General features: G+C 43.4%; 1 protein-coding gene and 1 non-coding gene across 2 annotated transcripts; both read right to left on the bottom strand.

Moving 5' to 3' along the window:
- Positions 1–5,474: 5,474 nt before the first annotated feature.
- Positions 5,475–19,062, bottom strand: FUNDC1 (FUN14 domain containing 1). The gene is made up of 5 exons (XM_008153020.3): positions 18,887–19,062; positions 17,966–18,122; positions 14,311–14,386; positions 9,023–9,151; positions 5,475–6,856 (listed from the first exon to the last, which is right to left on the bottom strand). Exons 1-5 carry the CDS (start codon positions 18,912–18,914, stop codon positions 6,779–6,781), a joined length of 468 nt encoding a protein of 155 aa, XP_008151242.1. The 5' UTR covers positions 18,915–19,062; the 3' UTR covers positions 5,475–6,778.
- A 26,651-nt stretch (positions 19,063–45,713) lies between these two features.
- LOC114226904 (small nucleolar RNA SNORA1) lies at positions 45,714–45,847 on the bottom strand. Its single transcript, XR_003613015.2, has one exon. It is a non-coding gene; the product is annotated as a small nucleolar RNA SNORA1 (small nucleolar RNA).
- Positions 45,848–60,948: the final 15,101 nt, after the last annotated feature.

Below are 60,948 nucleotides of genomic sequence, written 5' to 3'. Positions count from 1 at the left end.
TTGCTTAAAGCAATTACTGAGCTCAAGGCAGTAGAGTGTCTCATTATAATAAATTGATGAGAGATTAAAATAAATAAATAAGACCCTGTCTTTGTCTGTTTGGGCTGCTATCACAGAATACCATAGACTCGGTGGCTTATACCACAAGCATACATTTACCACAATTCTGGAGACTGGGAAGTCCAAGATCAAGACACCAGCAGATTCGATGCCAGGTGAGAGCCCAGCTCCTGATTCACAGATGCCCATCTTCTTGGTGTATCTTCACATGGGGGAAGGGGCTCCGGAGCTCTCCCATGATCTCTTTTGTAGGAACAGTAATCCCTTTCATGTAGGCTCTGCCTGGATTACCTAATCACTTCCCAAAGGTCCCATCTCCTACTATCATCACCTTGGGCATTACATTTCAACATATAAATTTTAGGGGGACACATTCAGTCTAGAGCAGCCCTTTCCATGATATTGAGGGGGAAATGGGCAATACCATATCCTAAGAAGTCAGTACAAAAATAGATGGGGCAGAGGAGTTGGGACTTCCAGTCAAGATGGCAATGTAGGTAAACATGGTGTTCACTTCTTCCACAACCACCTCAAAATTACAACTAAATTACAGAACAACCATTGCCCAGAACCTCCTGAAATCAAGCTGAATGGAAGTCCTACAATTAGAGAAGTAAAGAAGCCACATCCAGACGGGTAGGAGCAGATGCGGAATGGGCTGGTCCCACATCCATGTGTAGCAGATAAAAAACAGGAGGTTTATCTCAGCTGTGGAGGTCCCCCTGAGGAGCAAGGGACACACACCAGGTTCCTCCGCCCAGGGTTTCAGTGCTGGGAAAAAAGTCCCTGTAACTTCAGGCTGTAAAACCCAGCAGGGATTGTGGCTGAGTGCCACAGGCTGCTGGAGATTCAGACAGTCCCTCTTAAAGGGCCGGTGCACGGGCTTACTTGGACTCCCTCCCTCTGAGCTCCAGCACTGGGGCAGCAGCTCGAAAGGATCCAGGGACATTGGGGGAGGAACTAAATTGTCTGGCATCAGGGCAAGAACATGGGGGCAGCTTTCTCCCAGACAAAAGTGCTCTCAGAAGTCATTGTTCCTTTGATGAGCCCTTCCTCCAGAGAGCCGACAGGCAGGCCCCATAGCTGAGACTCCATCAACTCCGTTCATGCTGTGTGCTCCACATTGGCGATTCCGAGACATTGCCCCACCCAACTTTTGGGCCCATCCAAGCTGTTCACAGTGGTTTTATTCATAGGAATGGCCTGTTCTGGCTCATGCTTCAGATTTTCCTAAAATTTCTCAAACGAGCAGGAACTAGCCTCAGCAAGTTCCATACCTCTAGTTAAGTAGCCCAAGGCTCGGCACTAACAGCAGCTGGCCATGGTTCACAGCCTGGCCTCATCTGGGCACCTCCAAACCCAACACAAGAAGCAGCCATCTGCAGATCGCTCTGTAGTTTATGCCTGGTGACCCCACGGAGAACACAGGCAGTGGCTGACCTTGGCCTGCACCTCCTGGGAAGTCCCAGAGCCAGTGCACCCAGTACATAGCTTCAGACCACGTCAAAGCACCACCACCCAAGCAACACATTCAAGGGCAGACTCAGTAGGTACCAGAGCCCTGCTGAAGTAAGTCCTGCACAAATGATCCTTCAAGGTGGTCAGAGGTCGGTGGCCAGTGGTCATAGCCAGTCCTTGCAGCTGATTGGCCTGGGTAAATCCCTCCCATTGACGTGCCAACAGCAATCAAGACTCAACTACAAGAGGAGGGTGAACAGCCCACACAGGTGGTGCACCTCAAATGCCCAGCTGGAGTGACTGGGGAGGCTGTGCCACTGGACCCTACAGAACACCTACTACATTAGGCCACACTACCAAGCCTGGGAGATGTCGCAGATCTACCTAATACATAGAAACAAACACAGGAGGGGGCCAAATTGAGGAGACAAAGAAACATGTCACAAATGAAAGAACAGAATAAAACCCCAGAAAAAGAACTAAACAAAATGGAGATAAGCGATCCACTAGATGCAGAGTTCACAGCACTGGTTATAAGGATGCTACAGGAACTTAGTGAGGACCTCAACAGCATAAAAATGAACCAGTCAGAGATAAAGGATACACTAACAGAAATAAAAAATAATAGTAGAGTAGATGAAGCTGAGAATTAAATCAGCGATTTGGAATATAAGGGAGCAAAAAACACCCAATCAGAATAGCAAAGAGCCCTAGCCCGTTTTCTCCATGGTTAGAGCGTCAGCCGGCAGACTGAGTGAGGGGTCTCAGGTTTGATTCCCGGTCTGAGACATGTGCCTTGGTTGTAGGCTCAATCCCCAGCCCTGAAGGGAGCACGTGTGGAAGGTGGGAGGCAACCAATCGATGTGTGTGTGTGTGTGTGTGTGTGTGTGTGTGTGTGTGTGTGTGTTTGTGTGTGTGTAGAAAAGCAAGTAAGAAGTTACGGCTGCAACAAAAACACACTTAGGACAGTGGAACAAGGAAGGGCATAGAAGAATCAACAGGAAAGCCTAGGCTGGGCTGCTCTGGCTCACTGGGAAGTCAGAGAAAAGCAGGCCTTGGAGACAGGTTCAGGGGGGAAGCCTGGGACGAGCTGCCACTGTCCATTGCTCCCCTGGTTACAAGTCTCACGGGGTCCCTTAGAGGTTAGGGGTTATGTGCCTGTGGAGAAAGAAGGGAAGGGAATGGTATGGGCGTGCTCCTAACATGCGTATTTATTTATTTTTTCTGTGATTCTGGTGATTCTCTTACCTGAGGTTTAGAGAGCGAGTCCTTTCAATGCTGGTCTCCATGGGGGGCTATATATGAGGCTATGATCTGAGGTTTTAGTGGTAAAGAGTGTGTTCACTGTGGATTAATCTCCTTTCTCTCCTGGAGGGCATTAGAACTAGGAGGGATTCGTCTCTGGCTTAATCACTCTGCCAGGTTTATTAATAACAGATGATACCAGGGTTTCTCAACCTTGGCACTACTGACATTTTGGAGGAGACCATCCTTTGTTGTGGGAACATCCTGTGCCTTGCAGGGTGTTTAGAACGTCCCTGGCCTCCCACCCATTGGATGGCAGCAGCATCCTCTCCCCTGTGTGACTACCAAAACCTGACCTGCATTTTAAAAAGTACTCTAATTCTGTTTTCAAAAACTCATGGTCAGAGACAAATTTACAAAATTTCAAAACTCCAAGATAAAAGAAAAAAAATGACCACCCTTTCAAAGAAAAAAAGAAAGGTTTTCCAGAAAGATTGAAAAATCAGACTGGCATCATGCAACATCAGATAGAATATAGAATATAATGTCCTCAAAATTCTAAGGGACTAACATTGTCAACCTTGAAGAAAAAATACAGGGTGAGCCAAAAGTAGGTTTACAGTTGTTCGTATGGAAAGTACAATAAACAGTAAACAAGAATAAACTCTGTTTTGTGTACTCACAACTGTACACCTACTTTTTCCCTACCCTGTATTTTAAGCATACAAGAACTTGGAAAGTTTACCTCCTAGTACACCTAGAAGTACTCAAGAAAATAGTTCAATCAAATATATAAGTAATCCAAGGAAGAATACATGATATAAAAAACAGTAGGTGCTGAGTCTGTCCTAGATTGGGGGTGAGAGAGGGAAGATTAGAAGGAAAATTAAGAGGCTTTATTACATCTTGAGGCTTGGAGAACTCTCCATTGAATTGTAATGTATTATCAACATTTCCTCTTCTATGCTTCTAATCCCACTACTTGAGTCTACGTAGAATCTATACTAATAAAAGCCTAGGTGGTCCTCACGCCCTTGCACAATGCCCTCACATCATCACAAGATGGCCGCCACAAGATGGCCAGCAGGGAAAGGCAGTTGGGGGCAACCAGGCCTGCAGGGGAAGGCAGTTGGGGGCGACCAGGCCTGCAGGGGAGGGAAGCTGGGGGTGACCGGCCTGCAGGGGAAGGCAGCTGGGTGCAATCGGGCCAGCAGGGGAGGGAAGTTGGGGGCGATAAGGCCGGCACGGAAGCAGTTAGGGGGCTATCAGGCTGGCAGGCAGAGTGCTTAGGGGCAATCAGGCAGGCAGGCAGGCGAACGGTTAGGAGTCAGTAGTACTGGATTGTGAGAGGGATGTCCAACTGCTGGTTTAAGCCCAATTCCACAGAGGTCCCAGATTGGAGAGGGTGCAGGCCGGGCTGAGGGACGCCCCCCCCCCCCCATGCATGAATTTCATGCACCGGACCTCTAGTGATGCTATAAAATCACATAGTGAATTCTGTTCATTTCTCCTTTTGAAGTGTGATTACTGATATAGATTTATTTTTACCATCTCATTTATGATTCCTATTTACTCTGCTTTCTCTATGCTTCTTTCTTCTTCCTTTTCTGCCTTCATTTATATGGGATTGCTTATTGTGTTTGAAATGTATCTTTTCACAACCAATAGCAATTCATTTGGGAATTGCTCTTAAAATTTTATCATGCATGCATACATACTCAACTTCAATGTGAGGTTAATCAATATGTTTTAGAACAATACAAGGACTTCATGTTACAATTCCAAATATTTCAGTTCTACATTTATTTTATTGCCCTTCTACCCTCAAGAGGATATAACTATTGTTTTACACATACAGCTCTGGCTTAGACTTACTGTAGTGGAAACTGTTGGCATTCCACCCATATCCCTCTTGTAGTTAATACCAAGAGAAACAACCAATATAGCTGACACTCCTGTGGAGAAAAAGCCACGAAGTTGGAGAAAGGTAGAGCAAAGAAGTACTCTTTTTTTAGAAATCTTATTTGTAGTCAAATACTATTTGACTTCTTAAACTATGTACATTATATTTTTAAAGATTTTGTTTTAGAGAGGAAAGGAGAGGAAGGGGAAAGGGGAGATAGAAACATTGATGTGAGAGCGAAGCATCAATCGGCTGCCTCTTGCATGCCCCCACTGGAGATCGAGCTACAACCCAGGCATATGACTGGGAATTGAACTGGCAAACGACACCTAACCATCTGAGCCATACTGACCATGGCTTCCCTATGTAATTATGTAACTTTCCATAGAGAAATATTTGTCTCTATTTGAGGGCAGACATTGTGTTCCTCCCCCCGCTTTCCAGTGTATCATACACAGAACAGACACTATAAATATTTCCAAAATGAACACGTCGAACCAGCTGCTAGAACTCCCCACAGTAGTCTGCCCAACTGGATCAGATGAAAACATCACGCAGGTATGGCGCAGAGAAGCGTGGCCAAGGTTCTACCTAATGCAGAATGCAGTGTGGAGCAAAAGCAGGTTTACAGTTGTGAGTATGTGAAACAGAGTTTATTCTTGTATTATTATTTATTATTTTCCATGCAAGTAACTGTAAACCTACTTTTGCCCCACCCTGTATTTTACCCTTTTTATTTCACAGCAATGAAAAGCTTGGTGAGGATTAAACAGAGAAAAGCTTAAAGAAGCAAACACAAGCATTTATAAGCAAAACCACTTCTGAGTTTTATTTAGCATTGTATCTGAGGCACTAATGAGAGTAAAGAAAGAACATGAAGATCAATCTCACATTCAATTTTAAGGACTCTTGCAATAATGAAAGCACATGGATTGTACCCAATTCCAAAGTATGAAATGCCTTATTTTTACAATACACAACATGTACTATGGGAACTGGCTATCCAAAGGAGACAGACTAGATATCTGCAACCTTTCCAACCTGAAGACTCCAGCACATGTTGTTCTGAGGTTTTTCCCAATTCCAACATAGAACTCTGTGGACAAAACAAACAAGACAGAAAGCTTTTCTGGGCAAAGGAGCCTGGGAGGGAGTGTGACGTTGGCCCTGAGAATCGAGTCAAATGGCCTAGGGTGCAACCAACACAATGCTAGCAAAAGTTTGAAAGCTTTAGCACTTACGTCTCTAGATGAAGGAGACAATTCTCTTTAAGCTGCAATTTCACAGTTATATAGAAAACCACGGTTCTTCAGACAGTAAATTCATACTGAACGACTAAGTATTTTAAGGTAATTTTTACCACCTTGTGAAGAGGACAAAATAATAATTGGGACTTTCAGAACCGAGGAAAGAGGTTCACTCCAAGTTAATATAATAAATCAGTGAACCAACTATATGTACCCTCATAATAATGAATTCTGCTCAGGCTGCCAGGATAAATAAATAGAAAACATTTAGAAGTTTTTATACAAAAAGTTATCTTACAACTACAGACATCAAAGAAAGAAAAAAAAGCTTTAAACATGTAATATTTCCTTAGAAGAGCCTTCCTTAAAATCATTTACTACAATTATATAATCAAACTAAGAATTGCAGGATAAACAATCCAAAAAATTGGTATTAAATCGGTTTGATATCTTTAATAATTCTACTATTTCTAAATCCTTCCACAAAAGGGCACTACAGTTCAGTTTATTGCAGACATATCTTTTTTTTAAAAAAGTCAGCCCTAATGTGGCAGCTATAATACAAATTTTTATTTATTGGCACTACTATTAAGCATAATGAAGAACATCTGATTTAAATAAATGACAGCCATGTTTGGATCAGGAATACTATTGTACACATATACCATATATATGTACCATATAGGTTCTTTTACAGCAGATACTAGTTTGCCAAACTTCAGATGGCGATATGCTAACTTTTGAATTTGAAATTGTCCAGCTAGTTGTTTCTTGTCAGCCCGGGGCGTGTAATGTTGAGAGACCACCTTATCACCACGACTTCTTTTCTCGCAGGTGACTCCGCTGTGGTGGAACACTCACATCCTTAAGATGCAAGGCCCAGCAAAAAGCCTCCCACAAATCCACTGGAGATCACAATGTTCTGTTTGACAAATTCTGTGGCCTGAAACGTAAAGTTCAAACAAAGACACTCTTAATTATGCTACAAAATGGGTGAACCTCAAAAACATTACGTTAAGTGAAACAAGAGCGACAAAAAAGGACAAATGTTCTGTGAGTCTACTCACATGACTAGTCAAATTCATTGAGACAGAAAGTAGAACAGAGATTAGTTACCAAGGGCGGGGACAGGGGTTAATTGTGGGAGTTATTGCTTAATGGTTAGAGTCTCTGTTTGGGATGATGAAAAATTTCTGGAAATGGATAGTGGTAATGGTGGCATGAAAGTGTGAATGTACTTAGTGCCATTGAATTGTGCATTTAAAAATAGTTAAAATGATCCATTTTATGTTACATATATTTTACCACAGTAAGAAAAATAAAGATGCGAATTTTTTAAAATACTATTATTGAATCCAGAGCTAAGTACCATTTTCAGATGTTTTCCTCAATTTAATAATATTCAGCAAAAATTCTTGTGCACCTACTAGAGCAGGTGCTAACCAACACACAAGATGCCAGGGCTGTCCATTACAAACTGTAGGAACCTAGAGCCCCCATCCAGGCCCAATAAGCTTCTTGGCTACTGAGATAATATGTTAATTTAATAGATACTGAGTGCCTATTCTGTGTCAACCACTGTTCTAAGCCCCCAAACTATAGCCTAGCAATAATCTCACAGGTAAAAAGAAATCTACCTATAGAACAGGTTACCGGCTGGTGTGGCTCAGGGGTTGAACATCGACCTATGAACCAGGAGGTCAAGGTTCGATTCCCAGTCGGGGCACGTGCCCCAGTTGCAGGCTCAATCCCCAGTAGGAGGCGTGCAGCGGCAGCCAACAGATATTTCTGTGACACACCAATCAATGTTTCTCTCTCCCTCTCCCTTCCTCACTAAAATCAAAACATTTTTTAAGAAAGAAAAACAAAATCCCAGATGAGGGGACTTGTGGGGAAGCACGGGACTTGGTTGGAATGTCTGTAAGGAGGATTCTCCAAAAGGTTGGGAGCCTCTGGGGGGACCTTGCCGAAGGCGGCAGCCCCTGCCTTGACTTTTCCAAACAAGTCCGATGCCCTGAGTGTTTTGCTGAAATCTCTCTGTTTAGTCTTAAAGACCTGACCTTGCAAAAGCATGTGCTTTCTCAAGGATTCTTGCCCTGCTGATTGTATCTAGAGGTTAATTCAAGCTGTTGTGACAATAAAAGGCTAATGAGGCAGGCGAACAGGGCTGCTTTTGTTCCTAAAGCAAAACAGTCCCTTAGCCCTCTCTTTCACAGAAACGTGTGTCAGAGCAATCTGTTCATCCATCGCTCAGAGTCTGCTGGTCAGCCCCGGCAGGGACTGTTAAAGATTAAAGGAGACTTGAGACACATGACAACCAAATGGAAAAAAACAATATTTTTGTGGAAAAATTATAATATGGAAATACTATTTATCATGTTAAATTTGGGGAGAATAATAAGGGTAATTGTAGTCATGCAGAATATCTGTACTCTTAGAGCTATGTGCTAAAAGAGTGAAGTCATGACATCTCAAATAGTTCAGCAAAAATAAGTAGTGTAAATCTCACACACATACACAGATATATACACACAGAGAGATAAAGCAAATGTTGCAAAAACAATTTGGTGAGCAGATGAAAGGTATTTGAGTATTCACTGTATCTGTCTTTTAACTTTCAACTGTTTTGAAATTTTTCAAAATAAAAAGTTGGAAGAAATAAAAGTATAGAACAAAAACAAGGACAAGGGCGTATTCAATTCTAAACAGTATAAGAAAACAAAACAAAACAAAAAATATATATATATATATAAACATTATTAAACTAACATATTAATAAAATATACACATTTTCAAACTATATTTCACCTCAAGAAAAATATAGGTAATTTTAGTTTTCCCAGACCTTGTCTATACATGTACACATTTGTAAAAGCAGAGGAAAAATTCTGGAAGAATAATGTTATCAGCTTTTACATGTAGATCAACGTAGGTGGGAGATGAACAGAGGAAACTATGTTAACTGTTTAAATGGTGGCTTGATCCCAAATTCTACTTAATACTCCATAAGCCACAATACCAATTTTTTTTTACAAAAAGATAATCCCTATTCACATTTTCTACTGATAAAGACCCACTAAAAAAAGGAGGCAAAAATGTACGGTCTTACCTCTTCAATTATGTTGTTGATTTCAGGTGCTGCCTTATTTGCCCGTTTTTTAATCTGTCTTTTTGCTTTGTTTACACCTTTTTCAACTTTCTTCCAGTCGATCTGCACATAGCCACTGTGACTAGCAATCTACAAAAATGTAATAAAAATGGTTAATTCCTGCCCTGGCCGGTGTGGCTCAGTTGGCTGGGCGTTGCCCCATGCACCAAGAGGTTGCCAGTTTGATTCCTGGTCAGGGCACATGCCAGGATTGCAGCTCAATCCCCAGTAGGGGGCGTGCAAGAGGCAACTGATGATGTTTCCCTCTCCTTTCACCTGTCTTCCTCTCTCTAAAATCAATAAAAACATATTTTTAAGGAAAAAAAAGGGGGGGGAGGTAATCCTAAACCAACCAGTTTGCTAACGAATCTATTAGCCAGGAATATATGAACATTCAGATTTCAAGAAATGTATGAAGCTTAGAGGTAAAGAAATCAGTTTATCCACCAATTTATTCATTTAATAGATATTCAGTAAGTACTCTATGCCAAGCACTGTTCTAGACCTCTAAGTAACAGCCAAGAACAAGGGAGATATAAGTCTCCAACCTCAGAGAGCTTTGGGTCTGTTGGGGAAAACAGATATTAAACATAAATAATTACTTGGATGTGATAAACACTATGTTAAGAAAAGTATAGTATATGACAGGAAAAGATTCCAAAAATTATAACTGTACTATAATGCTATTGTAACTTTTGAAATTTAGTCATTAGCTAAAAAAGACAGATTATCAAAATGCTACAGCTAATAAAATAGCACCTTTTAATTAAACAGATGTTTAATTATAAAGGATCAAAAACCAATCAGTTAGTAGGTCACTAAAGAAATCTAAAATAGCCTGATAAAGGCTCTTCACTAAATCTGACTCAACTTAAATTAAGAATACTTTCTGATAAATGATTTTAAAAGTGGAATATAAAAGAAATATAATCTATGCAAGTTTCATGCCATAAATCCTTTTAATAAAACTTCAGCTAAATGCCTATTAACCATAAGAAAAAACTCTCATACAGAGCTACTGAGATACTGGAAAACCTGGACAGGTACAACAGTGTGTGTGTAAGCCAGTACAATTAGTCCCTCCAAATAATAAAATAAAAATATAAAGAATCACACAGTAAGCTTTGTATACCATTATAAATCATTTCTATCAAGCTAAGGCTTTCTTTGTAATCTTTTTAATAGATCACTTTGACTATGAACCACACATAAAATTCTTCAATAATGAAAATATCTGCTTTTATACAAATAGGTTGGGAATCTTAGGTTCCATTTTCACTCTGAATGACCACATAGAAGATTTTATTTATCTGTATTTCTTCCTGTATTTATTTACCTTCTATTATTCACTTCAAACTCCAGCTTCAGCAAAACAGTGCTGATTACATAAATGGCAAGTGAAAGTTTTCCTGGCAGTAGTTGACACAGCTATTTGGATGGAGGTGATAATGAACCTTTGGGACTTTCCCATAAAGAGCAACTATAGTCCTAGTCAGTTTGGCTCAGTGGTTAGAGTGTCGGCCTGCAGACTGGAAGGGTCTCAGGTTCAATTCCTGATCAAAGGCACGTATCTCAGTTGCAGGCTCGATCCCCAGCCCCAGCCCCCAGGGCTGCGTGTGGGAGGCAACCAATCGATGTGTCTCCCTCACATTGATGTTTCTCTCTGTCTCTCCTCTCCCTTCCACTCTCTCTAAAAAAAATCAATGGAAAAAAAATATCCTCAGGTGAGGATTTAAAAAAAAAAGAGCAACTATAAACCCTTGTTAAAATACAGGGGCTCCAGAATTAACAAAAGCAAGCAGACTTGGAAGGGGAATGAAAACTTGTAGGAAGGGTGACCTATATAAGGTGAGTTGCCCATTTTTCTGGCTTTATCCTGAGGACAGGTTGCAGTTGCAGGATGGCAAACACTTCAATAGGAAATATGCCATCTCTCCAGCCTGAAGAACTAGAGGACAGCACCCAGGACAGTAACAGCTCCCAGAAAAGAGAGAGCTAGAGAAAGGGAGCCCCAAATTCTGTGTAAACTTTACCCAAGTCCTGAGCTACACGTTCAAGGGGCAGAAGCAAGCATTCTGGCTAAGGCTAAAAGAAATAAACTGGGTTTTGAGCTGCTACCCATCACAAGTGAACTGGAGTTTGCAATTTGAGTCTAATCAAATTAACTGCCTGCTAAAATCAAATCAATACGCTTCAGAGGAATAAAATAGCATCCAGAGTCTCCACAATATAACATTCCCAATGCCCAGGATAAAATCCAAAGAAGTTATTTGATATATCATAAAACAGAAAAACGTTGTAGAAAAGCAACAGATGCCAACACTGAGGTGACCCACATACTGAAATTATCAGGATTTTAAAGCGGCTGTTATAACTATGCTCAATGAGGTAAAGAAAATGTAATCAATGAAAAGAATTCTCTCCAGTCCGGCCGGCGTGGCTCAATGGTTGAGGATCAACCTATGAACCAGGAGGTCAAGGTTCAGTTCCCAGTCAGGACACATGCCTGGGTTGTGGGCTCGATCCCCAGTCGGGGGCGTGCAGGAGGCAGCCAATCAATGATTCTCTCTCATCATTGATGTTTCTCTCTCTCTCTCTCCCTCTCCCTTTCTGAAATCACTAAAAATAAAAATATTTTTTAAAAAAGAACTCTTACCAGAGACAGGAAATATAAAAAGAACCAAACGAAAGTCCCAGAATTGGAAAATACAACATCTGAAATAAATTTACTGAATAAGCTTAATGGCAGACGGTAGGTGACAGGAAAGAGTCAATGAACTTGAAGCTACATCACTAGAAATCATACAACCAAAAAATAGATCGAAAAAAATAAATGAACACAGCTTCAGGATAGTATCAAAAAGCCCAACATGTATATAATTGGAGTCATGTTCAGGAGAAAAATAGGAGGGGAATAAATATTTAAAGAAATAATGGCCCAAACCTTCCCAAACATAGTTAAAGACATAAATTTACATATTCAAGAAGCTCAGTGAACTCCAGGTAATGATCTAATACAATTATGAAATAACAATACTCAGATGATGTGGGGGAATGGGGGTGGGAGGGATGCAAGTGGGAGAGACTGAGGTGGAAGGGCACACAGAGTTCAATAAATGATAGCCAACTTCTCATATTCCATAATTGGAAGCCAATAGGCAATACCTCAAACTCAAAGATCAAAAAATATCCAATTAACTTGTTTAGGAAAAAAGGAAAAATACCTTAAGAGTCAGCTAAGAGTTCAAAGTAGTTGCCTCAAGGGGAGGGAAAATGGGAGGATACTGAGGAAGCAGTGTACTACTCCAGTCTGTAACATGCCTTGTACATGTATTTGACCTTTTGCATTGTGGGCATATAAAACCCTGAACAAATACATTGAAAAGTTTTACATACCACTGTCTATTTTCACATGGCAGTTTGGTAATACTTACCAGAAAAGCACTTATTACTGAGTTACTAGAAAAGCTTTAAGTTCTAAGTAAACTAATATTTATCGTATTTTCCGGCGTATAAGACGACTGGGCGTATAAGATTTTCCTGGGTTAAAAAGTCGTTTTATACGCCGGAAAATACAGTAGTCCAATATATCTAATCCATTATATCTAATCCCATCAATATAGTCCAATATACTATATTTTCCGGTGTATAAAATGACTTTTTAACCCAGGAAAATCTTATACACCCAGTCGTCTTATACGCCAGAAAGTACGGTATATGTAAATATAAGTAAAGTTAACAAAAATATGGAAGTGGGCCTAAAGAATAAGAGGCAATTGGCCCAAAAGCCATTTGCTACTTTTTATTTCCTCCTTGTTCCTTCTACTGAGTTTTCAATGTAACTCATATTTGTGGGAAAAATTGGTTTGATGCAGGTAAGTCCCATGTTCTTCTGCTTCAAAGAATATGTGGACTAGGCCCAGAGATGCAGAAGATGGACATGAGGGGTGCATACTGAGTGGACTGAAATGGACTTTGGAAAAACTGACACGCAGAGTGAACTGCAATGTATAATCCCCTCTATCTATGAACATTTCAGGAAGCTCTGCTTCAGTACAGTAAACAGAAATGACATTCCACTAAACAGAAATGACAACGGAGTTATGAAAGAGCTATAGAATTTGATACCTTAATTCCTGACTTATATAAACCAAAGTCAAAATCAGCTTAAATAAAATTCTCTTCTATACAAATGCTGGCATATTATCCAAAGGACTACATTTAGATATTAACCATGTTTCTTTTCACCTCTTAACCACACGTAAGAAGCAATTACTCATTATAATGCCACTAACAGAAAGAAAAAATATATTTTTAAAGCTGTTTGGTAAACAACTCAAAATCTGTACTTAACACATCCAGACTCAATCCCTTTATACTTCAGGCAACAACACTGGTTATTACACGATCAATGGCTTAGGTGCTGAAGTCAGATTTTGGTTGCTGTACCCATCAATCTTTCTAAAATCTGGTACTACTGACAGTCCTCTGTATCTTTAAGATTGTTGCTAGCATTCATTCCCAGAGATTTTCACTTTTAGGATTTACTATATCTGATCTTCAGGGAATGATATGTTTGGAAAAATATATGCCTAACAGACATGGATCCCAGATAACATGCTGATAAACACCCTGTAATGGCAAAACAATTTTTTTAAAACCTTAGAGGAACATGAATAAAACTGTAATTTCAAACCAACAGGCCTCAGAAATAGGATTATGGATGATTTTTTAAACCCAATTTTCCACTTTCTATATTGTTATGGTTCCCTAGTTTTAAAAAACATACTAGAAATTGCTAACAGTTATTTCCTCTGGGACAGAAAACTGATGGCTAGGAAACGAGAGGGAGAGACCTTTTGAATATTATGAGTATGAATTTTAAACACATGTTTAAAATGATCAGGATGAGTAGGTTTATATTATTGGTAAAATGTTTATTTTGCTGGGGAGATGCTTCAAGGGAAATGTGGGTAATTAAAAAAAAGGCGACGCCATGAATTTTAATAGTTGTCTTTTTAATAATTGGAATCACATTGTGTTTCAAAAACTTAGAAGTATTACATTGTTGTCTTTTGTGACAGATGCCAGCTTTCAAAACTCATTTTAGTTTTCCCATAAACTGATGTCTGGAAGAAAAATTCCATCTTCTATTAAAATGGACAGGAGTGAAACGGCTCAACTTGACTTTCTCATTTCCCGAGGGCTACATCCGTAAGCAGAGGCAAGTAAATAAAGCTCTGACATACCTGAAGGAGAAGAAAGCCACCACCTACTGCCGTTGCTGCGAGCTTTCCAACTTTCTGAAACAAAAATCCTGCACACCTTCAATGAAATAACACAAAACGAGATCAATGATGCGTTCAACTCTCTCCCTCTTCTACTTTTCATTGCTTTCCTAATAAAATCTTAATGTCTTCCCCTTTCTTTGGATCATGTCCCTTACCTGCTCAGAAACCCTCAATGTTATCTAAGCTAGTCAAAAGTGAACAATCTAAATTGTCTGAGGTGTGCTTCAGGAATGGCGAGAAGAGGAAGGGAATTTATAGGAAAAAAATAATTGGCAACGGAAACAATGTTGAGCATTCGGGGGTTCATTATACTCTGCCCATCTCAAACTTCTCTCCCCTTTCAGGTCCAGTGGAGTTCCATTTCATGACTCCACCTCAGCCCACATTTCTCACAGCTTCCTTATCTGTATCTATCTAGCTCCAAAACATTATTTGGCTCTGTCTTCTTTCCACTCTCAAAGACATCATTACCTTGTTTCCAGACCACATTAAGTAATCTTCCAGACCCTCTAACGAATCTTCACTCCTCCCATCTATCCTAGCAACCACCCATCCTGACATTAGTTTTCATTTCTTATGATTAAAAAAAGCAACCTATATAGCCCAGCCAGTGTTGTTCAGTGATTGCGCGCTGACCCATGAACCAGGAAGTTATGGTTTGATTCATGGTTGGAGCATGAGCCTGGGTTGCGGGCTCCACGATCCCCAGTGGGACGTGTGCAGGGGGCAGCCAATCAATGATTCTTTCTCATCATTGGGGTTTCCTTCTCCCTCTCCCTCTCTGAAGTCAATCCTATAAAATAAAACCCTAATATGCAAATCAACCAAACGGCAGAACGACTGGTCACTATAACGCGCACTGACCACCAGGGGGCAGACACTCAACACAGGAGCTGCCCCCTGGTGGTCAGTGGGCTCCCACAGGGGGAGCGCTGCTTACCCAGAAGCCAGGCTCACAGCTGGCGAGCTCAGCAGTGGTGCCAGTAAGGAGCGAGGGGGCCCAGACTGCGAGAGGGGGCAGGCCAGGCTGAGGGACAACCCCCCCCCCCCGCCCCCCAGTGCATGAAATTTCGTGCACCAGGCCTCTAGTAAAATCACATTTAAAAAAAGAAAACAAAAACCTATAGCTACTTACAGCCTCCCACTCATGTCCTGAACTGGTCTGAATTGTTAACTAGTTAGGTTAATACCTCTTAACAATTTTTCCTTAATGTATGCCACAATAGTACCTCTGTTTTATACGCTAAGAAAATTGCAAAAATTTACTCTGAATCTAAAGTCACTGCAGCAAATAACTGTCCGTGGCCACACCCGGCTACTATCCAAACATATGTATTACTATGAAGGCCATGCCCTATGCCCCCCACTACTCCCCGCCCCCCCCCCCCCCCAGGAGGGAAGTCAGCAGCAAAGGCTCAGAAAAGGAAGAGGAGGCGGCAAGCAGCAGCCAGGTGTCCACAGTATCCCAAGAAGCGTGCTCCACAAGCATGCTTGTCCTTTGCCTAAAGCCGTGGTCGGCAAACTGCGGCTCGTGAGCCACATGAGGCTCTTTGGCCCCTTGAGTGTGGCTCTTCCACAAAATACCACGGCCTGGGCGAGTCTGTTTTGAAGAAGTGGCATTAGAAGAAGTTTGAGTTTAAAAAATTTGGCTCTCAAAAGAAATTTCAATCGTTGTCCTGTTGATATTTGGCTCTGCTGACTAATGAGTTTGCCGACCACAGGCCTAAACCATGAACCGCTACAATGAACCTACTAACTTCCCCTGCTCTATCTCCAGGCTTTCCCAGCAAACTTCTGCCAACAACGGGGCTTCTCACGAGTCTGACCTACAAGGAGACTAGACACCATGATTTCATTCTATTGCTCAATTATTGCTTCGTTTTTCCTTAAGACGGGGCTTTTAGGCCCTGGCTCACATTAACCAATCAACAATGGCACCAAACTGTGAGCTTATTTTTAAGCAGAGGACCAAACCCTGAGTTATGAGGCCCAAGATACAACCAGCCTGTGAGGACCATCTGAATCACCAGGGTCCAGACAAGGCATCTCTTCTAATGGCAGGCTTTTTACATAAGCAGCATGAATAAGTGCACGTCATGAATAAATGCTGCACCTCAGCATCACAGACCCTTCACCATGAGCAGCTTCTGCCGTAACGTGACATTTACAAGGTGCACGTAAACACAAATTTAAAAGAGCAGTTTTACATTTACCAGGTTTAACGATGTCAATATTTAAATTAGTGTGCGATGGATTTACTTAGAATCTAAGAAAAATGATTATTCTCAAGTTAAGCACCCACACTAACGTCACAGATTCTGACACATAAGGAACTGTCTGACATTGAAATGGGGACTCAAAAGAACTGTTGGCCCAGAAAGAAACTCACTACAGACGGATTCATTTGCCTGTCAGCATAACCATTATTGCTTGTTTCATTTTCGGTTCTTATAAGTGTATTTCTAGTAGCACATGATCTCACTCATCTAGGGGAAATGATGAACAACATAGACTGATGAACAAAAACAAAGACCTGGAGACAGAGAAGCATCGAACAGACCGACAAACCTCAGAGGGAAGGCAGGGGAGGGCGGGGGAAGGGGGAGAGAGCAACCAAAGGACTTGTATGCATGCATATAAGCCTAACCAATGGACACAGACACCAGGGGGGTGAGGGCGTGAGTGGGGAGGGGTGTGGGATGGGAATGGGGGGAAGAGGACAAATATGTGATACCTTAATCCATAAAGAAATTTTTTTAAAAAAATTCTGTGGTCAGGCACATTTTCAAAATAAAGGACCAAACTTCTTTCTGACCCTTGTTATTTGGATAATCTTTTAATCTAACAATAACAGGATTAGGTCTATAGCAGCAATTATGTAATCATGTGGTCTTAAACGTTCACTAGTTAGGTTAATGCCCATTAACTGCTGCAGGTACTCCACAATGTTTCTGGAGTAAGCAATCAGCCCCCTAATTCCAACGAAGACTCCGTGTTCCGCACCTGTTCTTCAAAACATTTATCCTCCAAACTAGCCCACAAAAATCAACAGACTCGTCTGAGTCATTATTCACAATTCGTACTGAGAATTTCACACCGCTCTGTCCAGGGCTGACAATCCTGGACACCAGTTAATTCTGATCTATTTCTTCCTCTTTACTATCCCTGAAGCAGAGCCACTAGATTTGCTACATATGAGAAGGGGAGAAATATGTAAAGAAGCAAAGAAAGGTGAGGAGGGCACAGTGGCATAGTGGTGGGCACAGGGCAGATCACCAACACCCAACACTGATGATTACACTAAGCCAGTGGTCGGCAAACTCATTAGTCAGCAGAGCCAAATATCAACAGGACAACGATTGAAATTTCTTTGAGAGCCACATTTTTTAAACTTAAACTTCTTCTAACGTCACTTCTTCAACATAGACTCGCCCAGGCCGTGGTATTTTGTGGAAGAGCCACACTCAAGGGGCCAAAGAGCCGCATGGGGCTCTCGAGCCGCAGTTTGCCGACCACGGCTCTAATCCTATCACAAAGAGAAGATTCGGCGCAGAGCCCCTGAGTGAGCGGGGTCACCGTGGCTCGTGAAATGGGATGAAAAAGATGTTCTCACCAGCCAGTCACTCCGCCCATCACAATCTGGGTGGCTACCGAGTATTTTTCTACCATGGGTCCAGAGCTGTGGCCAAAAACGCGATTCCACCAGTGGTGTCTCCTGGCATACTCGGTTAAATCCAACACTTCGTAAGAGTCATCATCGCTTTCATAGTCTTCAAAATACAAAATGGGAAAAATGAATTCAGTGGCAACCCCAAATCAGGAATGCCCTACAGGGCCTTGACAATTACTTCTGGATTACAGTTAAAAATACCCGGATGGAAACTTGAAGAGGCTCATCCATCCAACCCCGGAGACGGGGGCCTCAAGACTAAAGGGCCTAGCATCCATCTCCTTCCCAAAGGCCCAGGCCAGGACCAGGTCAGAGTTCCCCAGCACTGAGGGGTCGCCCACCCCTCTCTCCCCCTCCCCGCCCCGACATTTCAGGAGGACCAGGTCAGGGTTCTATACACGGCAGTGAGGGATGCCCCCCCCCCCCCCCAATCTCAACAGGGTCAGGTGAGAGTTACACAGCATGAGGGGTCACCGCCTCAAATCAGATCCGTTTCACAGCATCAGGGGTCACCCCCAAATCGCAGTCGGATCAGGGCCAGAGCAGGGCCCCTAGGCATCATGGGCAGGAATAAGGGGACCTGCTCTGACAGAGCCGGTCAGAGGCCCGGCCAGAAGAAACACCTTCAGAGTCAAGGCTGAAAGACACGTTTGCGGGGGGGGCTGTGCGGGGGGCGGGGGTCACTCCTCGCCTGCGTTCCGCCGAGCAGGGAGGGCGAGTCTAGTTCTGACGGGTGTTCCGAGCTGCTGCTTCACAAAAACAGAGCCCCAGGAACCCTGGGGCGGGGTGGGGGGGGGCGCCCCGGGAGCAAGGTCGAAGGTTGTGAGCCACGTCTCGGATACGACTTCGGGCCCAGCCGCTCACCTTGGGGAGGGGGGTTCCGGGTCGCCATGATACCGCCGGCGGCCAGTATGGAAGGTGGGCCCCGCCCGCCCGCTTCTCTCCCCTACTTTAACCGACTCTCTAGGCCCAGGTGGAAGTCTATGATCTCTCTTTTCCTCCTCCTTCTCCTCTTCTCCTCCTCGTCGAGGCACGTTCTCTTAGCCCCGCCCCCTCCTCGCCCTGCAAGGCCTTCTGCGCAAGCGCAAGGCTGGGGGGGAGCGGAGCAGAGGAGGTAGACTAGCAGCCCCGCAAGGACTTGTGGGAGTTGTAGTCCGTCGCCCTTGCAACCCTGGCTTCCCACTCCAACCCCCTAAGATAGAATTCCCATGCCTGTTTGTAATTGTTATTTCGTTTAAAAGAACCTCAGGGCTGGAGGGGAGGAGTTCAGCACGTGGTGGCGTAAAGCGAGAATCAGCGTGGCATTTTGAACACTGTGCCGGAATGTAAGCCCTTGGGAAAAAAGGTTTTTATGAAGAGCTAGGAGAAACCCTGTTTCAAACATCCTGTTCTAAGGAGGCCAGGGCTCGCGAACGGGTGGAAATTTTTTCTGGCGCTCTCCTGCTGGGAACGGGAACCTTTTTATCCGCTCCCTCTCCACAGGCTTCCTGCCAGTAACCCAAGGGAGGTAGAGAAATGCCTAGGAACTGACCTGACCCCAGTTATTCCAGAGGACATAAATTTTTAGCATTTGATTATTTGAATCTGACAGAGCAACGAGGTCCAGTTCACCCAGAAGCCCCACGGGGATTCTGCAGAATGAAAAGTCGTGTTTATCACCAAGCAGCTGACTCAGGTTAACATCAACTAGCTCTCAAGCTGGTTTTGAATTTGCATTGCACCTGCATTCACTGTACAATTAAAACAGCCCTCTCGGTGTTCATCTTAATGGAAAAACAAATGATTGTATAAGCTGCATTACTTAAAGTATTGACTTACATAACCACACTTGGCTTTTCAAATCTTGGTGCTTTAAATGCAAGGGTTGATTTCTTTTAGCCTGTGGCCTCTGAAATGCAATTCGAAAACTGTCTGGAGAGGCTAGTGTTCAAACACAGTTACTTTGTGTAAGATTCACTTTTCGAAAACAAAACAAAACAACTTCAAGAGACATAACTTCAGGGGTCCTCAGTGAAATACTTTTTTCAAAAGTTACAGATCTGAGTTCATACAATTTTTCCTCCCGTTGCCCACACACTCCTAACAACAGAGAAATAGTAAATGATGGGCCACTGAAAGAAGAGAAAGGAGAAAAACAAGACAAATGAAAATTCCAAATTGAAAGAGCCAAATGTAGGGTTGACTGGGCCAATGACATCCAAAGGAAATTAAGGAGAAATTGGAAACAAAACACTGCCCTTAAGATGCCAAAGAATAGACCTTTGTATCCAAAACATATCCTGTTGACCCTGAGAAGAATATACCTGCCAAAAAAAGTCTCCTCTGGTTAATTGGGCTCAAATTCAAAACAAGAATCCAGCAGCCATTGTTTAGAGAAGTCGCTCATTATTGCTGCATTTCAGGGAAGAGCTGCACCAAGCGGCCTGCCTGTTGGACTATGTTCCTACCTCTGAGCCATAGAAAGGTAGCTGCTAAAGTCCGGAGTCAACCACAGCCAATCAGGGCTGTGCAGTTATATCTTCACTAGTGGCCCAGTGCACGAAATTCGTGCACATTAAAAGGGAGACCCAGAGTCAAGTCCCCGCCAACCCACATGCACCTCAAAATCGCGTGAGACCCAGACCCGGCTGCCCCCCCCAATTGGGCTAGATCCAGACCCAGCCAGTCCCACCCTTGTCAAGCCCCACTGGGCAGGGGGCATAGCCTCAGGTCCCCTGGCCCGGTGCCAGGACAGGGGGCATGGCCTGAGGTCCCCCAGATGGGGTAGGGGGCATGCCTTGAGGTCCCTGGTCAAGCCCCGCCAGATGGGGGGGCACAGCCTCAGGTTCCCCAGCCCAGCACTGGGAGGGGAGCACAGCCTCAGGTCCCCCACCAAGCCCCACTGGCAGGGGGTGGGGCGCAGCCTCAGATCCCCCATCAAGCCCTGCTGGGCGGGGGGCATGGCCTGAGTTCCCCCGACCCAGCACTGGGGGTGCATCTTGAGGTCCCCTGTCAAGCCCCGCTGGGTGGGGAGCACAGCCTGAGGTCCCCTGTCAAGCCCCACCAGGCAGGGGGGCGCAGCCTCAGGTCCCCTGGCCTGGTGCTGGGGTGGGGGGCGGGGCCTGAAGTTCCCTGTCAAGCCCCACCTGATGGGGGGGCGCAGCCTGAGGTCCCCCAGCCTGGCGCTGGGGCAGGGGAGCAGCCTGAGGTCCCCTAGCCCAGCACCAGGATGGGAAGTACACCTTGAGGTCCCCCGTCAAGCCCCGCCAGGCGGGGGGTGTGGCCTCAGGTCCCCTGGCCTGGCACCGGGGTGGGCATCGAAGCCTGAGGTCCCCTGGCCTGGTGCCAATGCAGGAGGTGCAGCCTGAGTTCCCCCAACCTGACGCCAGGTGGGGGGTGTGGCCTGAGGTCCCCTGTCAAGCCCCATGGGGGTGGGGAGGGCATAGCCTCAGGTCCCTGCTGATTGCTCGTTAAGGCTCCTTAAGGGAACTTGGCCTCAGCTGTGGGTGCAGCCATCTTTGTGATGGAGTGATGGTCAATTAGCATATTCCCTCGTTATTAGATAGGATTTGCTTATTTACCTACCAATCAGAACAGTGCTATTTGGACCAATCAAACAGTGATGATTTGGAGTCCCGATTTGCATAGAAATGGGCCAATGGGGGGCACTCCTCTATATAAGCCAGCTTTACCTCTGTCTCAATGAAGTACACTCTCAGGTTCCATCAACAACTGTATTTCTTCAACTGGAGCTGCAATACCAATCTCAGCTGTAACATCAAGCCTCCTGGCCAGGGCTACCACACCAGGGCTGGTTCACAGCTGTGCTGTTCCACAACCGTGCGGTTCCACAGCCATGCTATTATACAGACAAGCTATATCACAATTGAACTGTTTTCACTGAATAAAGTCTCTCCTCTCACCACACCCCCAAATTGAGGACTCCTGTTGGTTTTTGAATAGGCAACAATGACCTTTGCCTGTCAATCCAAAAATAAATTAAAAGGCAATCATTTCTCTAAAGACCTTGAGAGCTAGGAAGGAACTTGCCATTACCTTAAGGAAGTCATCTGTATATGTTTTTCTAAATGTGAGTTTTTCCTGTTGACGTAAGAAAACGTCCAAACCTTGTAGAGAATTTTTATGAGTTTATTTGAACCAAACTGACAACAATTGCCGGGAAGCAAAATCTCAACAGATTGAGAAAATGTTCCGGAGAATGGCAGCTTTGCATCTTGTTTTGTACATTAGAATCAAAGGAGACGGCATAAGGGTGTGTTACATGAAATCCATTGCACTGAGAGGTCACTGGTTTAATTCCAGGTCAGGGCACATGCCCTAGCTTTGGGCAGGAGGCAACAGATAGATGCTTGCCTTTCTCTCTCTCCTTTCCTATTTCTAAAATCAATAAAAACATAACTATTTTTAAAAGGGACTCAATTTGTAGGACAAGTCAGTTATTTTTAATTCCTCAAAGAATTGGGTTGCAATCTAAATGATATAAAGGGGCTGATCCAACTATATTCTTTTCAATTTTCTTTACCTCAGGGAGAAGGTTTCCAACTTAGATAGAAAATGAAAAGATTCCTGTCTTAAAAGAGAAGGCCTTAAAGAAAGTTCTTATCAAACTTGAATTCAGCTTCCAATATGGCCAACTTCTGACATTTTCAGATATATTTTCAGGTTTCAGCTGGGACAAACAGTAAATATTCCTAGCAGTATTGAACAACATTTTTTTCCTTTTTAAAAATGATCTAAAATAGCTTTTATTGAGGAAATATTCATACTATAAGGAAGGGATTTCTTTTAAAAACAGCATCAAGATAGCCCGGCCAGCTTGGCTCAATGGTTGAGCTTCAACCTATGAACCAGGAGGTCACAGTTCAATCCCAGTCAGGGCACATACCCCGGTTGCTGGCTCAATCCCTAGTGTGGGGCGTGCAGGAGGCAGCTGATCAAGGATTCTCTTTCATCATTGATGTTTCTCTCTCCCTCTCCCTTCCTCTCTGAAAGCAATAAAAATATATGTAAGATTAAAAAAACAGCTTTAAGATAAAATAATAGCAGCCTTTCTGGTGGTGATGACCTCCCCAATTCCTACTTCATGCATGTGAAATGCCCAGGATGCCATAAACTCACCACCATCTTTAGCCGGTAGTTTTGTGTGTTGGCTGCTCCACTGTCCTCTGTCAGCGCATAAGAGGAAAAGCAAGGCTGACAGAGGAGGCTCCCTCAGAGGGAAGCAGCACTAAAAGCACCCTGAGTCAAGGTGAGTGGGGAACCATCCCAATAAACATATTTTGGATTTAAAAAAAAGATAACAGTATTACAATCTATATATATATAAAAGGCTAATATGCAAAGTGTCCCCTCAGGAGTTCCACTGAGAGACCGGGAGTTCAATCTCTTGCTATGACGTGCGCTGACCACCAGGGGGCAGCGTGGAATGAAGGAAGGCCCCGGCCAGCAGCTGGAAGGCCCTGATTGACCCTGATCACTGGCCAGGCCTAGGGACCCTACCCATGCACAAATTTCATGCACTGGGCCTCTAGTTATCCTATATAATAAAAGGCTAATATGCAAATAGACTGAACGGTGGAACAATGAGAACAACCGAACAACCAGTTGCTATGACATGTGCTAACCACCACAGGGCGTGCGCAGAACATGGCAGGCGACAGCTGAGGCAGGATGGAGCAAGTGAGCGGGTGCACCAGACCAAGGTGGGGTGCCGGTCGCTGTCATCGGGGCAAGCTTCTGGTGGTTACTGAAAATTCTTTGCTCCCACATACCATGGTCCTGCCCGGCGCTTGCACCTGCTGCCAGCACCAGAGCCACTGCTTGCATGCACTGCCAGTGCTCAGCGCCAGCCCCAATTGCTTGGTGCCATCAGCAGGTGTGAGCGGCGGCTGCTGGCCCTGATCGCCCCTGAGGGCTTTTCCACCTCCCCCTGCTCCTGAGGGGCGATCAGGGCAGCAGCTGCTGCTCACACCCGCTGACAGCACTGGCCCCAATCACTCTGTGCCTTCAGCAGGTGCAAGTGGGGCCAACACTGTCAGTGCATGGGAATGGCAGCAGCGGGAGCGGGGCTGCCAGCAGACAGGGGATTGGGAGCCACAGTGGGAGGGCCAGGTGTGGGCATGGAGGATGGGCCAAGACCCACCCCTGTGCTTACCACAGCCTCATGGCCCACAGTTCCTTTCAAGGTGCACGAATTTGTGCACTGGGCCCCTAGTATAATAATAATATAACAACATTATAATAATGTTCCAATATAGGTATTAACAACTGTTTCTCTTTGTTTTGTAATAATTTGAAGAAATTTTTAAGAATAAAATTTAAACAATGATTATAATAAAAACGACTTCATGAGTGCCTAGTAGGTTCTAGGCCCTGTATTAAATGCTTTCTACTCTTTATATTTTTGACAACTTTGTAAGGCAGGCATTAATCTCACTCTTCTACAATTGAGGAGACCAATGCTGATTTGTCCAAGGTTTGTGAGCAACAAATCCTGCCCAAATTCCCGTTCTACTTCCATGAACCCCGCTGCATCCTTAGGAAGGCAGCAGGGAATGCAGGGACACTGGAGAGTTCTAGAATAAATTAGACACTTAAAAAAAAGAATAAAATTTAAGGGTAACCCACTTTGGGCCCCCTTCCTGCTGTCCTCTTGCAGCGGGAAGTCTGTCTATCCCCCAATAAACTTTATTTCCACCACCACCAACAACAAAGAAGAATAAAATTTAATAAACTTTCCTCATTAATAAATGTCAGAGGCAGTACAGCTTTACCTGTTTATAACTGCTGTTTCCGGAGCAATCTTGAGAACATTCACACCATTTTCTCTCCATGAAGAAAAGACTCTATCCTCTGACTCTATATTAAATGGCTAATTTACAGTCTTTGTTTCTAAACTCTGAGCAATCTTTTTTATTTTTTTACCCTGTGATCTTGACTCCATGAAAATCTTACAGTCAACACAAATGTCAGCTTTACATAGGATGGTAATTGTACAAAGAATTAAAACGTTTTTGTAAAATTTGATTAGAGTAATGTAACCATACAGAAACTTTATTTCTTTAATATGACCATTTCTGCTTTCTTTCCTTTTGATTCAAACTGGCCTCATCTGGCACCTGATTCACCTGCCTCCTTCTCTCTTGCACGGCCACTCCTTCAATCATTAAGCCCTCGGAACGATGAGGTTCTAATCAGCATCAAATAATTTTAGGAACAAAGTGTTGGGTCTCTTGCCCACAGAGATTTGATCAAACTAGAAATAACATCTAGACCTCGGTTGTATTTCAGCTCCAGGCCCAGAAAATCAGTAAAACCAGAGGAAGGGAGGCAATGGCTGACATCAGGACTAGATAGACTGATAAAACTATTCTAGTGCCGACCAGTCAGTAGAGACCATGACCCTAACTCCCTTAGTCATCATGATTGATGATTTTGCCCCTATATAACCCATCCCCTTGAAGTTATGGGGAGCCAGGTCTTTGAGCACAAGCTTACCTCTCTCCTGGGGTGGGCTGTTTTCTAAAAATAAACCCTTACTTTCTTTGCTGCAACTCTTGTTTGTGTCTTATTGGGCTTTGATATGTGCAGACAAATGAACCCCTTTAGTCCAGTAACAATTTTGGTGTCTAATGTGGGGCGGCCTTTTGCCTGTGGATTTGTGAACCCCTGACCCAGGGCTGGCCACCAGGCTCCCACCTGGCAGCTGCCCAGATTTATTGTCTTTTTTTTTTTTAATCCTCACCCAAGGATATTTTTCCACTGATTTTTAGAGAGAGAGGGAAAGACAGAGAGAAACATGGATGTGAGAGAAACACATCGATTGGTTGCCCCGGCCAGGGCTGTGGAGGAGTCTGCCCTTGACTGGAATCAAATCCAGGACCCTTTGGTCCACAGTTCGATGCTCTATCCACTGAGCTAATCAGCTAGGGCCAGACTTATTGTCTTGAAGGTGGAGGCTAGATGGCCGTCCATGACCAACTGCCCCTGACCTACGGTGCTTTTGTTTGCAGATAGGGAAGGAGGACTTCAAAAGGTCTAGATTTGGAATTTGCTCTGGTTTGGGAAATGGAAGATGTCTTATGGTAAGGTTTCATGGGTGACAACCCCAGGAAAACCACCCTCCTCTAAGGCTCTGGGAAGCACCAATGGGAGCCGGGAGGGAAATGGTACTTGAGAAATCTTGGTGTCTGATCTAGTCTCCTTCTCCTGGACTCAGAGAAACTTGGTGGGAACCAAGAGGGAGAAAGCTTGTTTGCCAGTCTGGTTGAGGCTGTAATTTGTCACCTGTTGAGTCTGTGTCTCATCTTCTGGGAAAGGGGCCAACTCTGTGGTTCAGCAAACCCCAAAAGAGTGGGCGGCACAAGCGGGTCCTGGCCTAACTTGAGGCAGCTGTTCACCTCATATCAACCGGACTGAGCAGACCTCATGTTCATCACCCATACCTCTCCCCAACCCAGGGAATAGTACTCAGGGTTCCAGACATAGCAGGAAGTTGGGGTCACCCAACCACTCCTACTATCTTGTCTGTTGTGTCTGACTTGCTGCTGGCTGAACTTTAGAAAGATTCAAGGGTTGCTGAATTGTCAGATCTTATAACTATGTGTTCCCTGTCTTTTTTTGTGTGTGGACTGTTTAATCCTAGGATTTATTTAAACTTTCTCAAGCTAAAAATGTCATGATTTTGATTGATAAAGACCTTAGTAACATGGGCAATTTCATCTCTGTACCCCAGTGTTGCTCTCTGGGCTGTGTTCTATAGAACTGGAGTACTTTTAGCTATGAACTGATGAAAGAAAAAAAAAAGGGAGGCAAAATAAAACAGACATTAACGTGGTTAGGACAAAGGTTTTAGTATAGCACTATCAAAGGCTATATGGGGCCAATTTGACCTCCTGTTGGCCCGTTAAGTCCCCAAATAAGTCTGCTTTGTTTACACCAGTGTAGAGAACTTTAAAAGACTGTGAGGAAGAGATTACAATGAGAAAAACCTGACCAGCAATTGCTAGGGGTATTAGTCAGGCTGTTTAAATCAAGTTAAAGATTAAATAACTTGGCCAGGGTCTCTTGGCTTGACCTCTCACTGGGAACCCAAAGTCTTTTTACTCAAGAGTGGGAAAATGGTCAGGGAATAAAAAAGAGAATTTTCCAGGACTTCTTGAAATGGAAATTCCTGAACTGTGGTACAAAAACCAAAGGTGAAGCCCTGACTCAGACTACAATTAGATGAAAGAATATGAAAATGTAAGGATTGATAAGAGTAGGAAAATTGGAGCGTTTAAACAGGCTCTGTGTTCAAGTTGTGTCAAATTCAATTGATTGCATCTCTTTTACCTGGCATGGCTAGTGGTTGAGCTTTGACCTATGAACCAGGAGGTCACAGTTCAATCCCAGTCAGGGCACATGCCCCGGTTGCTGGCTCAATCCCCAGTGTGGGGGCGTGCAAGAGGCAGCCGATCAATGATTCTCTCTCATCAGTGATGTTTCTATCTCTCTCTCCCTCTCCATTCCTCACTGAAATCAATAAAAATATATTAAAAATAAAAAAATGCAAGTTTCATGGAGGTAATTCTTATTAAAAGAAAAATAAATCTTAGCCATCTCAGCAGATCAATTCAATTTATTCCAGCTTTTCTTTTCTAAATTAGTGCTTTATGGTATTTGTCTCATAGATAAAATATCTCTGTGTGTGTCAATCTGTATGATCATGTGAGTTGTGGTATTTTCTACCTCTGGATGGCATTGTTTTTTTTAAAAAGTTATTAAATTGGCTTAAACAAATAAGTGCTTATATGAGAATTTTCAAAACTATAACAGAAATAACCAAAATGCTTTTTGGAATCATGAAATATGAGAAAATACTTGATATTAAAGCTGGTTTGAATTTGGTTTGGTTAAATAGGCATATCTTTAGAATCATCATTATTAAATAAAACTTTTATTTTACCAGGGTTTATTAGTTAAATAAGTTCATGTCATCTCTGTTGCAAAATTGTCAGTAAGAAAAAATAACTTGGTATGATAAAACTTTCATAAGTAATCTAAACTTAATTGTTAGGAGCAAGAAAGTTAAATAAATGTAAATGGGATAAAATTTCTTTTAGGTTATCTCTTTAGCAATAATTATATTGTACTTAAATAGTTTTATAAATCTCTGTGGTAACTTGAAACTTTAAAGTTTTGCTAGCTAAATGAAATAATGAATATTCATTGACTGTTTTAGGCCGCTTTCAAATAAGATAAAATAATAAAACACTAATTACTGAACATAGGGTTACCTACTTTCTTCTTATTACAGAGAAACTAAAGATGTTTAGGTTCATTAGTAAACTTGTCTTGTACCACTTTAAAAAATTGTGCTGGGAGGAAATATACAGGCTGTCCCCCCCAAAATGTATACACACTGTAACAGCTGATAGCTGTTAAAAGAAAAGGGTTCCATGGCCACTTTGTTGTATTTTTATTTTTTTAATATATTTTTATTGATTTCAGAGAGGAAGGGAGAGGGGGAGATAGAAACATCAATGATGAGAGAGAATCATTGACCGGCTGCCTCCTGCACACTCCCTACTGGGCATGGAGCCCGCAATCCGGGCATGTGCCCTTGACCAGAATCAAACCCAGGACCCTTCCATCCACAGGCCGATGCTCTATCCACTGAGCAAAACTGGCTAGGGCCCATGGTTGCTTTGGCTCAGTGGTTACAGTGTTGACCAGAGGACCAAAGGGTCGCATGTTCGGTCAGTTGTGTGCAGGAGGCAGCCGATCAATGATTCTCTCTCATCATTGATGTTTCTCTCTCTCACTCTCCCTTCCTCTCTAAAATCAATTTTTTAAAAACATTTTAAAAATAAATAAATAAACTGGATGATTTCTAAAACTCTAAGGAATAACTGCATTCATGAACTGCAGGCAAAGGATCCAGATAGATAAGAATTAATTATATGGGACTGAATGAACTGAGGATTATTATTTTTATAACTTTTTGTTGGGAATATTGCTAATTTTTAATCTTTTGTTTTCCAGATATAAGGAAACTTGTTTTCTCAAACTACCTAAGACTTAGAGCAATTTGGTAAATTATACCTTTGTGAGCAATATTGAGACATTTCTATTTTATCTCCCTACTTGATTCCTCTGAAAGTCAGAAGACTCTGAATGAGTATTATTATTTTCATGGCAATTGGTAGTTTGTATAAATTCGATGGGCATATGTTGTTTTTATTCTAGTACACAATTGGAAATTGGTTTATTACCAAGACTTTGACTAAACGTTATGTTTGAGAGAGACATGAATAGACTCTGGATGTCACCTGAAAACTTTAAGGAATTAAGATTGACTTTGGAAGCAAATATATGTCCCTTGGAGGATCAGCCTGGTACTTACTTACATGCTTCACAGCAGTTACTCAGTAAGGAATGAAGACTGCTTCCCTGGGAGATGGCAAAGGAAGAACCTCAAGACATTTTGAGAACCTTGAATATCTGAGGAATTCAGTCAAAACGATAGGTATTTCAGCCCTAGCTGGTTTGGCTCAGTGGATAGAGCATTGGCCACTGACTGAAAGATTCCGGGTTCGATTCTAGTCAAGGGCACATACCCAGGTTGCGGGCTCGATCCCAAGTAGGGGGCATGCAGGAGGCAGCCGGTCAATGATTCTCTCTCATCATTGATGTTTCTCTCTCCCTATCCTTTCCTCTCAGAAATCAATAAAAAAATATTTTAAAAAAAACCTGATAGGTATTTCAGGCAAATGCTGATGGCAACTATGTGGAGGCTAATTAAAGTTCAGTCTGGAAATTCCTCATGAAGTTCCAGCAATGCAGATTTTGAAGAGCCTATATGATCAATTCCTATTCTGGTTGTACTTATGCAAATAACAGGCCAAATTTGTTGAAACTAGACTTATACAATAAATTAGTCTTAACTTGGCTCTCTTTGATAAAATGAGGGTGATTTTAGAGGGGAAAATTGTTTCAATAGAAAGCATACTGCCCAATTATAGATATTGGTTTCTAGTTTAGTTAATTGTCTTTAAAATCTTATTTTCACCTGTAGACTGGACTGGATCCTAATAATCTATACTAATAAAAGCCTAGGTGGCCCTTGCCTGCGATGTCATCACAAGATGGCCACACACACAGCAGATGTGGGGCCCGACAGCCACTCTGTGTGGTGAGGCCTGGGGGTCCTGCAGCTCCACATGGCACGGAGGAGGTCGGTCCTGGCATCTCTGCCACCTTGCGCAGAGGAGGCGGGTTGTGGCAGGGGAGGGCAGTTGGGGGTGATTGGGCCAGCAGGGGAGGACAGTTGGGGGCGATTGGGCTGGCAGGGGAGGGCAGTTAGGCATCAATCAGGCTGGCAGGGGAGTGGTTAGGGGGCAATCAGGCTGGCAGGCAGGAGAGCAGTTAGGAGCCAGCAGTCCCAGATTGTGAGAGGGATGTCCCAGATTGGAAAGGGTGCAAGCTGGACTGAGGGATTTCCCCCCGACCCCCGTACATGAATTTCGTACACCAGGCCACTAGTTTTCTAATAAAAATATTTAGCTAAAGCCCTCTGAACTAGTGTTCCATTTTTCTCCCATCCATCTTTTGCCTTGGAATTATTGACAACTAAAACTGTTTTTTTCTTTTTTCTGAGACCTGCAATTGTAGACCCCAGCACATGAATGTAAGCTTCAGAGAAGTCATCACAACAGCTCATGCTTAGACAGTTCTGGAAACTGATGCTGCGTAAGCCACACACAGCTTGGTTGAGCTGGTGTCAGGATGTTCATCAGGCTGTTTGGACTTCAGATCAGGGGAATCTGTTGGATTGTCATCGCTTGTCTTCATTCCAGCAAAAATGAAGCTCTTAGCCTTTTATCTACTATAGAGGTCTTCTCAACTGAGTCTTCAAGACTCAGAGACTAGCCCAGCCTGTGTGGCTCAGTGGTTGAAGGTCGACCAGGAACCAGGAGGTCATGGTTCGACTCTGGGTCAGGGCACATACCCGGGTTGCTGGCTCCATCCCCAGTAAGGGGTGTGTAGGAGGCAGCTGATCCATGATTCTTTCTCATCATTGATGTTTCTATCTCCCTCTCCCTTCCGCTCTGAAATCAATAAAATATATATTTTTAAAGGCTCAGAAACTATAGTTTCTATGATTATTACTTATGGGACCGGCATCCTGGCCTACTTCTTCTCCCATTGCTGTGGTCCTTGCTTGTAAATTGAGCACCTAGAATACCCCCTCGGATGCTCAGGGACCATAGCAGAAGAGGTGCGTGAGATTGTAAGAGCCAGATAAGAGGGGCATGATGGATAGACAATTCAGTGCCTCTCAGAGGACTTGGATGATGTAGCCACCATGGCTTGCCTAACTCCCAGCAGCTGCCAAATACACACACACACACACACACACACACACACACACACACACACACATACTGAGTGCCCAGGGAGAGGAAGAGAGAGATAGAAACATCAATGATGAAAAAGAATCATTGATCGGCTGCCTCTGAATGCCCCTACTGGGGATTGAGCCCGAAACCCGGGCATGTACCCTTGATCAGAATCAAACCCAGGACCCTTCAGTCTGCAGGCCGACACTCTATCCGCTGAGCCAAATGGGCTAGAGCAATGGCATTTGCCATTGTTGCAGGGGAATGAAAAGTAGGAGGGTGCTGGCACTGGCCACGTCCCTCAGAGATGTGCAGGGAGCTGGCTCCGAGGGCTCTGGTGCCCTCACCACTCACCAGTCCCGCCTTCCTGATTTTAAGAACCCTTTGTCTACCACTGGCCGAGAGCCTGACCCCCACTGCGGGTAGGGATGGTGGGCTGCAAGGGCCAGGTCAACTGGCTACACCGCGATCCTCCCCAGATGCCCTCAGCAGGCTGCAGTGAGTCAGCTGCGGCCGGCGGTAGCCCCTGGCTGATGGAGCTGCAGGGCCAGCAGAGAGAAGGCATGCCCAGGGGCAGCCACGGTTCCCCACTCGGGAAAGTTCCAGGTGCTAGAATGTTCTTCCTTAGGCTGCATGAGATCTCCTCAGGGCTAACATCCCTGCCAGGTCCAGGTGGGAAGCAGTTAGGATCCAGAGTCTCAGAAAAGACATAAAGGTGAAGAGAGAGAAAACACAGCAGCAACAGTAGAACGAGCAAGCGAGCAGGAGCCAGTGCCCACGCAAAGCAGCTATAACTGCCTCAGTTCGGCCTTGGCCCTGGGTTCTAGCTCTAGCATCCTCCCCTCCTCCCCCCCCCCCCATCCCACCCGCCCCAGAGCCTCTAGGGTGCTACAGTGTGTGATCGGGCCTTGCACACGGAGCAACAACACATGTGCGCATGTGCAGGGGGACTGTCATCCCTCTCTGGGAGATGCCACCCACCCACAGGAGCCCAGATGGCCAGGGAGGCTGGTGGCACAGCCGGGCAGTTTGTACCAAGGCGCCCAGTGGCCAGCCAGGCAAGCAGTCTTCCCAGAGGGGGCCTAGGCACGTGCTGCCCTGATGAACTTGACCCACGTACCCCGGGGACAGGCCCAGGGCCCTGAGGAATTGCAGAGAAGAAAACGCATTAAAAAGCTCGAGTTTGCGAGGGAGGAGTGTGAGACAAGCATTTTATTCACAGTCCCGGGGTGGTCATCAGGGACCTGCGGCCTAGGTGTCGCTGTCAGAGGAGCTCGGGGTCTCCCACTCCCAGTCGGACTCGGACTGCGCCTGCGCCTGCGCCTCGGACTCGGAGGGCGAGGCGCCCGGCTGGCCCTGGGAGGTGCCGGCGGCCTCCTCGGCTTTCGCGGCCGCAGCCTTCTCTTTCTGCTCCAAGCAGGCGGCCACGTACTCCTTCAGCTCCCACAGGGTGGACAGCTTCAGGACGTCCAGGTTCACTTCCATCTTGTTGTTCGTGACCTTCTTGAGCTTGGGCTCCCGGGAGCGGAGGATGCGGACCATGCCGCCCAGCTTCTTCTCGGGGAGCTGGCTGAGGTCCCGGGTGAGCTGGCACTTGTCCTTGTAGGTCATGAACCTGATGCGGTCCCTGGACGCCAGGTCCGCCGCGGTGGTCTTGTGCTGCGGGGGGACCAGGGTCTGCCGGTGCCAGGGGTCGTGCCGCATCTCGAAGGTCCTGCTGGCGTTGCTGGTGCCGCTGCCGCTGGCCTGGGCGCTGGCGGAAGGCAGCTCCTTGGCCACGCTCGTGGCCTTGGCCTCGGCTTCCTTTTTCTTGGCCTCTTCCTTCCTCTCCTTCCGGTCCTTCTCCTTCTTCTCCGCTCTCACCTTCTTGGCCTGCGCCTCCGTTTCCAGCTGCTCCCTGATGACCTTGAACTGCCTGCGCATCTCCAGCACCTCGGGCGCCGGCTCCTTCTTCGGCTTGCTGGTCGAGGGCCTCTCCCGGCTGGTGCTGGCCGAGGGGATCGCCGCCCCGGGCCCGGGGGGTGACAGGTCTCGGAGGAAGGGGAAAGCCATCCCACGCGCCTTGGAGTCCTCCCGCATCTTGGCGAGCTTCATCCGGAAGAGCTCCCGGAGGTTGTCAGCCATGGCCCTCGCGGTCGGTAGGGCTGTCCGCGTAGCGGTTAAGACATCCACGGGGACGTGGGCGCCAAATGCCTAAGCATCGCGATACTTCCTGGCCTCTAGTTGACACCTGATTGTGTCCGTCTCCATGGGACACCTGATGACGTCACAATATGGGTGCAGGTCCCCCCCCCCCCCCCAGCCTCGTGCCTCCACGTCCACGCGCTGGTAGCAGGGCGAGGCGAAGGCCAGGGCTTCCTGATGATGGAGACCCAGCGCCGGGGGCTGCTGGGCGTCAGGTACCTCCTCCTCTGGGGGCTTCACGGGCCTGCTGCTCTCCCGCTGGGGGCCCGGTTGGCTGGTCTTGGGCTCCAGGAGTCAGCAAGCTGCTTGTGAACAGGGTCGATGGTTGTGCGGGAGGTGGTGTAACAAACACCCTTCTTTGTAGCCACAGCCCGTGGGGTGGCTGCAGTGATGGGCACATGGCTTTGCATGGGCCCGGAGCGGGCATGAGTGGGCTGGGGGCTGGGGGGTCACCAGCGGGGAATCTGCAGTTGCTGGGGGGACTCCACTGGCATGACGGAGCTCTGGACAGTGAGGTCTTGGTGGCGGCAGGGCAGGGGTGAGGGGTGGCCTGCACAGGCAGAAGGTTCTGCTGAGAGGCCTGCATCTGTGCCGGGGTCGATGTTTGTGTTTGGTACCCGAGAGACGCCAGGTTTTGCCTTCCCTGCTTCTTTCCTCCCACGTCCATGTTGAGTTTACTCTTGTGTACGGTGTAAGTTGGTGGTCTAGTTTCATTTTTTTTGCATGTATCTGTCCAATTTTCCCAACACCATTTATTGAAGAGACTATCCTGACTCCATTGTACGCTCTTGCCTCCTTTGTCAAATATTAATTGAGCATAATGGCTTGGGTCGATTTCTGGGCTCTCTGTTCTGTTCCATTGATCTAAATGTCTGTTCTTGGGCCAGTACCAGGCTGTTTTGAGAACAGTGGCTTTGTAATATAGTTTGACTGGACACCTGGTGTACGAAATGTCTGCACTGGGCGGAGGAGGGGGGGGGTATCTCCTCAGCCCGGCCTGTGCTCTCTCACAGCCCAGGAACCCTGGGACATCCTTAGTGCTGCCCACCACTGCTGCTGCGTTCCACTGGCCAGCCTGGCTCAAGGCTTCCGGCTGAGCTATGCTCCCCCTGTGGGAGTACACTGACCACCAGGAGCAGCTCCTGCATTGAGCGTCTGCCCCCTGGTGGCCATTGTGCGTCATAGCAACCAGTTGTTCTGCCATTCAGTCGATTTGCATATTAGCCTTTTATTATATAGGATAATCTGGTATTGTGATCCCTTCAACTTTGTTCTTCTTTCTCAGGATTGCTACGGCTATTCAGGGTTGTTGGTGTTTTGTTTTTGTTTTTTTTCATTTTTGGAGTATTTGTTCTAGACCAGTGAAATATGCTGTTGGTATTTTAATAGGGATTGCATTGAATTTATAGATTGCTTTGTGTAGTATGGACATTTTAATGATGTTCATTCTACCAATCCATGAACACGGTATATTCTTCCACTTCTCTATATCTTCCTCTATCTCTTTTTATAATGTCCTGTAGTTTTCTGAGTACAAGTCTTTTACCTTTTACCTCCTTGGTTAAGTGTATTGCTAAGTATCTTAATTTGTTTGTTGCAATGGTAAATGGGATTGTTGTTTAGTCTCTCTTTCTGAGAATTCATCATTGGTGTATAAAAATGCCATCGATTTCTGGGAGCTTTGAGAGTACATCTCTTGCAAAGTTTTTAAGACTCTACATTCAGTGTGGAAACATCCATAACATCAGGCTATTAAAAACAAACCAGCAAACAAACAAAATTTAAAGACCTGTCTCTCCAGCAAGCTGCTGTGTCATAATCGTCTGGAGGGCCAGGAGTTAAAGGAGATGCTGCCCCACCCAGGGCGGGCAGCCAATTCACTTCCTCTGGATTTGAACCCTTCCCCAAATTGCTGAGTGTGTGATTTTTTAAAATATATTTTTATTGATTTCAGAAAGGAAGGGAGAGGGAGATAGAGATAGAAACATCAATGATGTGAGAGAATCATTGATCAGCTGCCTCCTGCACACCCACTACTGGGGTTCGAGCCCTCAACCCGGGCATGTGCCCTTTATGAGAATTGAACCTGGGACTCTTTAGTCCACAGGCCGATGATCTATCCACTGAGCCAAACCAGCTAGGGCATTCTCACCAGGTTTTTATTTCTTTGCACATGATGCTGGAAAAGCCCCACATAATTCAATGACAAGCAGAGCTTTTGCATTGCTTTGCTTGCAACACACCAAGTCAGATGGTTTGGTTGCTTCCCATGGCTTCTTTTCTGGAAATACATCAAGGTGTGGATTGGTGTCAAGCTGAACCTGCTCCAGGTACACCTCTCACTTTGCCAGGCTACATCGTAACCCATCAGGTAACCACCAGTGAACAAGACATCTCTCTGCCGATAGCATGATGTCTCAGTTATCACCAACAAGCTGTCACCCAGACCTCGCTCTTCATGTATGTGCAGCATATTTGCTAAGCACTGAGTCGGACTTGACACATAAGTGGTTTCACCTCACTGTAAAGCAAAATCACAATTTGGTGTGTGATATTATTTTTGCCAGTAGCGTATCTGCTTTTAATTCGAGTGTAATACATATATTATCAATTTTGAGTTTGTTTTTCCAAGTTTCCAGAGTAATGTGATTTATGTGCGTGTTGAGAAGGGCAACTTTGCATCACGCCTCTTTAGTTGTGTAAGATTAATAATTTACATAATAGGAAGCATTATTTTATGCTTGCTTTGAATAAATGCAATACATTCACCAGAGAGTTCACTCTGTTTTACTTGAAAATGACAAAAGTTTCCATGTCTTCATCGCACTATTTAACAGTTACATAACAGACTATGCCTTGGGGGGGGGGGGGGGGTCAGAAACAGATCACAGGTCCAATAAAATCCAATTTTCAGATATTGTTCATTATACTCCCAATTCAAACTTTTCTTTCTCAACGCTTGTCAGAAATCATCACTAGCAGATTCGCTTGTACTAGCGTTTACAGACTCATAGTAAAATTAAACTGGAGCCTGTTGCTTTTATTTAGGGCATTATTTTAAGTTGGCATTTTTATATCACACTTTTCATCACTACTTTTCAATGAACCACATATGAGTCATTGACCCATTTATGTGAATTGTGGATTCAACATAACAAAACAACAGTCACTATGAAAAAAATGCAAATTAAACAAGTGTACTCAATAGCTTGAAAACAATATGAGATGATATTGGCCAAGCCCAAGGATACTGTTAACGTTAACAGCCAAAGCCAGAGCTCTGAAGCCAGAGCTGGGGAGGGTAGATGGGGGACGGGATGGACCCCCACCACTGTTTGGTTGGGGAATGAGAACATTAAGAGCTCATTAAAAGAACCTAGACCCTTGTTTACCTGCTCCTTGTGTTGAGCTCGAGCTATTCCCACTGCTACATCTGACAGTCTTTCTTCACAGTGTTCACAATTGTCAAGCCAACATGGAGCCTTAAACATTGCTGAAAAGTTATCCTTTTCTGCAGGATCTTCCCTGCTCACCACTCCTCAGTCCCCCAGCTACACTAAAAAGGCAATGCTCATTAAGGAAATAACAGGGTCCCTGTGAAAATGTTCAATAGTCTTGTATTTCAAATTTGAGTGAAGTAGCCGAAACCGGTTTGGCTCAGTGGATAGAGCGTCAGTCTGCGGACTGAAGGGTCCCAGGTTCGATTCCGGTCAAGGGCATGTACATTGGTTGCGGGCACATCCCCAGTGCGGGGGGTGCGGGAGGCAGCTGGTCGATGTTTCTCTCTCATCGATGTTTCTAGCTCTCTATCCCTTTCCCTTCCTCTCTGTAAAAAATCAATAAAATATTTTAAAAAAAAATTTGAGTGAAGTAGATGAACTAAATGGTTTCATTGCTTTTTCCTCTGAAGCCACCAGACCACCTACAAACACACTGCCTCCCTCCCTACCCACTCCCCACCCCACCTTCCCCAGGGATCTTTAGTGGTCTACAATTCATACTTCAGAGGCATCGCACTATAGGGTTTTAGTTTTTACCTTTCTCATTTTTCTTTCTCCTTTTTTTTAAAGGTAGACAATACAGATCATTAAAAGATATTTGAGGAGACTATTGAGAAGGTTTAGGGAGGGTTGTTTTTTTTTTTTTTTTTTTTTGAGGGAAATGAGGAAGTTAGTGAGCAGCAGGTCAGGGAATTCTGAATCTGAACTGCAGAAAGAAAGCTCATAGAGTACACCCCTGCCCCCATCTATTTCCCAATCACACGTGGTAGCAGGACCTGAGTTAATTCCGTCTCATCTCTTCATCTTACAGATAGAAGAACCTGCGTTTCAGTGGATTTTTTTACAAGTCATATGATAAATGTGGTAGGTTGTTCAACTAATGTCCCCCAATGAATCATACCTCCTGGTATCCAGGCCCTAGTATAATCTCCTCTCATATTTACTCTGGGTTTGACCATGTGACCTGCTTTGACCAATTGGACACAAGCAGAGGCTTGATAAACCCCCTTACATTGAGGCTAGCTTTCTTGGAACCCTGACACCCCTGTGCTGGATCACTATTATGTGAAGAAGCCAGCATGAAAGAACACACGGAGGTGAGTCCAGGGGCTGCAATGCACAACCCACACCAAGGGCCTGACATGTCATGAGGCCATCTTGGCCATCGGAGGCCCAGTTGACCCTTCAGTTGACTGCAGTAGCATGACTGACTTAGGCCACACCAACAGAACTGGCCAGCCAACCCACTGAATTAGGAAAAACCATAAAGCATTAGTTTTAATCCACTGAGTTTTGGGTGATTTGCTTTCCAGCAATAGATAACTCATACCGTGAGTTCCTGGCAGAATGAAGACAAGACCCAAAGCCACTTCAGAGAGCATGAACTTTGAATTCAGACAAACTTGAGTTCAACCCTAATTTATTAAATGATTTAGCTATATGACCTTGGGTAAGTTCCTGAATGTTTTGAGCCTCAGTTTTTTCTTCCATAAAATGGGAATAATTGGAACTGCCTCATGGCATTGTCATAAGGATCAAAAGACTTGATCAGCTTATATGTATAGGGAAGGGGGGAAAAAACAGAGATTAGTAACTCCAAGGGATAATTAGAATGTGGGCTTATATAAATTTTTAGGTAAGTGACAAGACAAAGGAAAATAGTTTAAGTTTCCAGGGGCAGCAAACTGGGAAGATAAATATATGGGGGACACTAATGGAAGCTAAAGGTTGTTTCAATCAGGTCTGTTATGTAGATTCCTCTTGGGGCATTCTCTGAGCTGATAAGAGTCTCCATCTCAGGGTCTCTCTCTCTCTCTCTCTCTCTCTCTCTCTCTCTCTCTCTCTCTCTCTCTCTCGCTCTCTCTCTCCCCCCCTCCTCCCCATTCCCCCATTCCCCCCCTCCGGTCTGGAGCACCCAGCACCTTTCTCCCTCTTCTTCCCTTAAGCTCCAAGGGCCCTTCTTTTGCCTCTGTAACTTGTTTCCTGAGCCCATGCAGCCCAGCTAGCTCACTTTTTCTACCTCAGTGAGTTTTAAATAAACTTTTGCTTGTATTTGAAAAAAAGTCTCATTTTAGGCAAATGGAGGGGAGAACAAAGAGCTTTTTTTTGGCTTCTGCTGTTTTTTAATTGTCTTTGGCTAAAAATAATCATAATCCTTATGCCAAAGTGGCATATTTGGGTGTATATTCCGATCCCCTACATATGTATTATGCTTAGAATAGTGCCTGGGATATAATAAGTATCCAATCCTTATCTGTGGGTATTAGTATTAGAGTATCAGTGTAAGTTACATGGCACATGAAGAATACTCAATAAATAAATGTTTCTCTTCTGAACATTTGTGGTACCCTTCTTGTTCCTGTGTTTCCTGCAGTTGTTATCATTATATTGCATTATTTATGTATATCTTCTCCTTGCTAGATTATAAACATCTTCAGGGCAGTGTGTGTCTCACTCCTATTTATGTTTCCCATTGGGTAGTCCCTCCATATTGACGTATTAAGTGACTACATGTTTGCAAAATAGGTCACTGATCATGACATTGCAGTTTCTGTGGTGAAAGACTATTACACTGTGAGTACATATTACCTTTAACAGCAGCCTTCCCTACGAGAGAGAATATAATAGGTTCTGGTCTTCCTTAAAGAAAATACTGGCCCTAACCGGTTTTGCTCAGTGGATAGAGCCTTGGCCCACGGACTGAAGGGTCCCGGGTTCCATTCTGGTCAAGGGCACATGCCTGGGTTGCAGGCTCGATCCCCAGAAGGGGGCATGCAGGAGGCAGCTAATCGAAGTTTCTAATTCTTTATCCCTCTCCCTTCCTCTCTGTAAAATCAATAAAAAATATTTTTTAAAGAAAATAGTGTACTTAGTTATGTAGATGCCCACTGAAAAGAATAGCAGGTCCAATCAACAGATTTCTTCCTTCATCAGAGAATTACAAAGTTATTAGATAATTGTCTCTCTTTTTGGCAGGGGAGATATAGGCTAACTATATGTGGTATGTTGCTTTCTATATTTCTACCTCTAATCCAATTCATATAAGAAATAATTCAAATATCAACAGGTAAACATTTATTTCTCTTTTCTCTAAAAATGACTATACTAATACTAGAGGCCTGGTACACAAATTAGTTTGTGCACAGGTGGGGTCCCTTGGCCTGGCCGGCGATCAGGGCCTATCGTCTCACCCAATCCCGATAAGGACCCATCTCAGCCAGCTGGCCAGGGGGAGGGACCACAGGAGGTTGGCCGGCCAAGGGAAGTTGGCTGTGGGAGCACACTGACCACCAGGGGGCAGCTCCTGCATTGAGCGTCATAGCGACCAGTCTACCTGTCGTTCGGCTGACTGGTTGTAAAGGTTTCTTAGGCTTTTATATATATAGATACCAATGAAAAACAATAGAATTTTACATCAGAACTGATGTCGTATGTCATGCTGTTTTGCTTTTAATGCAAAAGGTGTTTGGTGTTTTCAATAAATGCAGACTGCCTAGTGACAACAGATGTAGTAATCATAGAAAACACCAAGATCCATTTTGTCACTGTGAGTTTTAGATTGTAAACAAATGAAAAGAATGCTATATTTGGCCCCTGAGATGGCAATAGTAACACTTAGCTTATTAGGATACAGAATTTCATTCCTACCTGAAGGAAAAATAACATTAAAACTCAAATACAGTGACAAAATTCATATAACACTTTATGCCAATACATGCAGAAATGTACACATAGCTATCACCATTACCCAAACTGCAGCTGCAAGATTTGGGAGTCAAGAGGCTGGAAGGCATTATAGAAACCCATCCAAAATGAAGGTTGTTTTACAGTCTCACCTACCGAAAGATGACTTAATTTAACAATAGAGCATTTAAAAAAACAAGCAAACAACAGAGATGGCCCCTGCCCCAAGGGGACTAGAGTCTGAAAAATGTAAGCAGAAATGTCTCAGGAATCCTATATAATAAAAGGGTAATATGCAAATCGACCGAACAGCGGAATGACCGGTCGCTATGATGCACACTGACCACCAAGGGGCAGACTCCAAATGCAGGAGCTGCCCCCTGGTGGTCAGTGTGCTCTCACAGGGGAAGCGCCACTCAGCCACAAGCTGGGCTGATAGCTGGTGAGTGGGCCTAAGTCGTCAGTCGGACATCCCCTGAGGACTCAGACTGCTTGGGAGCAGGCCGGCCTGAGGGCCTCCCCACCCCAGAGTGCACAAATGTTGTGCACCGGTCCTCTAGTCATTAATATCAATTCAGAAAATTGAACTAAACCTTCTACCATTGTAAAAGATGACTTCTTTAATAGAAGTAGCTGGTGATATAAGGCCTTTTAAAATTAACCTACATAGCCTGGCTGGTGTTGCTCAGTGGTTGAGTGTTGACCTATGAACCAGGAGGTCACAGTTCGATTCCTGGTCAGGGCACATGCCCCGGGTTGCGGGCTTGATCTCCAGTGTGGGGCATGCAAGAGGCAGCTGGTCAATGACTCTCATCATTGATGTTTCTATCTCTCTCTCCCCCTCCTTTCCTCTCTGAAATCAATAAAATCTTTAAAAATTACTTGGTATTGTACAATTATTTAACTTTCATCAACTTTTTAGTTATGAATATGATATCTCATTTTATTTTACATATTAAGCATTTTCATACCCTTTCATATACTTATTGATCATTTAATTTTACTCATCTATAAAAGGCCTATTGTCCCTTTTATTTTTATTTTTCCTTGGGTGTATAGGAATACTTTATATACAGTATATGTATACTGGTCCTCAGTTATATAGACTGTAAATAACTTTTTCTTAGTCTCTAACTTATTGAATGTTTTTTTCATTGTTTATGAGCTTTTTTTGGTATAGATTTTAAAAATTTTAATGTGAACAAATTTATTGATATTTTCTTTGATGGTTTGTATTTACTTTTATGTCTTGCTGAAGAAACCCTACATGTTCTATTGAAAGTTGAAAATATTTTCTTCTGATATTTAAGCTTTCAATTCATCTGGAATTCATTTTTGTTTAAGGATCAATTTTTTTTTTTTAATTTCCACTTGTCAGCCGAAACCGGTTTGGCTCAGTGGATAGAGCGTCGGCCTGCGGACTCAAGGGTCCCAGGTTCGATTCCGGTCAAGGGCATGTACCTTGGTTGCGGGCACATCCCCAGTAGGGGGTGTGCAAGAGGCAGCTGATCTATGTTTCTCTCTCATCGATGTTTCTAACTCTCTATCCCTCTCTCTTCCTCTCTGTAAAAAATCAATAAAATATATAAAAAATAAAATAAAATAAATTTCCACTTGTCCCAGTTGCCCAGTATCAGGCTAGCATTTTGCTGTTGATTATAATGCTACATCTGCTATATATCAAATTTCTATAATTGTTCAGGTCTTTTTCTAAATTTTATACTATGTTCAATTAATCTATGTACCTATCTCTGAACTATTAGCACAATGATTTATTTTACCATAGCCTTGTAATAAGTCTTAATTTTGGGTAGAGCAAATGTCACCTCCTTATTCTTCAGATAGGATGATTTATTCCCCCCCCCCCATGAGTTTTCTCTTTTTTATGACTCAGTGATGCCACTTCTGGGAATGTATCTGAAGAAACCCAAAACACTAATTCAAAACAATATATGTACCCTATGTTCATTGCAGCATATTTACAATAGCCAAGATCTGGAAGGAGCTCATGTGCTCATCAGTTGATGAGTGGATAAAAACGCTGTGGTACATTTACACAATGGAATACTACTTGGCCATAAAAAAGAAGGAAGTCTTACCTTTTGTCATTTATTCTTTTTATTGTGATTTTTATCATAAATGAACACCAAATCACTTTACAAGCATTAATCCGTTCTCGCCACACTTAGAAATATGTCCAAATTTCTTAGCCAGGCCCACAAAGCCCTCTGTGATCTGTCATTGGTACCTTCCATCCTGCACCTCTATTCCTTCACAGGAGATTTTGAATTGGGTTATCAAGTTCCAAGAAAATTCATGTTTGTTTGCTTTTTAGAATTATATCACACTTGTAGATTTCTATACTATGATGCTGTAAATTGTAAGACATATTATTTTATGTGCTGCTAAGAAAGAAAAATTACTGTCCATTAAACTATGACATAATGCTTTTTATTACTTAGACTTTTTATTTTATACTTTTTGAAAAAGCTCCTTTAGACTTATTTAGATATGTACTTTTATCATGTGTTTTTTTTGTGTGTGTCTATAAAAAGGAAAATATAAGTGAAATAAATTGGTTGGGATACCCCTGAAACCTTTGCCATTCAGAGTGTGACTTTTCTGAATTACTGTAACACTTTAATATCTGTGTTTCTCCCCATAATAATAACCTCTGTGCCATCAGGGACATTGATAATGCAGCATTTACTATAATAGTCCATCCATCCACTGCTGTCTCTGAAATGTTCTTCCTAGCCATGGTACCAAAACATAATTAAGTTTGACCTACTTGTCAGTATTTTCTTTTCTTGGGTTCTTTACTGCTCTTTGCAAGAAAATATGCAATTTCAGTCATTGTCCTAATAAAAGAGACTTGTTTCCTGGTTACTAAATGTATGGCCCTGTTCTGTTTCTGTGCTTTCGGCACACACAATAAATCTTCATTTTAATGCTGTATCATAATATTGCCATTTAAAGACATTTTAAACAGACATTAAACTCAACACGTAGTCCAAAAATGCACATAACTCAAATGAAGTATCATGAATGTGAAGAGTTATGACCAAGAGTTTACCCACGCTCAGGCAATGACAGCTACACGACAGTCTATACTAGAGGGCAAGAAGTAAGATATATCTTTTAAAAATATATATTATTTTTTATTGATTTCAGAGAGGAAAAGAGGGAGAGAGAGATAGAAACATCAATGATGAGAGAGAAACATTGACCAGCTGGCTCCTGCACGCTCCCGAATGGGGATCAAGCCTGCAACCCGGGCATATGCCCTGACCTGGAATCGAACTGTGACCTCCTGGTTCATAGGTTGATGCTCAACCACTGAGCCACATCAGCCTGACATAAGACACATCTTAATCTTAAAGATGCTTTAAAAATGTTAAAATAGATTAAGGATGATATTTTAGCAGACCTGTTGTTTTTATAAATGGAGTTATATAATTTTTAATATCATAAGTAGAGATTTAACATGGGTTTTCTTTTTGTCTTTTAATAATGTTTAATATTTTTTCGTATGAGTTTTTGGTGTTATAAATGCTATATTTATACAAATTATATTTTATAATTGATTATTGAATTTAAGAATATTACTGTTGTTTCATATATTGATCTTGTGCTCAGCAATCCTGCTAAACTTTCTTACTAATTCTTAGATTTTTCTTAGATTTTCTATCCAGACAAATCATGTTGTCTAAAAATAACAACACCATGTCTCCCTTGCCAATCTGTGCTTCCTAATTACTTTCCCTTTCACTAATACAATTTGGAATAGATAGAGTTATAATGGGCATATTTGTCTTCTTTTAAAAGTTAATGCCTCTTATAAGCATAACCAATGGACACAAGACACTGGGGGGTGAGGGCATGTGCGGCGGGGGGGGGGGGGGGAGGGAGGAGGGGGCGGGGTAGAGGAGGCCAGGGGAAGGTCAATGGGGAAAAAAGGAGACATATGTACTACTATTTGTAATACTTTAAACAATAAAATAAAATAAAATAAAATAAAATAAAATAAAATAAAATAAAATAAAATAAAATAAAATTAAAAAGTTAATGCTTCTGGCCCTGGCCGGTTTGGCTCAGTGGATAGAACGTTAGCCTGCAGACTGAAGGGTTCAGGTTTGATTCTGGTCAAGGGCACATGCCTGTGTTGCAGACTCAATCCCCAGTAGGGGGTGTGCAAGAGGCAGCCAATCAGTGATTCTCTCTCATCACTGATGTTTCTATCTCTCTCTCCCTCTCCCTTCCTCTCTGAAATCAATAAAAAGGTATTTTGAAAAAGTTAATGCTTCTGAAATTTTACCATTAAATAGGAAGTTAGCTCTAAATTTATTCAAGTTAAGGCCATTCCCTTATATTCCCAGTTTGTTGTAAGTTTCAATCCTGCATCGGTGCTGAATTTTATCACACGCCTTTTCTGTCCACTAACATGAACATATACTTCTTCTAATTCACTGTTAATGTGGTGCACACTGTTGATAAGACTTTCTGATTCTGGATAGCCCTCACACTCCTGGCATAAACCCTAGCTAGTCCTAATACATTACTTTTCTATGCAGGGCTACAGTTAAGTTGCTATTACTTTCTTTAGGATCTTTGAGTCCACATTTACGGAAGATTAACCTATAATTTTTCTTATACTTCATTAAAAAATTAGGTAGCTCTATTTTCTCATACAGCTTGCATAAAATTAACTTTGGGAATTTCATAAAAGTCACCTGTAAAACTACCTTAACCTGGGACTTTGGTGGGGGAAGATATATTTTATTAACAATTGAATTACTATTTATTGTTAGTAGTCTGCTCAAGTTTTCTATTATTTTTTTAATCAACTTTATATATATGTATATATTTAGATGATCAATTGTATATTTCTTTAATTTATTGGCACAAATTTTATTAACAGTATTATCTTCTTCTTTTTTTTAATGTTACAGGTCGCATTGTCACCACTGCAGTAAATTACTGTGATGGAAGCATAACCTGTGTCTCAATGTAGCCACCTTAACAATTTCTGGACCCCAGTATTATCTTCTTATTTTTAAATTTCTACAGTAACTTAATAATACTTACTTTTTATTATGAATTTTCTTTCATTTATTTTTTCCTCACCAGTCATGCTAGAGATTTGTCTTTTTGTAATTTGTGAAAAAAAAATTCCATAAGTGTTTTGTATAAAAACAGTCTGTTTCATTTCTGGGAATTTATTTTGCTATTTTTAGTATCTTTACTGTTGTTTTCTAATTTAAAAAGTAATACCTGCTTAACATTTAAAAATTGCAAAAGTAACTGACATGTTGAATGTAGCAAATGAACTATTTGCATATTTATTATTAGCTTTAAAAATATGATCTTAGAGTACATACTGTTTTGCCACTTGCTATTATCTTATACTAGTGGCCCGGTGCACGGATTCATGCACATTGAAAGGGAATTAATTAGAAGAAATATTTTAATATCACTATTTGCCCTTTCTCTATAATATAAGTGTCAGAGATGAAAGAAAATTAGTAAAATTTACATGAAAATAATATATAAATTGATTAATAAATAAACAATAACAACATGATATAACAACAACAAAGACATGATATAAAAACAACAAAAACAATATAAAAACATTGATAAAAACAATGACTGATAAATTGATTAAATTTATTCTAATATCTCCCTGTATACCACATTAAAAGTAAAAACACTTTCAGAGTGCTTGACTAATTTCTCTTGTGATGAAGTATTTACAACTTTAACGTCACATGCTCTTCAAACTCGAGAGAAAGCAACATGTCTGAAAACGGGGTCAGGTAGGAATATTCTTACTCTATCTAGAGTTTGTCCTTGTGATTTATTAATAGTCATTGCAAATGCTGGCATCACGGGAAACTGTCTTCAAATTAATTTAAATGGGAGGCCAGTGTCAGATGGAGACAAATCAATTCTTGGAATCAAAACAACCTCTCCTTCCACAGATCCTGTTAATACTTCAACTTTGATTATGTTAGGTTGCAATCTTTTGATAATAAATCTAGTACCATTACAAAGACCCCATTTACTATTAAGATTTCTCAGTAGCATGATGATTGCACCTACTTTCAATTTTAGTTTATGACATGGTATTCCTGAAGGAGTAATACTATTAAGAAATTCGATGCGAAAATTCAATCGAAACACACGCATTCGAATGCTGCCAGTGAAAACTTTAAATGTATCGTGCATGTGCAAGTCAACATATGTACCAGCCAGTCGGTCGGTCGGACAGTCGGATGGATGGATGGTCAGTCACTTAGCCTTTTATATATATAGATGGTGTTTTTCCAAATAAAGATATTTTACTTAGAACCAGGTAATTATTAACCTTAATGATAACAATTTATTTGTTTGTTTGTTTATTTAGTTATTTTTATTCTAAACACTTTACTATGTTAAATGCATTTAATGCTCATGAAAACTTTATCAGGCAGGCTATTATTACCATTTTACAGACAAGTAAACTGAGCCACAGAGCAGTGAAGACATAAGAGCCATTTAGGGAGAGCCTGGTGGTTCCAGAAGAGAAGAGGAGAGAAGGCCCAAGGTTGCTGGGGATGGCCCTGAACGAGCCCCTGTTGTTCCTGCAGAGTGGTTCTTTTTTTTTTCTTTTTTTTTTCTTTTTAAATCTTTACTCGAGGATATTTTTTCATTGGTTTTTAGAGAGAGAGAGAGAGAGAGAGAGGGAGAGGGAGAGAGAGAGAGAGAGAGAGAGAGAGAGAGAAACATCATGTGAGAGAGACACATTGATTGGTTGCTTCCCACACGTGGCCCTGGGGCAGGGAGCCTGCAACCCAGGCATGTGCCCTTGACCAGAATCGAAACCAGGACCCTTCAGTCCACAGGCCGGATGTACTATCCACGGAGTCAAACCCGCTAGGCCTGCAGAGTGATTCTTCGTGGCCTTGGACTCCATTTTCTTTGGCATCTACATGGTGGAAGATGTGCTCAAGATCATTGCTCTGGTTCTCCAGTACTTTTCTGACTCCGGGAACAATCTGAGTAGGTGAGATTGGGGCCTGTGTGTGTATGTGTAGTAGGATCCACTAAACTGCCTGGGAGGGCTGAGGACAAAAAGGGACAGGGGCGGGGGTTGACATTGGGAAGGCTGTGTTTGTGGGCTAGGGGCCTGGGCAGGAGACTGTTACTCTCAGGCACCGCTATGCCTTCAGACCATCATGGTCATGGCTGTGCTGGCCTTCATGCTCATGCAGTTCAATGCCCACTCCTTCAATCAAAGGGTCTTCCCGATCTTCAAGGTCTTCCAGAGCTGGCAGGCCCTGCGAGGCAGCCAGCCACCTCTGCTCGTCCTTGCATGGGGACTCCAAAGGAAGAGGGACACAGGCCTGGGCTCCTGAATGTGCTGTGACCTATTCATGGGATGGGAGAGAAGGAGTCTGCAGACTTTGGTCAGTTTCTGGTAAGTCTCCTGCCATCCGCTAGGATCAATCTCTTCATCCTCCAGAAAGGGGTTGGGACTGTCCCAAGTCACTAGCAAATGAGGGATCTCCTGCTTTCAGTGTTAGCTCTGGCTCCTGGCACAGATCCCCACCCCCGCTATTCAGCCTCCCTCACATCTGCCCACAGCTTCCTAACCAGCCCCCCGGAAGTGACCGGAACCCTAGCATAGACCATGGAAACAGGCCCCTGTGAGCCTATCCTCTTCTCTGGTGCCCAGGCACACTGTTCCTCTAATCTGACCCCAAGTACTTCCAGAATACCATCCTCACCCTTTTCACCTGGCTCCCCCTGGACAACTGGTCCCTCATCTACCTGGACAGTGGGGCCCAGGGGAGAGCAGGCTCAGGCTGACTGGAAAGCAGGGGTCTGGCTGGGTGGACAGACCCTATGGGCTCAGTTACCCCATCTGCAAAGTGGGGCCTCTAAGAGTTGGCAAGGAATTCACAGTTCAAGAGACTCCCTCTCTCCCAGGCACCTGGTACATTCACAGTAGCAATTTAAACCTAAACAAAATGAATACATTTGCTAACGGTTATTTTGGCTGCGGGCATTATAACCTCCACTCTGCCATATACATTACTTTCAAGATGAATCTTGCCTGTCAAAATTTAATTTTGCTGTTTTAATTTGCAGGCATGTATATTAAAAGACATCTTTTTTCTTGGATTGGCTTAATAACAGCTCACATGTCACTCTTTAGTATATTGGTTATGAATGTAATCAATTTTGTTTTTAATGGAATTACTTTCTCTTCATCTTTAAGAAGTTGAGATTCCTCTTTTTGCTTTTAGAGACTCAGTACACTCTCCATGTACATCCGTCCTGGCTCCCAGAACAAGGACCACAGATCTTCCTTTTTGAGTCCCAAGCCTTAGGTACAGTGCCTGGGCCAGGACAGTGACTTTATTGATAACCACCATTCATCGAACATGTGCTGTTTCCCAGGCATAATGCCAAGCATTCCGTGTACATTATCAACATTTGTTGACATGGTACTTTCTGAAAAGCTGGCCCTCTTAAATCGAAACTACAATGAGATATCACTTCACACCCATTATGATGGCCACTGTCAAACAAACAAACAAACAGAAAATAACAAGTGTTGATGAGGGTGTGGAGGAACTGAAATCCTTGTACACTGTTGCTAGGAAGATAAAATAGTGCATGTGCTATGGAAAACAGTATGGAAGTTCTGTTAAAATTTTAAAAATAGAACTAATTGGGGTTGGGGGGATGAGAGGAGAGAAACCAAAGAATTTATATACTTATATGCATACCCCATGGACATAGGCAATAGGGTAGTGAAGACCTGGGGAGGGAAGGTAGGGGCTGGGAGGAGGGGGGGAAGGGGAGAAATGGGAGAAATCTGTAATACTATCAATAATAAAAATATATTAAAAATAATAATAATAATAGAACCACCATATGATCCAGCAATCCCACTTCTGGTATATATCCAATAGAATTGAGAGCAGGTTCTCAAAAAGATATTTGCACACTCACGCTCATAGCAGCATTGTTCACAAAAGCCAAGAGGTGAAGCAACCCAAGTGTCCATGGATAAACAAACCGTGAGATATATATATATTGTGTGTGTGTGTGTGTGTGTGTGTACACTGAGTGGCCAGATTATGATGATCTCTGAAAACATAATAATCTGGCCACTCAGTGTACATCCTATATAATAAAAGGCTAATATGCAAATTGTCCCCTCGACCAGGAGTTCGACCAGCAGGCAGGCCGGCCAACCGCCCATGTCCCTTCCCCCTGGCCAGGCTAACCAGACCCACCCATGCACGAATTCATGCACTGGGCCTCTAATACTCTAATATATATATATACACACACACACACACACACACACATACACACACTGAGTGGCCAGATTATTATATGTTCAGAGATCATAGTAATCTGGCCACTCAGTGTGTGTGTGTGTGTGTGTGTGTGTGTGTATGTGTATATATGATAGAATATTATTCATCCTTAAAAAGGAAGGAAATCCTGTCACATGCTAGACCATGGATGAACCTTGAGGACATAGTACTAAGTGAAATAAGCCAGTCACAAAAGGACAAATACGCTATGATTCCACTTATACAAGGTACTTAAAGTAGTCAACCTGTTTGTTTGTTTTTAAGGACACAAAATTTTCTTGACATATTTTTTGGGGGAGGGGACACTCCACGTCAACTCCGTTGAGAGAAACAGGTCTTCGTTTGTTTTTACACTCACCATGCCGTGGGTTCACAGGGAAGGCTTCCAGCAGCTCAGGCCCCTTCCCATTGGGTCTCACTAAGTGAGCTTCTCTGGGCAGAGCAGGCTGGCACTTCAGCTGAGCCCAGTAGCTTTCGCTTTGGCTTCCTTCTTTCATTGTTCATTTTCTTTCACATGTTTTGGGAAGCTATCTCAGCTCTTAGAATGCTTATATGCTCAATACATACATTAGTTCTCTTGACAAGAATCTTGCCCTTTAACTTGTTTGTTTAAAACAGGGGTCCTCAAACTTTTTAAACAGGGGCCAGTTCACTGTCCCTCAGACCGTTGGAGGGCCGGACTATAGTTTAAAAAAAAACTATGAACAAATTCCTATGCACACTGCACATATCTTATTTTGAAGTCAAAAAACAAAACGGCAAAAACACCCGCATGTGGCCCGCGGGCCATAGTTTGAGGACGCCTGGTTTAAAACAATGCTACTGCCCTGCTAGCATGGCTCAGTGGTTGAGTGTTGACCTATGAACCAGGAGGTCAGGGTTCAATTCCCAGTCAGGGTACATGGCTTGGTTGCAGGCTCCAGCCCCAGTAGGGGGCGTGCAGGAGGCAGCCAATCTATGATTCTCTCATCACTGATGTCTCTCTCTCTCTCTCTCTCTCTCTCTCTCTCTCTCTCTCTCTCTCCCTTCCCTCTCTAAAATCAATAAAAACATATTTAAAAAAATAAAGAAGGACAGGATGAGTAACCAGGATTATTATGACAGACACCAGTATTATTATTATCAGAATTTCTGAGGCCAAGGACTAGCCTTGGCCGGGTCCTCAGATTTCAGAATGCCTGCCTATTCTCAGGGCCTGTGGACCTAGTCCTCAGTCCTGAAGAGTTGAGTTCATTAGAGCTGACCCACGTGGCTCTGGCGTTACATTATTGTTCTGGATTAGAGCTCAAGTAAGGCAAGAACCATACCCCTTCACCGATAATGGCCCCAGAAGGCCAGAGATGAATTATGCCTGGAGTTGCCAGGTTTAACAAATAAATCCTACCGGCCATCCAGTTCAATTTGAACTTTGGATAAAACAATGAATAATTTTTTTTAATGTAAGTGTGTCCAATGCAACATTTGGGACATATTTAGACTTAAAAATGTATTTACCTGAAATTCACATTGAACAGGATGTTCTAATATGGAACACCTCCGCCCTCACAGACTTTATACTCTGGTCAGGGGTAAAATAAGTGCACAAATGACCTGTAGCGCAGGCCACAGGCTGAGTCTTGAGAGAGGTCCTATCCAAACACTAAAGGCCCACTGAGGCAGGAGTCACTCATGTATCATTTCTTCAGGTCTTATGCTAAAATTGGTGGAAGATGAGTAGGTGTCATGTTTGTGCTGTCATTAGGGAGGCCATACGCTAGCATAGCCATGCGTGGGAATGTATTTCTTTTATCCTCTTAAGAGTTCAACAAAAGGCATCTCCCAAGAAGCCTTAATTGCTCGTCCAAGTACAGTATAAAAGCAAAACAAGAACTGAAGTCTTTCCAAATACCTATTTATTTCCAACATCAAGTTTAGGGTTTAAAACAAAGCACAGCAAAATAAAGCAGAAGCTAATTTTATTATGCAGCTGGCACTGTATAATATGGTGCCTGAGAATATTATACCTGAATATTGTGAGCATAATAACCACTCTGTAAGTCTAATCAAATGCTCCTCTACACTAGTTTAATAGTCAGTCCCCAAAACATAATTATTTCCCTTCCATGCAGTCAAAAAGAGAGAACTGAGAAGTGTTTACTGCCCTTTGATTTAACAACTTGCTTTATCTTTTATACTACTTATAAATGTATATAATAATTTTCCCCAGGTAAAGGCCCCATTTAAATACAAAATAATAAAAAGCATCTATATATATAAAACCCTAAGCAACCGGTCGACCATTCGACTGTTCGACCGCTCGACCGTTAGTTATGACACACACTGACCACCAGGGGGCAGACGCTCAATGCAGGAGCTGCCGCCTGGTGGTCAGTGTGCTCCCACAGGGGGAGCACTGCTCAGCTGACCAACAGGGCACCAGATGCCGGGCTCACAGCTGGCAAGTGCAGCTGCGGTGGCAAGAGCCTCTCTCGCCTCTACGGCAGCCCTACCAAGTAGCGGCAGCGGCAGGCACAGCGGGGCTGGGATGTGTGGGAGCAACGCAGCGCCTGGCCTAGGCTTGGGCTCCTCCCTAGCCGCCTGCCACTTCATGCACTACTACATCCCTCGGGGTATGTCAGACTGACCGTTTTGGCCCTATCCTCACAGGCCAGGGATCGGGCCAAAACCGGCAGTCTGACATCCCCCGAGGGGCCCCAGATTGCGAGAGGGTGCAGGCCAGGCTGAGGGACCCCACCAGTGCAGGAATCAGTGCACCGGGCCTCTAGTTTTTCATACAACACAAGAAGTCACTTTTTTAAAACTACAAGCAAATCCGCTTGAGGATTTTTCAAACTAGATTTCTCTGATTCCTTCCGTAGTCCCCCCCATTTCAAAACATTTATTCTTTACCCTTTAAAAAGAAATTATGCATCTGCTGTTTTGAAAATATTTCAAGGTCTCCTTGGGAATATACATATTATGCTCTCAAATCTTGAAATAGCTGGAGTTCTGGAATATATACCAGAATTATTTACTTTTGAAGATCATAAATTCTTTAATTTCCTCAATTTTTGCTTGTTTTCAGTTCTCATGATCCTGGGTTTCTGAACATTAGAGTCTAAGCCATCACTTTCCTCCCTCGGTGTATCAGATTATGATACTTCCAGGGCAAAGTCACTGAAAAAAAATCTTCCATATTAAGCCCCTGTCTTAAGCCTTTTCGATGTGAAGGCTAAGGTTCCTCTGGCCTCATTAAAAGTCCAGAAGGCCATGGGGTGGAGGAAGAGATTGGTAAGAGGGGGTCTCCCATTAGTGAACTTTTTCTGTCATTCATGTCCTGAAAATGGTTAAAATTTCTAAAGCGTCAAACATGATGCCTGCTTGTTTGTGTAATTTAGAGTAATTTCATGTTTCCAAAAGAATTTGCTCAAGAATAGGCAGCTCTATGTCTCTGCGATATCTGCTGCCGATCATATCCCTCGAGTGGCTGCAGAGTGGTTTGTTTATTCAATCTGTTCCCTATTGATGAACATGCAGGTTGCTCCCAAACTTTTGTTTGTTCAAATAATGTTCAGCGAATAACCTTGTGCATATGTTCTTTCAAATCTATTCAGGTGCAGTTCACATTTGATTCTCAGAAGTGGGGCTGCTGGGTCAATCTGTAAATGCATTTGCATTTTTGCTAGATATTGCACTCCCTCCCCAACACATACACATTTTTAAAAAATATTTTTTGTTGATTTCAGAGAGGAAGGGAGAGAGACAGAAACATCAATGATGAGAGAGAACCATTGATCTGCTGCCTCCTGCATGCCCCGCACTGGGGATCGAGCCCACAACCTGGGCATGTGCCCATGACCAGAATCAAACCCAGGACCCTTCAGTTCACATAGAGAGGGAGAGAGAGAGAGAGAGAGAGAGAGAGAGAGAGAGAGAGAGAGAGAGCTCTGTGGGGTTTCTTATAAGGGCACTAATTCCATGCATGAAGGCTCCACTCTCCTGACCTAATCACCTCCCTAAGGCCCTACCTCTTAATGCCATCACACTGGGGACACGAGCATCAGTACATAGCAGATGCTGACGGAGGAAGAAAGCAACAGAAAAGGACTGAAGACAAGTGTTGTCTCCTTCACAGTGAGGGTCATGCCTGCCTGTCATTCTCAGAGGCAACTCCACCATCACACCCCTGCATAGCCACGGTGCTCTAGTATCAGTACATAGTGGGGAAGAACACCTACACAGAAACCATACTTAAGAGTTTTATGTGAGACTTGGGTGTTTAAAATGGGTATGTGTTGCCCTAGCTGGTTTGGCTCAGTGGATAGAGCATTGGCCTGCAGACTGAAAGGTCCCAGGTTCGATTCCAGTCAAGGGCACATGCCTGGGTCGTGGGCTCCATCCCCAGTGGGGGGTGTGTAGGAAGCAGCTGATCCATGATTCTCTCTCATCATTGATGTCTCTATCTCTCTCTCCCTCTCCCTTCCTCTCTGACATCAATAAAAAGTATATAATAGAGGAATATGCAAATCAGCTGGGATGCTGTAACATCACGACCAAACAGCAGGGACCTGAGGCTGCATGTCACCTGGCCGGGGCAAGGGACCTCAGGCCCCACTCCCCGCCCCGGCGCTGAGCTGGGAGAGCTCAGGCCAGGCCCCATGCCCTGGCACTGAGCTAGGAGACCTCAGGCCGCACCCCCCACCCCAGCGCCAGGCCAGGGGACCTGAGGCTGCGCCCCCCGCCCGGAGAGGCTTGAAAGGGGTGGGTCTGACCAGGTCTGGGTCTCACCCAATGGGGGTGGGGCCAGCTGGGTCTGGATCTCCTGCATTTTTGAAGCACGTGCAGGTGGTGGGCGGGAACTTGACTCTAGGTCCTGCAGCGTGCCCCAGACTCTGACAGGAGGGAGATTTTCGTATAAGTTTTAGTAATTTTCTTTCATCTCTGACACTTCAATTTTAGAGAAAGGGCAAACAGCAATATTAAAATATTTCCTCTAATTAATTTCCTTTTACTGTGCACAAATTTCATGCACCAGGCCACTAGTATGTGTATGTATACATATAAAGAAATGTCTATGGTACTTTGTTATAGCAGCCCAAAATGACTCAGTGTCACTCTCTTCAGGGCCTGTGTGAAGCCCTAAACTTTGCCCTCCCCACCAGGGAACCCTGCTGATGCTTCATCTATCCCTGCCCTTGTAATTTTCATTGAGGATCAAGCCCGCAACCTGGGCATGTGCCCTGACCGGGAATCCAACCATGACCTCCTGGTTCATAGGTCGATGCTCAACCACTGAGCCACACTGGCTGGCTCATTCCCTTTTCTTTGCTGTCCCCACTCCCTTCCTCCTGTCTTCACCAGCCAGGGCAGTCCCAAGACACAGTAGCTAAAAGGTTCTATGTGGCACACTCCCACAGGTGGAGAAAATCATTGCACTGAAAGGTGGCCACTTGATAACATGCCTGGTATTGACTCTGTACTTCTCTCCCCCAGTGAGGTAACAGCATATATGACCTCTGCCAGAGGCTCTGCTTCCTGGGGAAATCAATCTAAGACATAAAAGGAAAGGGGAGTGACAGGAGCTACAGTGTAGCTAAGTCTCTCACTCCAATTGAGAAGGAAGAAAGGAGGCAGACATTGGTAAGCAGTGACTGGGGGAGGATACACAGCCCAGGAAAGCTCCTCAGGCAGCATCAACAATGCTTGCATATGAAAAATTGAAGGGGAAAAAACACCCCTTTTGCACAGTAAAAAGCCATAGACATAGTCAAAAGAAAAAAAAAGCAGAAAAAATATTTTCAGATTATATATTGCAAAACTCTTAACAATTGGGGGGGGGGGGAGAATAGAAAAGTAGGTAAAATATGTAATCAGAGGGTTCCTAAAAACAAGAAAAGAATCTCAAACATGAAAAAAATGCTCAGCTTTACTCATAATAAGGGAAATGCAAATTACAACTGCACCAAAATACCTGCCATTCCTAGTTTATCAGATGGGCAAAAATTCAAGATTGAAAATGCACTCTGTTGGCAAACTTGTGCTGAAATGAGCACTCTTACTCACTGCTGGCGCGAGTGCAAAATGTTACCGCCCCTATGGAGGGAATTTGGCAATATCTAGCAAAAATGCAAACACAGTACATGTACACTTTGACCCAGCAGTCACACTTTTAAGAATCAAATGTGGCCCAGCTGGTGTGGGCTCAGCAGTGGAGCATGGACCCAGAAACCAAGAGGTCCTTGGTTCAATTCCCAGTCAGGGCATATGCTGGAGTTGCGAGCTTGACCCCCAGTAGGGGGCGTGCAGGAGGCAGCCAATCAATGATTCTCTCTCATCATGGATGCTTCTATCTCTTTCTCCCTCTCCCTTCCTTTCTCTCTAAAAATCAACAAAAACGCATTTTTTTAAAAAGAATCCAATGTGGATTACACCTGAACAGGTTTGAAAGAACATATGCACAAGGTTATTTATCGAACATTATTTGTACAAACAAAAGTTGGGGAACAACCCACATGTCAATAGGCAACAGATTGAATAATCCCTTGGACAGCCACACAGGGAAACTGGGCCATTGTTTAGAAAAAACGAATGAGGAGGATCTCTGTATTGGTTTCCTGCGACTGCCTTAACAAGTTACCACAAACTGGGCAGCTTAAAGCAACAGAAATGCATTCTCTCAGAGTTCTGAAAGCCAGAAGTCCAAATCAAGGCTTCTGAGAGCCCGCTACCCCAATACAACCAATGTGGCTAATTACACGCACACATGTAATACAAAGGAAATTCAAAACAGACAAGAAAAAATATTATTCTTTTATGTTATGTTATTTTTTCCATCACCATTTATCCCCTCTATGCCCTCTTCCAACTCTTTCCCTCCTCCCCCACCCCCAAAATCACCACACTGTTGTCCATGGCCATGAGTTCTCTCTTTTTTGATCACTCCCCTCACCCCACAACACTGCCCCACCGGAGCTGTCTGCATGCCCTCTATTTTTAAACATTAATCTTTTTAAGACTAAAATGTCATTCCTATTGATGTTTGTTTCATGTTTTATTAAACTTTACCTGGATTTTCTAACCAAATATCAAGTGGAAAAATTGTGAAGTCCTGAACTGTGCTGGGGAAATCTTGAGATTAAAACTGTTTCAAATAAAACTTATGTTGAGTCCTGGCTGGTGTGGCTCAGTTGGTTGGGCATTATCCCATGCACCAAAAGGTTGCTGCTTTGATTCCTGGTCAGGACCCATGCCCTGGTTTCGGGCTCAATCTCCAGTGGCAGGTCTTGCAGGGGGCAGTAGATCGTTGTACCAAAGTCATTTAAACACCTGGTAGGGTTTTGTTTGTTAGGATTATATGTATGCCTTGTTAGGCATTTGAAAGGATCGAAAGTTCAAATATATTAAATTTATAAGCCTAGTTTAAAAAGAAATTAAATACCTTTATAAATTATATGAATTGTTTAAAGTGAATTTAATCTGTTTGAATTGTGTTGACTATTAATCAGAGAACAAATGAAAGTAATTGTCCTTACACAGCAATCACAAGATTTATAAATAGCATAGCTATTCACAAATTAAGCTCAACACTTTAAGAAACATGAAATATGTAAATTTAAAAAATGAGTATTAATATAAAATGCATCCAGTTATAGATGGTCTAAGAGTACCCCTAGGTCACTAACAAGCTTGGAGTGACATGCCTATTGGTATATCAACTTAGGGTGAGCTTCATTAGCCTCATCTGTAAAATTACTAGAGTTTTTGTGAAGATTAAATGAAATAGCCCTGATAACCACATCAATGATGAGGTTGGCTCAGTGGTTAGAGTGTCAGCCTGCAGACTAAAGGGTCTCAGGTTCGATTCCCGTCAAGGGCACGTACCTTGGTTGCAGGCTCCATCCTGGCCCTGGTCGGGGTGCATGTGGGAGACAACCAATCGGTGTGTCTCTCTCACATCGATGTTTCTCTCTGTCTCTTCCTCTCCCCTCTACTCTCTCTAAAAATCAATGGGGAAAATATCCTCAGTTGAGGATTAACAAATAAAAAAAGATTAAATGAGATAACGTATCTAAATCAGTCCATTATCTACCATAAAGTTTTACTATATAAAAAAGTTTTACTATAGAAACATCAAGGATGAGAGAGAATCACGGATCGGCTGCCTCCTGCACACCCCTTACTGGGGATCGAGCCCATGACCCAGGCATGTACCCTGACCGGGAATAGAACTGTGATCTCCTGGTTCATAGGTCGACACTCAACCACTGAGCCACACCAGCCGGGCAAGTTATTTATCCTTTGAAGCCACTTTGTGAAATGGGGATTGTTAAAGGTGGGAGCTTAGCATTGTCTCAACTGTGGTAAGTTAGAATTAAGGTTTTCCGACTTCCCTTCCTTGGTTAGTTCTGGGTTATTCTATATATAAAAGTCCTCAAAAATATTGATTTATAAGTGAAGAGGAGCAAAATGCATTCTGTAATGCCCTGGAGAATGGAGCTGGTAATTCCACGAACATGAAGAAAAATATAGGTTTGGAGATTCTGGCTACTTAGCTATGCTCCAGTCACTGGACCAAGTGCTTTACACACATTATTTTGTTTATTCTCTGAATATACTGGTTTGATCTGAGAAGGAGAAGCACTGTGCGTTATATGTATGAGATTTAGTCAAGGGATCAGACCTTCCAAAGTACTGGGGGCTTAGAGTTTATAGATATATATAGATAGATAGATAGATAGATAGATAGATAGATAGATAGATATAGATATAGTAGATATAGATATAGATATAGATATAGATATAGATATAGATATAGATATAGATATAGATATAGATATAGATATAGATATAGATATAGATATAGATATAGTAGATATAGATATAGTAGATATAGATATAGATATAGATATAGATATAGATATAGATATAGATATAGATATAGATATAGATATAGATATATAGATATAGATATATATCTTGCTTCTGCGTCTGGTGTTGGGCCAATAGTCAGGCTGGCCAGAAGTTGGGAAGGGGCGACGATGTGAAGTCAGAGAGAGCAAGAGGGAGCTGAAACCCACATCCGTCTCTCATCAGAACGGATATTGGTCAGATTGGTCTCCCATTGAAACCGTCGGTCTCTCGCAGTCTCTAAGCCTCTGACTTCGCAGATGCATGTGACCTGCAGAAGAGCTGGAACACGTGACCCTGGAACCTCACCCAGAGGTGGTCCAGGATCCAGAGATGCTGAGGGAGATCGGCAGGAGGTGGAGGAGCTGCAGGTCCAGTGGTTGCCCCGCACGAATAAAGTCAACAGGCTGGTGACAGTGCATGGAAACTACAACAGCACCGGCCAGTCACCCCACTGCTCCCCTCATCTGACCTTCCATTTCTCTTGTAGGCAACCTTGACCCAGACCTAACCAAGGAAGGGAAGTCGGAGAACCTTAATTCTAACTTACCACAGTTGAGACAATGCTAAGCTACCACCTTTAACAATCCCCATTTCACAAAGTGGCTTCAAAGGATACATAACTTGCCCAGCTGGTGTGGCTCAGTGGTTGAGTGTCGACCTATGAACCAGGAGATCACGGTTCTATTCCCGGTCAGGGCACATGCCCGGGTCATGGGCTCGATCCCCAGTAGGGGGCGTGCAGGAGGCAGCCGATCCATGATTCTCTCTCATCCTTGATGTTTCTCTCTCTCTCTCCCTCTTCCTTTCTCTCTGAAGCAATAATTAAATAACTTGCACAAGGCACACAGATGGTGAGTGGGGGACCTGGGACGTGAGCGAGGACTGTTTGCTTCAGAACCTCGGATCTGCACCACTGCCCTCTACTTCTTCGCCCTGATGTCTGGACAGCAAGTTTTGGCCCAATGGAAAGATGGCCTGTCTAGAAGGAGGGGCTCGCCCAGGTTGGAGCAAACTGCCTTGCGAAGCAGAGGGTTCCCTGTCCTGGCTGATGCTCACACACAGGCTGCGAAGCCATCTGTCAGTCATTACCCAAGAGGGCGCTCCCTGGGAGGGAGGATGAACTAGGTGGCTACTAACAGCCCTCTCAACTCCCAGATTCTGTTTCTAGAACATACAGTTCAGAGCAAGAGTGCGCGCTCATAATGTATAAGGAACATAGCAGAAGCGATGGAGAAGACAGAAGCACTCCAGGGTGGGCAGGAAAGAGACTTCGCCAAGCTGTGCCTAAGAGTGCCAACATTCACTGTGAGAAAAAATGAGCTCTTTCACACACAGGATGCCACATAATCAGCCAGATAGTGTTGATTTTTTTTCCTCCTAAATTATTTGATTTCACTGAATTGATGGGCTATTTTTGTTGCATAGATGTGATCTTTAAAAGTCCCATGGAAGAACTACAAATGCAGGCACGCTGTGCATCAACTCTTCAAAGTGAGGACGCAATCAACTGAGGGCATGACAAAAAGTTTGAAACAAATATCCAAATATTTCAAAAACCTGCTTAGAAAAGAATTTTCACATTTGAAGCTTTGCCAACATAAACACATAATAACGAACCTTATGTCTTGGTAACAGTTTAAAAAATTGAAGGGAAAAGGCAGCGACTCGTTCAATGTTTCTGCAGCAGATGCATCCTAATGACATCTTTCCAAAGCAGATATTACAATAATCCTCTTCCCCCTCAAATGCCACACAAGCTGGTGAACCAACTATACAAGTTGGAGATCATGGAAAATCTATACAAAGATATTCGATTAAATTGATTTCTCACCAAGAAAAATCATAACTTAGTAAAGTCGATAGGTTCATGTTTAGAATCTTGAAGTCAAGGCTCTGCTTGCGTGGCT

This window comes from Eptesicus fuscus, chromosome 1 (genome assembly GCF_027574615.1).
Source record: "Eptesicus fuscus isolate TK198812 chromosome 1, DD_ASM_mEF_20220401, whole genome shotgun sequence".
Classification (NCBI taxonomy): domain Eukaryota; kingdom Metazoa; phylum Chordata; class Mammalia; order Chiroptera; family Vespertilionidae; genus Eptesicus; species Eptesicus fuscus.
This window is presented reverse-complemented; position numbering and strand designations above follow the sequence as displayed.

Excerpts from the sequence above, each read along its gene's own strand:
- FUNDC1 (XM_008153020.3), bottom strand. The coding sequence starts at position 18,914 with ATGGCGACCCGGAACCCCCCTCCCCAAG. Across the intron at positions 18,123-18,886 it reads CCGGAACCCCCCTCCCCAAG|ACTATGAAAGCGATGATGAC; the intron begins GTGAGCGGCTGG and ends TGTATTTTGAAG. Across the intron at positions 9,152-14,310 it reads GTGGCTTTCTTCTCCTTCAG|ATTGCTAGTCACAGTGGCTA; the intron begins GTATGTCAGAGC and ends ACATTTTTGTAG.